General features: G+C 47.3%; 2 protein-coding genes across 3 annotated transcripts in view; one reads left to right on the forward strand and one right to left on the reverse strand.

Annotated features, from left to right (window-relative positions):
• Positions 1 to 17098: 17098 nt before the first annotated feature.
• Positions 17099 to 28947, reverse strand: LOC141546580 (uncharacterized). 2 transcript variants are annotated; one of them, XR_012483338.1, is made up of 3 exons: positions 28873 to 28947; positions 28340 to 28459; positions 23615 to 23783 (listed from the first exon to the last, which is right to left on the reverse strand). XR_012483338.1 is itself a non-coding variant. In XM_074274516.1 (2 exons), the coding sequence occupies exon 2, from the start codon at positions 18248 to 18250 to the stop codon at positions 17510 to 17512; it is 741 nt and encodes a 246-aa protein (XP_074130617.1). In that variant the 5' UTR covers positions 18251 to 19485; positions 28873 to 28939; the 3' UTR covers positions 17099 to 17509. The 2 variants fall into 2 exon arrangements, 1 of the variants encoding a protein (XP_074130617.1); XM_074274516.1 differs by lacking the exons at positions 23615 to 23783; positions 28340 to 28459 and adding an exon at positions 17099 to 19485 and having other exon boundaries at positions 28873 to 28939.
• A 10815-nt stretch (positions 28948 to 39762) lies between these two features.
• The window catches only part of CREB3L1 (cAMP responsive element binding protein 3 like 1), a 53637-nt gene continuing 21900 nt past the window's right edge, over positions 39763 to 71499 (forward strand). The window contains exons 1-3 of the mRNA XM_074276742.1: positions 39763 to 40321; positions 66313 to 66541; positions 69965 to 70167. Coding sequence (XP_074132843.1) covers positions 40220 to 40321; positions 66313 to 66541; positions 69965 to 70167 — 534 coding nt within the window. The 5' untranslated portion in view covers positions 39763 to 40219. The remainder of the gene's footprint in view (positions 40322 to 66312; positions 66542 to 69964; positions 70168 to 71499) is intronic.

Here is a 71499-nt window from a genome sequence, read left to right on the forward strand (position 1 = left end):
ATTCCCCCAGATCTGAACTCAGCTGGGCAGCAAGTCATTTCAGATTTTTGTTTCACTGCCTCCTACTCCGTGTGGAACCCTTCGTTCCCCAGCCCTTGTTCTGTCTTCTATATGAAAGGGATACTTATATTTGAGACCCTGGGGGACTTCCAACAATCCAAGGGCAGAAAGTTAGTGTCACCTACTCATATGCACATACAACTCACACAGGGCCAGGACAACTGACTGAGATCTTCAATGTTAAGAGTGTTAGCAGTGTTGTTAAAAAATGAATCCCTGAGGCAAACAGGGACAGGATACTGATAGAGATCAGTTTAGCTCCTTGGTCCTACCCTCTGGGGACGTGGTCCAGTCTGAAATCCAAGTTGTATGTGAGACCCACCCTCTGCAGAGGTCTTGAGTTGATGCCCTGTCAGAAATCCCGGCATATCCCTGTAGTTAAATTTTCCCTGTAAAATTTACTTATGGTCCATCCCATGTTAGCTGCCCTCCTTTGAGTCAGGCCAGCACAGTACTATGTCTCATTATGTCTTTTTCCTTTGCCCTTCCCTCTATGTGGTATCTCCTCTAACTCCACTATGGTGCTCAACTTCACTTCTCCTCACAGCTAACTCACTCTTTTAGAGTGCAAAGTCCCTTTCAGGATTTAGCTTACCAGCTAAGGATATGCCCCAACCTCATAGGGTGTTTCCTTTCTCCTGAGTAATTATAAATTCCCCTGAGGAACTTGCCTTTCATAAGCTCTTTCACTCTATTTCATATTTACCATTCCCAGTGTCTGTGTCTATGTCTATGTCCCTTCATTTTGTCTGTAACCTCTTCCCTAAATAAATCTACCTTATGCCAAAGAGAACAGCCATTGTGAATTCTTCACATGACCAAATCCCAATTTTTGGTTCCTACCATCATCTGGAGTCTATATTATTCATATTATTTTAGTGCTCAAACCACATCACAACCACCTCCCGGGATCAGGACTAACAGGGAAAAGCTACATAAGTCACTCACCCACATCTTGTCCTTGCTGTGGTGATATATAGATGAACCTCTGGTTCAAGAGCACAGGACTGGGTCTGAATCCTAGCTCTGCCACTTATTGGCTGGGTGACCTTGAGTCACTTCCTTCAGGGAGCGTCATGAAACAATGAGCTTGGACAAGACTGATCAAAAGCCCCTTCTCAACTCTACATCTAGGAGCTTAGGGCCCATGTTAGAAAATGAAGAAACTGGGAGCAAACATGGCAAAAGCCTATGCTTGTACACACAGGTAGGAAGTAGCAGAGATAGGACTTGAGCAGCCAGGATTCATTTCTATTGTGCTAGGTTTTCTCATTCATTTAAAAGGGAAATGAAATCAGGGCCTGGAAGGAGTGAGCTCTCTGGGTTAAAAAGCACAAGGTGGGGGCATCTAGGTGGCACAGTAGATACAGCACCAGCCCTGAATTCCGGAGGACCCGAGTTCAAATCTGATCTCAGACACGTAACACTTCCCAGCTGTGTGATCCTGGGCAAGTCACTTAACCTCAGCCTCAAAAAAAAAAAAAAAAAAAGCACAAGGTGTAAAGGTTAAGAGCAGAAGTATAAAAGGGACTAAAAATCCAGTGACCATGAAGTCCCAGAACTGGCAGGATTGGCTTTCTGCTCACTGATTCTGATAATGAGGCCTGGGAAAAAACACAGAGATATTCCCACCATCAGCAGATAATACTTCTTAGACTCCACAATAGATACTAGCACACAAATGAGGAGAATCAATGAAAAATATTCACTGAGAACAAGAGGAATTACTAATGATTCTTAGATAAATTGGTCTATATATACTTGTTATCCAGGGGAGGAGAGAGGGGCAGGAGGAAGAAAAATTTGGAACACAAGATTTTGCAAGAGTGAATGCTAAAAACTATCTTTACATGTATTTTGAAAAATAAAAAGCTACTATTATTTTTAAAAGATGAATTGATTCAATGAATTCATAAGATTTAACTTTGGATACAGGTACCTAAAAATAGTCCAGAACCCAAAAGAAATCATAGCATAAATAAACAGAGGCAATATGACATACTGGATAGAGTATCAGACTTGAAATCATAGGGTCTTTGATTCATAGCCACCTCTGACATATATTCCCAGGATGACTCTTGGTAAGCTTCTAGACCTTTGAGACCCTTCAGTAAAATGAGTCATAATGCATGCAGAGCCTCCCAACACGAAAGGTAGTTTGTATAATAAATGAGATAATGGCCATCAAGTTCTTTGTAAACCTTAACATGTGGTGGATAGGTCAGTAATTTTTATTGTTAAAAAAATTTTAATAATAAAAATAATAATAAAAGGAATTTTAGTTCACTCAAGAAAGTCATCTAGGGAGAAATCACTCTAATTTCCAGTATCTACCACCAGGGGGGGAGGGAGATGTTAGGGAAAACTGAAAAATGTGAAGGAAAAAAAAATCCTTTCTGTGGTTCCAGCCCTACCCAACCCTAACTTATATGTCTGATTCCTATGATTTAAAGAACAAAATTGAACATCACACACACACACACACACACACACACACACACACACAAACTAGTGCCGACTGGCACATATTAAAAAAACAGAAACAGGTGACGAGGGAGATTGCAACTTGGGGAGATCCAAGTGTGGATGGGAAGAATAAATTAAATAAGCATTTATTAAGCATTAATTATGGTCTAGACATTGCACTAGGCACTAAGGATACATACAAATAAAAATAACAAAAACAAAAATTAAACAATTCCTGTCTTCAAGTAATTTATATTCTGCAGGTCACATAAGTAGTAAGTGACAGGGTTAGGATTTGAACCTCTGACTCCATTTGTTACTTATTAGTAAGCATTTAATAATCATCTATTTAGTACAGGTGCTATTCCAAGTTCTAGAAATACAAAGATAAGATAACACCTACCCTCAAGAAGCTTACATTCTAATGGAGGAGAGAATACATTAATAATTAGGTATGCACAAGATACATCCATATTTATATCCAAATCCACATTCCCTATACAAGTTAACTTAATAAATATTTATTAAGCACTTACTTTGTGTTTGGCACTCTGTTAGACATTGGAGATACAAAAATAGTACAATCTCTACCCTTAAGAAGCTGACATTTTATAGACTGGAAATGACACATATAAAGTTAAGTAGATACATAGTAAGTGGGGGAAGGAATCCCAAAATATTTCATAAAGAGATTTCCTGTGAAACTTTTACATCATCGACCTTTTGGGTAGGAAGTCTGTCTCATCTGTGCCCTTTATGACTCCTAAAGTTGAGCTTCCAGAAAATGTGGGGAAACGCTCATTATGCCATAAAGGATTTAGGGCACATGTGTTGACATAGCTTGAGCCAGAAGCTTCCTTACCCATTAAAACCTCTGAATTTTTCTTTCTCTTTTCTCATAGATCCTGCATCTCTGCTCATTTCCCCACCCCCAGCTTTATAGCTGATCTCAGGCAGAGGCAAGAAGCCAAATTTCCAGCTCCAGCTCAGACACTAACAGGCTGTGTGAGCTTATTCAAGTGTCTTTACTTTTCTGGGCCTCAGTTTCTTCATCTGGTAAAATGAGAAAGTTGGACAAGATGGCCCTTGGAATCCCTTCCAACTCTAGCTCTGAATACCTCATGGCCCCTTGGGCCTCAGCTCCCTCAGCTATCCAATGTGGGAATTGGGTTTGGTGTTCTCTGAGGTTTTTTCTAGCTCTGAAATTCTATAACACTGTATTTTGGACAATATCCAGCTTTCTTTTGGACTCCAATTTAACTTACTCCAATTCCAACTTTTATTAGAGTGAGGCATTTTTAACACCAATATTTTAACAGTGATATTACTTGGCTTCAGTCATGGAATGCCATACTCTCCAAAGAAACCAAGGCAATGCAGGGGAATACAGTGAGCATGAGAGGCTGTAATACATTACAGGCGAGAAATTAGGCAGGAGAACTAGTATAAAAGTTACAGAGTAGTGTCAGTGAGTCAATAAACATTTATCAAACACCTTCTATGTGCCAGGCACTATACTAAGCATTGGGGATCAGAGAAGAAAAAAAAAAAAAAAAAGACAATCTCCCTCCTCAAGGAGCTTACAATCTAAAATAGGAAGAACAAACACCAAAAAAAAAAAAAGGGGGGGGGAGGAGCTGAAAGGAGATGTGGTGGAGTAAGTACTGGGTGAGGGAACATAATGCCCAGATGACCTCTTTAAATGGAGATTTGAAGTTCATTGCTTTGCTTTCCAATCAGAAAAGTGATGAGGTATGAATAGTTATCGTTGTTCAGTCATTTTTCAGTTATGTCTCACTCTTCTTTATCCCATTTGGGATTTTCTTGGCCAAGATGCTGGCATAGTTTGCCATTTCCTTGTCCAACTCATGTTATAGATGAGGAAACTGAGGAGAACTGAGTTAAATGACTTGCCCAAGGTCCCAAATCTAGAAAGTATTTGAGATCAGATTTTAACCAGGAAGATGAGTCTTTTTGTTCCAGACTTGGAGCTCAATCCCCTGAACTACCTAGTGTCCTATGAACAAGGATGATTTTGATCTCGAAGAGTTTCCTAAAGGTGTGTCAGAGAAATCCGAAGGAAGGTAAGAAATGGAGTTTGGAACATGAAGGGAGAGGGGGATGAGCCAGTCATGAAACAAGAACAAAGTTTGGATAGCTTGTCTATTCCATTGGACTCCTTCTAGAAAGGTCCAAGAGGAAGGCATTCAGAAACTTGAGGGGACCCTTTGGAACAGATTTATGGAAGACCTGGACAAGAATCACAGAGGATAGGTGGGATTTGAATCACTATGCTTCCCTCTGGATCATCATTCGTACTGTCAATCTAGTGTTCTTTATCTTCTTCCTTTCACCCTAAGAACAGGCATTGTCGTTTCCCTACTCTTCCTCTTATCTTTAATAGCTTTGTTTTTTAACCCTGCCATTTTTTTTTTTTTTTTTGCTTTTTAGCAATTTCAAGATTAATTAATTAACCAGCTTGCTATAATAAGAATAAATAAGTCTCAGCTTATTCTGGGCTTTCTTCATTTTTATGATGCTATTTTTGAGAGACCCCATCACTCTTTAAATTGGAGTCCATCAGTGGGCTTTTCAGTCAGTTACATGGATGTCTTTAGACACCTTCTAGTCTTAATCAAGATCAATAATGACAGGGTTGGCATTATTTAATCCTTGGGTCAACTTCTCCCTCACAGTCTCAGACCATGAGTTCATAGTTCTCTATCTCTGAAAACTTTAAATGTCTCCTTAAATTCTACAGACAATACGAGATTATTCCCAACATTCTCCTCCTTATCTGTCTATCACAAACTCAAAAACGACTTATCACTGCTTCTAACAGTTTCCATCATTCCTATTTTGCTGGTCAGAAACAAGTCCCAAATGTCATTCTCTTCATTGTCTCCATGTTCTCAAAAGAGAAATTATCTTCAGAGTAAGCACAAAATTTTCCTACTCCTCTGCATTTAGGAGACAGAGATAGACAGAGAGACAGACAAACAGAGACAGAGATTTCCATCAATTTACTTTATCATTGGATTCTTTTATCATAGCTATTTCTGGAATCAATTCTGTGGTCTGGCAAGACACTCAGAGTCATCCATAATCTCCATCTGGCCTGGTAGTCTGTAGTATACTGCAACCACTATCTTATGATGTTTCTTCTTTTTTCCTCATCAAAATGTACTCCCACCATATCCAGCCTTCAGGCTTGGATTTCCACACATCTAGACAGATAATACTACCCTACTTCCTCTCCTACCCTATCTGTTCCTTTTAAATAAGATATAATCTTTCATCACTATAATCCTGCCATGAGTCACATCCTACCAAGACTCAGTCATCCTTATTTGGGCATATTACCTCCCCACTCTAAGGTCATTAGGTCACTTTTTTTTTCTTATTACTATCTCGTCCATGCATTAGTATCTGGACATCTCTGCCCTGAGTACCATTTCTGCTCTTTTCCCCTTTCCTAGACTACTGAGTCCCAACATTGCTCTTCTCCCACATAATACTCACTTTCTCTTTCATATCTGCACTAGCAATTAGATCTGGCCACTTTTCTCCTTCCCCCTTCTTTTCCAGTTGAAACCTTTTTTTATGAATATCAGTCTTCAGATAAATACCTTCCTCCCAGCTCTCACTAGAAGCACTTGGTCAGACTCTGGCATGGCCCCAAAAGCCAAACCCCATTTTCTGACACCATTTTCTTAGTTAGCTATTCTTTTCCCCTATCCTACTTTCCCTTCTGGAGTCCTTAACTACAGTCACCAGCTGTGATGAAAACATTATCTATGTATTTCTGGGTCCTTCAACTTGCCCAGGAAGTTCCCACTCTCAGAGTAGATGACTAGGAGAGGAGTTGACCAAGTTTGATGAGTCTCAAGTGTCTCTCTATCAGTCCTTAATGTATCCCCTGGGCAGAAAGTCCCTCTTCTAGTTTTAATACAGATATGCTATGGTCTTTGGTTCTTTTTTTCCCCCCTTGAATTTTTAATTTTTAATTTTATCTTTAGTGGGAGGGCTTTAGGGGGGGTTATTTTTTGTTTGTTTGTTTGTTTGTTTTGGTGTGTGTGTTTTCTTTTGCAACATGGCTAATACGAGACCACAACAATGTTCATGGATCCTAAGTTTAAAAAAGCTTCTGATGTAGTCCAAACTTTTTCATTTTACAAAAGAGAAAACTAAGATGTAGAGTGGTTGAGTGATTAGCCAAAGATCACTCAGCTAAGTAATGGTAGAGCTGGGCTGAGGTCCTAGGTCTTCTGAAGCCAAACCCAGTACTCTTTCTACTATGGTACAAAAACATTCCAAGGGGTATGGTCTTGGTTCTAAGATCTTTTCCAAATCTAAAAATCTATGTTCTAAGTTCATGAGATCATAGATCTAAAGAGACATCAGAAATCATCTGCACCTCTTCCCCCCTCCTTCATTTTACAGGTGAAGAAACTCAGTCAGCCCAAGCTAAATGATTTGCATAACAAGAAACTGGAAACCAAGTGGCTGCCCATCAATTGGAGAATGGCTGAATAAGTTATGGTATATGAATGTTATGGAATATTATTCATAAGAAATGACTAGCAGGATTTTGGATTTCCTTCATAGGCTAATTGTACACTATTTCAAAGTCCGATTCTTTTTGTACAGCAAAATAACTGTTTGGCCATGTATACATATATTGTATTTAATTTATACTCTAACTATTTAATATGTATTGTTCAACCTGCCATCTGGGGAGGGGGGAAGGAGGGGGAAAATTAGAACAAAAGGTTTGGCAATTATCAATGTTGTAAAGTTACTATGCATATATCTGGTAAATAAAAACTAAGAAAGAAAGAAAGAAAGAAAGAAAGAAAGAAAGAAAGAAAGAAAGAAAGAAAGAAAGAAAGAAAGAAAGAAAGAAAGAAAGAAAGAAAGAAAGAAAGAAAGAAAGAAAGAAAGAAAGAAAGAAAGAAAGAAAGAAAGGAAGAAAGGAAGAAAGAAAGAGCATACAAGACAATAAAATGATCAATTCTGATGGACATGTCTCTCTCTTCAACAGTGAGACTATTCAGACCAGTGCCAATGACCTGGTGATGAAGAGAGCCATTTACACCCAGAGAGTGGACTGTGAGAACTGAATGTGAATCACAACATAGCATTCTTACTTTTTGTTGTTTACTTTTATTTTATTTTCTTTCCCATTTTTTTTCCTTTTTTGATTTGATTTTTCTTGTACATCAAGATAATTGTATAAATATGTATGCATATGTTGGACTTAACACATTTTTTACCATGTTTAACATTAAAAAATAAGTGATTTGTTTCCTTTAAAACTAAGCTTAACTTTCACCTTCTAGAGAAAGTCTTTCCTGAATCCGGGTGTCTCCTTAAAATTACTTATTTACTTTATGAAGTTTGTATTCACTCTCTCCCTCTGGAGTGTAAGCTTAAAGGCAAGGGAGCCTTCCCTTCTTCATTGCTGAGAACAGAGCCTGGCATACAATAGGTGCTTAATCAATACTTGTTGATTGAGCTATTTGTTGATTAGCTACAAAACAAAAATAGCTGACAAGCAAAGAAGAATTGAAATATATTCTTTTGGTGTAGTCTGATTCATTAATAAAGACAAGAAGGAGGAATAGCCACCAAACAATTCAAAGGGACTCTAGACACTGATCATCTGATCCAATTTCCAGTGGATAGAGCAGTGAGACCTGGAGTCAGGAAGGTCTGAGGTCAAATCCAACCTCAGACACGTACCAGCTGTGTGATTTGGGGAAAGTCACTTAACTTCTATCTCTCTTAGTTTCCTTATCTATAAAATGGGGGTAATTATAACATCTACCTCCCAGGGTTGTTATGGGGATCAACTGAGATGATATTTGCAAAGTACTTTGCACATTTTAAAGTGCTACAGAAATGCTGGATTTTGTTTTATTATTTTATTTCAATTCCATAAGCCTTTAGTAAATGCCTACTATGTGCAAAGCATCAGGACCCAAAGAATATGTATTAATAGTATGTACTTCAAGGAGCCAGCATTCCATTGGAGGATTCAGTGTGCACACAGAGAAGGAAATACAATGTCATTTGAAGATTGAGAGAGCAATAATGAATGAGGAAAGCAGAGATTGTTTCATAGAAAAACTGGCACCTAAGTCTTAGAAGAACCTAACGATTCTGAAAGGTAGGGATAACAAGGACAAAGAAAATACTTCCTACTTTACTGCTATACCTGGAATTCTCTCCCTCCTCAAAGGTATTCAGGCTTCCTCCAAGACTCAGCTCAAATCTCACCTTCTGCCTAGCTTAGCCCCTCCCTCACCCACTCCAGCTGTTAGCACCATTCCCTCTAGGACAGGGGTTCTGAACTTGAGTTTTCTTAAGAGGTCTGGGGAGAAATTTCAGGGAATCTGTAAATTTAGATAGTTTTAAAAAATTGACTTCTATGTATAGGACATATATGAACCTTAGCTGAAAATTCACATTGTAAAAAAAAGAGATCTCTCTTGCCAGTCTTTTGCCAGTTGAAACCTGTAGGTTTTTTATTTTATTTTATAATTTTATATATAATAATGTATTTTACATATATATTACATATATGATAACATTTTATAATAATTGAATACAATGTGAATTTTCAGCTAAGGTTCATATATGTCGTATACATAGAAGTCAATTTTTTAAACTATCTAAATTCACAGATTCCCTGAAATTTCTCCCCAGACATTAAAAAAAAAAGTTAAGAACTTCAACTAAAATTACCTTGCATCCACTCTCTATGCATCTTGTATGTACATGTTTGTAAATTGTCTCTCTCATTAGATTGTGAGCTATCTGAGGGCAGGGACTGTGGTTTTTTCTTTCCCCATTTCCTAATATCCTAGTGATCAGCACAAGGCCTGTACATAGTAAGGGTTTAATCAAAGCTTACTGATTATGTCTTTCTGTCTCTGTCTCTCTATCTCTGTTTCTCTGTTCTGTTTTCTCTTTCTTTTTCTCTGTTCTCTCTCCCCTTCTTTCTTTTTTTTTTCTCTCTCTCCCCACTCCTCCCTCTCTCCCTTTTTCTCCCTCTTTCACCACTCTCTAATCCCTATCTGTGTACTTGGTTTTCCCCTGAGATTTGCGACCATCAGAGAATCTTGAGAATGTTAGAGCTGGAAATGACCTAAGAGATTAATTAGGCCAGTCCTCTCGTTTTGGAACCGAGGCTCTGAGGCTTCAAGTAGGATCATTTCCTAGTAAATGGAAGAGCCAAGATTCAAATCCCTCTCTTCCAACTCCAGATCTGTGGCTGCCCCACCAAAAAGTCCTGTGCAGCTAGGTGGCCCGGGATATTTATTGTTTCTTTGCTGCAGGGAAGCAGGCCCAATGGGCTGGGTGTCTAGCAGCTGAGGGAGAGTGAAATTGGAAGCCACCATACACTCTCACTGGGGCCTGACCAAGACCTTTTGGGAAAGAGAAATCGCACTTGTCTGGAGCCATTCCTTCAGTGCTTCCACAGGGTGAGAAATTCCTCCTGAGCATTCCTAGAGCCTTTGACCAGGAGGGAGAGCTCTGGGGAGCTCCATTCCTCCAGGGCTCCTGTCATTTCACAAGCTTGACTGATCCCAGCCCTGTTTGTTTGGCCCGGGCTGGAGATATGGGAGGGGGCAGAAGCTCCTTCGGCCGTGAGTGCTATCAGCAGCTCTCTCCATCTCCGGCCAAAGCACACGGCCCCTTTCCCCTCCTTGACCCCCTGCCCCACCCCGACCACCATCTTAGCACGTGCGAGGACCAAATCACCCACCCAGCATGACCCCTTGGGTGACATCGGACACCCCCAGGAGGCAGGCAGCTGGCTGTCTTCAGCCTTCTCTCTCTATCTTCCTAGAAACCCTGGCTGCTCCTGCTTCTGTCTGATGCAACAGTTTGCAATGCCTTTCCGGGAGCCGAGCCCTGCTCTGGGGCTCCCTGCCCCCAGCGCCTGCGCACAGCTGCTCCTCTGCCAAAGGAAGCTTTCCTCCAGATGTGGAGGTGGGGCATGGGGGGATGGGGAGGGTCTGGGGCGAGGAGGTCTTTGGCAGCTCTCCCTGCGTGGGCTGAGCTTAATTGGTCTGGTCCTAAGGCATTGGCTGTCTGATTGACCCAGTGATCAAAAAGAAAGAAAAGAAAAAAAGAGAGAGAGCAGAAGGGAAAGAAGAGGAGAAGAAAGGAGAAGAGGGGAGAGGAGAAGAGATGACAGGAGAGTGAGAGGAGAAGAGAAGATAAAGGAAAGGAAAGGGAGGGAGGGGAAGGGAAGGGAAGGAAAGAAAAGGAAAGGAGAGGAGAAGAGAGGAGGAAGGGGAAGGGGAAAGAGAAAGGAGGGAAAGAAATGGGGAAAGGGGAAAGGGAAGGGAAGGAAAAGGCATGAATAATTCCTAAAATCATCATAAACTGATTCTAGCATCTAACTTCTGTTTCCAGAACCCACCCTGAGGACTGTATAGTCACTCATTCAGTACTTAAACATTTATAAAGCTCCTACTATGTGCCAAGTATAGTGCTCAGAGCTGGGAATACAAAAGGCAGCCTGTTCTCCAGAAGCTATCAGGCTAATGGGTAAAAGGCTAAAAAGGAAGGGGAAGGGTTATGATGGGGGCCAAAGGAATAGAACTAGATGGAAAATGAAGAGATGCCCACCCAGGACACTCTGCTTAAATGGAGGATCTGGAAGGAGCTTTCCATTTTTTATCCTCCAGCACCTCCATTCAGAGAGATGGAGCCACCCCAAGGTCAAGGGGGCCTGAGGAGATATGAGTTTCAGGGCTCTCGTGTTCTTGGTCCATATTGATACCCTAGAAAATCCACAGAACAAAATGGCAATCATTGGCAAATACATGTGACTTCTTCAGCCCCAAGGAAGATTATTAATTCCCTCCTTCCAACAAATATCAGTCCACATACCCCTCTTTCTGTCTTCTCTGTGCTCTCCATGGCCACCCATCCAAAACACAGCATATCTTATTAATGCTAACTACAGGCCTTCTTCACCTGGCTATGTTCAGTACCTCTGCATCCCCATATCAAGAAACTCAGGTACGGAATCAGGATTCGGGACTGTGAATAGGTCAATTCATCTGATTAGCACAGAGTAGGCACTTAATAATTGCTAACTGAATAATCAGGCCTCAAATTTAGGGTCTTTGAACAGAGGCTGGATGAGCCCGTGAGACTGGAAAGCCAGACAGAGAATTCTTTCTCAGATTGGACCAGATAAGCTCCAAGTACAATATGAAAGCCTGTGATTCCCCTTCTATATTAAACTGTCTGCCTTGGAAAGCTCAGGAAAGTCCTGAACTCGTTATCTGTATCCTAGTGTGGGCTCAACAACCGATTCTCTGTGTGATCTAGACTTAGCTTTTTTAATTTTCCAGGTCTCAGTTGCCTCTACTGTTAAATAGGCAAGTTGGAATAACTGTTCTCTTAGCTCTAACATTCCCTGTTCTAAGGCCCTTCCCAACTCTGCCATTTTATGTTCTACATTTTAAGATCCTACCTCTAACATTCTTTGCAGTACTCAGTTAAGTGATACTGGTCCCAAACGGACCTCTTCCCTTGCCCCATCTACTGCCCCTTCCCCCAAGCACATACACTGGCCAAGATCACCAGTTCCAAACTCCATCAGATGATCCCCCTCTTGACAGAGAAGTGATGGATTTAAGATGAAAAATGAGACAGATAAATTTGGACATGGCAATGTGGGAATTTATTTTGCTTGACTATGCATTTTGGTTATAGGAGTTTTGTTTTTCTTTTAAATTTTTTTTGGGGGAAATAAATCCTTGTTAATTGAAAAATAAAATTTCTTTTTTCTTTTTATTTTTTAGAAGTTTTTTTTTAAATAAAATTTCAGAATTAGAATACTGCCTCACACAATACTTATTTTTGTAAGAAATCCTTACAAAAATAAGTCAGGAAATCAATTCCCTCTTCTACTTTCCCCACAAAGCCTGAGGGCTCTATCCCCTCTGGGGTACATTCTGTGCCAGCAGCCAGCCACCTCTAGCAGTCTGTAACTACAACAGTGTAGGCACACACCACACTCAATGGTAGACAGCAGTTGTGGTTTCTACCGGCATGACTTGAGAGGGAGAACAACTGCAGTTCAATGTCAGAACACTTTCTAAGAGTCAGAACTTCTGGAAAGAACAGCCCTGGATGTAATGAGTCTCCCTGTCTGCCTCCCGTTACTGGGAGCTTTTTAAAGAGAAGTGGGAAAATCACTGATCAAGGATGCCAAGGAGGAGGTTCCATTACATGGCCAGACCAAGGAGAAAAACTAGGAGCTAGGAATCATGGGATGGTGGGATGGTGGGAATTTCTGAAAACATTGAGTTCACCCCTTCATTTTATAAACAAGGAAACTGAGACCCAACAGAAAGTTGTGATGTAATGCAGCAAGGAATATCGGAATGGGGGGAGAAGATCTTGGATTAATTCTTAGCTCAGCATGACCTTAAGCATGTTTCATGGACTAGAGCCTCTTAAAAGGGGCTCTAAAACCCTTCCTTCTTAGAACTCATGGTTCTAGGACTTTGCCAAAGTGTTGCTCTGTGAAGTCTTGTCTCTATCTTTTCCAGTTTCTTTAGTCAGTCAACAAACATTTTGTTGTTCTGTCATTTAGTCATGTCCAACTCTTTATAACCCCCTTTGGAAAGCAGGAAAGGCTTCCTGTAGAAGGTGGGATTTTAGACGGAACTTGAAGGAAGTCAGGGAAGCATAGAGATGGAAATGAGAGAAGACATTTGAGGCACGGGGACAGAGCATGCTCAGAGAACAACTGCAAGTTTTCCTTAATCTTTCTTCTATAGCTTCTGAAAATATCCAAGTTTATTTGTTTGACTGGCTCCACCAATCTTGCCTACATTACCAGCCAATATTGGGATAGGGGGTCTTGCGTTTCTCATTGTCTTCTCTGGAAAAAAATCACACCTCCAGAGCTCCATTATCCTAGCCTGGCTTTGGGATGACCTTGAGGTTCCTAATCCGCATGAATTTGGGGGTGGGGGATAGAAAGGAAAGAATCTTACTGTCCCACTTGAGATGTTCCCCTTTCTCTTCCAAGATCCATGGATTTGCCCATCATCTTCCAGATTGGAGTCATTTCCTGACCCCTTCCTCATTTAGGCAGACTCACTATGGCCAAAAGAATCTATTCAATTATTCATTCATTCAACAGACTTTCAGAATAAAAAGACAAACACAGAACAGTTCCTACCCTCAAGGAGTTTTCATTCTGTCAAGGGAGATGACACAAATACATATAAGTACATACAAAGTAGACTTAACCCTTGGCCTCCTTCCTTGGTCTGTCTTCCTTTTTCCTTCCCTTTCTTCTATCCCCTGCTCCTAACTGATCCTTTTGCCATTCCCTGGCCCCTTTCCCTCCCCTCTCCTGATCCACACCCACCTTTTTACAATTAGTTATAAAAACTAGCCCACCAGACAGAGGCTTTTTTTTTTTTTTGACCAAAATGTTATTTTCAGAAGGAGCCATTGAGGTTGGGAAGTAATTGTAGAGTCCAGGGCTGTTCAGTCCAAGCTGAAAATAATCAGCAAGGCTGCTGGAGTGGGAGGAGAACGGGCATTTCAGCCCTCCCCTGAAGGGTGAGAGCAAAGCCAGAGTGACTCAGAGGAAGGCCAGCACTGAAGATGTTTGGCAGAGCTCCAGGGCTGATGTTCAGGGGTGATGGCAACTGAGTTCCAACTGAATGGAGACTCTCTAAAGTGATGGTATAGTGAGGGAATTCACTTAGCGAGTTCTGGATTCAAATTCTAGTTCAACAAACTGGTTATTGACTGACTAAAGAAATTGGGAAAGGCAGAGACAAGACTTCTGTAGAACAACACTTTGGCAAGGTCCTAGAACCATCACTTTTGTAATCTACATAACTTTTTAAGCAAATCACTTAACCTCCATAGGTCTCAATGGCTTTATCCGTTAAAAAAAAGGGGGGGGGGAGTGTGTGTGAAGGAGGGAAACCAGGTGACCTTAGATGTATTTTTAACTCTTAACTCTTTTTTTTTTCTTTTGCTGAGGCAATTGGGGTTAAGTGACTTGCCCAGGGTCACACAGCTAGGAAGTGTTAAATGTCTGAGATCAGATTTGAACTCAGGTCCTCCTGACTTCAGGGATAGTACCATCTAGCTTCCCCTAGCTCTAACTCTGTGATGCTAGAACCTCTATGGATCTTGGTTTCTTCATCTGTAAAATGGACTAGAGAGTCTCTGAGGTTCTCAAATTCTAAAATCCTCACATTAGCTCTTCCAGAGTTGCTCTTCATGCAGATGGGGAGGATAGGCTCTCCATCTCTTTTTTGCTCTAGATCCTATGAGTTGCTACTGCTTGTTTCCTCAAGGTAGCTCTTAGATTGTAGGTTGCCATATTGCCAGATGACATCTGAACCTTTCCTTATTCAGTTTCATCACAGGATAGTGGAACATTAGCTAGAAGAGACTTTGGGGAGCCTCTAGTTCAATCCCTTCATTTGATTGCATTGCAAAAAGAAATGATTTACTCGACATCATACAACTAGTAAGTAGCCAAGCCAGGATTTGAGCCTGGGAATTCCAACTCCAGTGCTTTCCTACTACTCCGTGGGCCACAAGACAAGTACAGTACAACAAAAAATATAAGAGAGTTGTGGACCCAAACTGTGTCCACAGGCAGCAAGGTGGTTCAGTGAATAGAGTGCCAGACTTGGAGTCAAGAAGACCTAGTTCAAATCTAGCCTTAGATACTTACTAATTGTGTGACCTCTGGGCAAGTTATTCTGCCCTGTTTATATTACGTTGAATTGCAAATTCAAAGAAGTAGCTTAAGTGCTGTTGGAGCTTGGGTGAGAATTTAGTTTAATTAAAGTGCTCAAGTTTCCTCATCTGTAAAATGAATTGAAGAAAGAAATGGAAAAAACAAAGCAAAACAAAAACAAAAACAAAAAAAACAAAAACAAAAACCCAACAACAAAAAACCTCCAACATCTTTGCTAAGACTCCCAAATGGAATCAAGAACTGAACCTGACTGAAATGGACAACAGAACTAGGATTAGTAATTTTAAGGAAAGCACTCTGTGTCCTCTAACCTCACTTTCCTCCTCTATGAAATCAGGGGATTCGACTAGGTCCCTTGAGGTACATTTCAGCTCCAAATCTCTAACCTTGTAAATAGCCAGTGGCCAAACTGGAAGCCTGGTTATGTCAGATGACTTATCTTTGGAGCAATACAGTAAAATAAAACCACCACTAGGCTCAGGCATCCTTTCCCCGAATTTGTGGGGGAGAGAGCCACCAGCTTTTTATAGAATCAGGACTTGGAATTCTAGAATTGAAAACTTGGAGTCAGGAAGACCTGAATCTGAATCCCATCTCAATTATTTACTATCTATGTAATCATGGGCAAGTCACCCCCATCTCAGTTTTCTCATCTGTAAAATGGAGATATGATAATAATAGCATTTACCTGCCAAGGGCAGATAGGTGGCAAAATGGATAGAGAGAGTACCAGAGATCAGGAAGACCTGAATTCAAAGCTGACTTCAGACAATTACTAACTGTATGACTCTGGGCACCCTGTTTGCCTCGGTTTCCTTATCTGTAAAATGAGCAAGAGAAGGAAATAGCAGATCATTCCAGTATCTTTGCCAAGAAAAGAGGTCAGGAAGAGCCAGAGCCACAAAAACCTCCCAGGGTTGTGGTAAGGATCAAATGAGATAATATTTCTAAACAGTTTTGCAAACCTAAAACACCATATAGCTGCTGATTATTTTCAAGGAAGAAGAATCCCCAGCTTTGCCTATTGTTAGCTGAATCAGTCAATACTTAAAGAAATTAATCCAGACTACTCATTAGAAGGACAACTGCTGAAGCTGAAATACTTTGGCCATATAATAATAAGATGGAACTCATTGGGAAAGAATGAAGTTCGGGAAGATTAAAGGCAAAGAGAGAAGGGAAAGGCAGAGGATAAGATGGATTGATAGTGTCATGGAATCACTGAACGTGAGTTTGGACAGACCTGTGTGGCTGATAGAAAGGCCTGGTGTGCTATGATTCAGGGAGTCATGAAGAACTGGATGCTACTGAACCACTGAGTAGCAAAGCTGAAGCCCCTAGCTAGGCCGGTCTATATGGATGTCATTTAGTAATAGAGATCACTTTGGTGCTCTTCTGAGTTACAGGAAGGGAAAAGAAGGAGAGAAGGAGGGGAAGGAAGGAAGGAAGGAAGGAAGGAAGGAAGGAAGGAAGGAAGGAAGGAAGGAAGGAAGGAAGGAAGGAAGGAAGGAAGGAAGGAAGGAAGGAAGGAAGGAAGGAAGGAAGGAAGGAAGGAAGGAAAGACAAATTCCATTATACTAACCTTCCCTCCTTCCTGTGTCCCTAGCCCAAATTGACAAGAGTTTGGTCTCCCAGGCAGAAAGGACCACTTTGGTCTCAGGTTCTTTTGGCCTTTGTTATAAAAAGAGTTCAAAGGCTAATGGTTTAAGGATCACAAGGGAAACTGAGGCTCCCCTAGTGAACTGGACACTAGCTGTCCTGTGTGTCAATCAGCTGTGTCTGGAGTCAAGAGCATTTGGCCTCAGGATTTGAGTTCTTTGCTTTATTATTCTTTGGGTAAGTATTAAATCTGCTGGGCTCCTATTTTCATTTCTGTAAAAATAAATAAATGAAAGCGTTGGACAAGGTGCTTGCTAAAGTCCTGTTGTTGATGTTTTGATTGTGGGCGTGTCCAGCTCTTCATGATCCCATCTGAAGTTTTCTTGGCAGAAATGACTTTGCCGTGTCCTTCAGTTAGTTTTATTGGTGGGGAAACTAAGGCAAACAGGGTGTGTTGGGGGCCCTAAACCTTCAACAAGGCCCTACCAAGGGTGAAGTGACTTGCCCAGGATCGCACAGAGAGTGTCTGAGGTCACCTTTGAACTCCGGTCTTCCTAGCTAGCTCAGAATTCTGCCCTCTCCCCTTCCCCATCCCCACCCCCACACCTAGCTGCCCTCAAAGCGTCCGATGGGCGCCGGCCAGCGCCCGGAGCCCCGGGGTGCGAGCTGAAGGCCCAGAGGGCCGCCGGGCTCCCCGAGCTGGGGCTTGGGGGGAGGCACGCCCATCCCCCCGCGGCCTTGGGGCTTCCAGTCCCCGCGGGAGCCCACAGCGGCAGCGGGCAGCAGGAGGCGGGCGTTGGGCGCGTGTTCGGCGGGAAGGCCCGAGAGGCCCGCGAGCTCCGCTGCTGCCTCCGGCTCTGCACCGAGCCGAGTTCTACGAACGTTAGCTAACTGTCCGCTCGCTTCGAGGCTCAAGGTGCGCTCCAGCCTGGGGGAGAGAGCCGGTGGTTGCATGTTCCCGGTGTGGATATCGCCTATCAACCAATGGGCATTTATTAAATACCTACTATATACCCGGCTCGGGAGACACGTACGAAGAAGGAGCCAAGCCCTGTTCTCCAGCAGAGAATCATGGGGGGCGTGGGCACGGATGGACATCTCTGCCACAGGTACAAAGATGGCGCTTCCAGGAAGAGGAGAGGTCTGGGCGGTGACCGTGGAGCTCGGGGGACACCCGGCCACAGAGGGGGCGGCTGGATCCAGAACGGCGGACGGCGACTCCGAGGACAGAGCGCTGGGCCCGAGGCCGGGCCCCGGGTCAAGGGTGGCCCTGCTAGCTGTGGGATCCCGGGCAAGTCGCCCCAGCGCGTGGGTCTCGCGCCTGCGGGGTCCCGAAGTGTAGGACATGACTGAACAAGAGCCGGAGAATGGAAGGACTGCCTGCCGGGGACGCTGTTTTCCAAGTTAAGCCGAGCCAGTTAGCCCCGGTCCTGGAGGCTGGGGAGGCTCGGGCCCCCTCGAGGGCAGGCACTCTCACTGGTTTTTGTAATTTGGATTCAGGAGCCTGTTTCTCGGGTGCTTAATTAACGCTTGTTGATTGAGAATGTGGCCAGGAGGGGAAAGTATAAAAAAGAGCTTCAGGGAAGTGGGGGAGGGGCGGTGGTGGGCCGTTGGGGCGGGGGGAGGGGCGGTGATCGTCCCCGGCCGCTCAGACTCTTCGGCCCCGGGGGTCCAGCCACCGCGCAGGGGTGCATGACCCTATGTGTGTAATAAGCGCTGCTGGTGCCTCCGGTTCTGCACCGAGAGCCGAGTTCCACAAACATTAACTGACTGACTGCTCGCCTCGAGGCGCCACACGGAGTGGTCAGCCCGGGAGAGAGAGCCCGTGGTGCAAGGTTTCCCGGCATGCCGCTGGCTATGTGTGGACATCACCTATCAACCAATGAGCATTTATTAAATACCTACTATATACCAGCAGGTTTGGGATATGAATGAAACAAGCCCCATTCGCCAGCAAAGAATGTTAAGCGAAGGGACTGTCTGATGACCTCTACAGAGACCCTGGAGGACACTCGTCCAGAGACAGAGAGGGAGGGGGCCAGGGGGCTATTGGCCCCTCCGTGGGGAAGGGGAGCGAGCTCCGGCTGACGGGGCAAAGCTCAGCCTCCCAGCGAGGCGCACGAGACTACTGGCCCTACTGTGTGCTGACTGGGACTAAAACGGGGAAGTTCGGTCCCCAGCTGCACCGCATCGGCTTCAGAGGCGGGGACTTGGCGGTCCGACCCCAACCTTTGCCGTGGATTAGCTCTATTTCCCATTCCTCTTCTGCGCTTCAGTTTCCCCATCTGTAAAATGATTAAATGGCCAATAAAGTCTCTTCGCACTCTGAATCTATGATCCTAAGATTCTCCATCCTAAAATTAGGGAGATTGATTTCACGTTTAACTTCTATATACTCCTATGCTTGCCTATTGCTTTGGGAGTGGACAAAATTGTCCGACTTTGTTCATGTCCTCAGTTTCTCCCCCGTGGCTGACACGGAGTAGGGCATTAACTACTGCTGCTAATTTTGTGAATGGTCTGCCAAATGAAAGGGGTCTTCATCTTTTTTGTCATAAAGTCCTCTGGAGGTCTGGTGACATCTGTGAAATAGATAAGAATGGTTGCAAATCTGAGAATAAATACAAATCATTGCAAAGGAAATCAATTCTATTGAACTGTAGTGGGGGCAGCTAGGGGGCGCAGTGGATAGAGCACCAGCCTGGAATTCAGGAGGACCAGAAGTCAAATCTGGTCTCGGACACAACACTTCCTAGCTGTGTGACCCTGGGCAAGTCACTTAACCCCAGCGGGGGGGGGGGGGGGGGAGAAAAAAAGGAACTGTAGTTAGAAAAGTACTTTAAAAACAAGTTCACAGACCCCAGACTATTGTACCCAGTGGCCACTTAAGTCCCTTCTCATTTCCAAATACATGTTTATATACATATGTGTGTGTGTATATATATGTATATATACTTAAACATTTAAGTATATATATATATATATATGTATATATATATACACATATATACATATATATATACTTAAACATATATTTACATGAAATAAGTTGCCCCCCTTCCCAAAGAGCTCAGAGCCAGCTCAGCCTTCAGCCCCCGAGAATGCCATCGCCAGCCGGGTTTTACTGTCACCCCGTGGCTAACCACTACCTCCCCTACCTCCAGCTCAGAGGCTCTCATTTCCCAGCAGATACTCCCAGGGTCTAGGGGAAGGAGGGTCTTGTGGCCCTGGGCTCTGCTCCCAGGAGGAGACAGTGGTTTTCAATTTCCGTTACTTATGGCCTATTTTGACCCAGCTCCTCAAAAGTATTTCACAAAATGGGGCTTCCTCCTCTTCAGGACTAACTGAGCATCTTCACAAAAAAGCATTGATTAATCTATTATGTACCAAGCTCTGTGCCAAGATTAAAAAAAAAAAACATGCACACTCCTCCTGTCCCCATTTTATACCCCCTTTTTACCCCCACTTTACACTCCACTTTATACACAGCCCCAATAGGATACAATGGAGCATTGAGCAATTGACTAAATCCAATTTGTTTAAAACTTATTTCTTAAATTGTTATAACTTCATACCTTAAAAAAAAAAAAATCTGCCCTGCAAATTTTGTTTAGCTTTATCATCAAAGCTTTGGCAATTTGTTCCTTAAGGCAAAAATATTCCCAATTTCTTGTTCATGTAAGATTTCAACAAGATTCAAAAATCTAAAAAATGAAGAAAAATTAAATTTTAAAAATCTTATTGATTTCGTTTTACATGACCTTCATTTCCAAATAACTCCCTCTGTCCCTGCTTCCAAAAAGTCATCCCTTACAATGAGAACAATAAAAGCATTTCAGCAATGCTTCAACTGAGTGTGACAATATATACAATATTCCATACCCATAGTCCCCTACGCCTAGAGGGGGGAAAGAAAGGAGTTTCACTTTTTTATTCCTTTCTTGGAGACTAACTTGGCCATAATTAATTACACAGTCCACTTTATGGGTCTGGGTCTTTCATTTACATTGTTGTAGTCATTGTGCAAGTCATTTCTATGGTTTTGCTGCTTCTACTTATTTCACTCTTCATCAGTTCATTAGTCGTCCCCTGATACACTGGATTTTTCCTATTCATCATTCTTATGACTCACTCATGACACTTCATTCATACAGTACAATTTGTTTAGCTATTCATCACTGGGCATTTTTATTTCCTGTCCTTTGCACACACCACACACACACACACACACACACACACACACAGAGAGAGAGAGACACACACACAGAGAGACACACACACATACTCATCTAAATATTTTGGTGCATTTCAATTTAACCTACTTGGGGTATAATGGGGATAGAAGGAGGAAACAAAAGAGGGAATGAAGAACTAGCTCCCAAATGGGAGGATTCTTCCCAAACTGGCCACCTCTGCTTCCTGAGTTTTAAGACCATGCACTTTCTCCTTTCCATTTAGGGTGCCTGTTCCCTAGATGGGAGGAAGGATGGTTGCCAGGGGGGAGGATGCAGCTCTTCCATGCTAAAGATTGTGGTTTTTCTGGCACTACACAACCCTTGAACAGTGAATAGAGTTTGGAACACCTGAATTCGAATCCTGCCTCAGATATTTAGTAATTGTATGATCCTGGGCAAATCATTTCATCCAGTTTACCTCAGTTTCCTCATCTGTAAAATGAGCTAGAGAAGGAAATGGCCAACACTCCGGTTATCTCTGTCAAGAGAAACTTCATGAAGACTCACACCAGAAAATGACTGAACTGCAATACAACACAAGGGCTACAGCAGATATAGGTGTCCTTTCTCTCTCCCACAATCTCCATCAGATTCCTACACACACACACACACACACACACACACACACACATTGTGACTTCTTAGATCTGCCTGCCTGGATCCTAGAGGACAACTCAACTACTTTCAGGGAAGTAGCTCAAATCCTAGGACCTGGAATTTCAAATTTGGGAATCCCAGAAGACCGGTGAGCCTTCCCTCATTCTGCAGGTGGGAAAACTAAGAGAGAGATTCATTGTCTTGCCTGGGATCACACAGAGGGACCAAGAAGCAGGGGCACTGTTCGAAGCCAGCTCCTCTGCCTCCAGTGCGGAGCCTCCCACTATATTTGTCCATGGCTCAGGATCCACCAGGCACATCCTCAGCACAGCTCTGTCCATCAGAACAGTTCCTGAAATCCAAGGCTGCTCATTGAGGACTCATTAGGAGGAGGCCATCAGGACTTTATTCCCAAGCCACTGACTTGCAGAGGGGGCATTTCTACCAAAGGGTGGTCACAATTCCGGCTCGCCACCTCTAGGTTCTCCCTCAATCTTTCCAGCCGCTCTCTATTGGGTCAGAGACCATCAGACAGGTGGACTCTCTCCCAAAACCCAAGGGTGGGCTTCTACCCAGACAGCCCACCCGTTTCTCCCAGGAAAAGGAAATTCTCTGACTGCTCTGAGATTCAGTATCTCCTCCCGGTGCTCTCTCAGGGACAGAACAACTTTTCTTAGCACTAAAGCCTGGGACAGGGACCGAGAGAGGAGTCCTTGTCACCTCTCCCCCTGCAGAAAGCCTATGGTTGCGTCCCCAAATACAAGGCCGGAGAGGCCGCGGAAGCCCCAGCCACCAAAAGGCAGGAGGAGGAGAGTGAGGGCCCCGCCACTGATAATGACATTTTCGAGTGTGCGAGGATAGCTCGGTTGCCATGGGGACGCCTGCAGAGCTGAGTTCTCTCTCAAATTGTGAGTCAGGCTGGAGCATTATTTATCATTAAAAAAAAAAAAAAAATCCACCGACACAGAAAGCTGCCTGTCCAATGACAAAGGGGAGGCTCTGACGAGTGAGTCAGCTGGGCTTCGCGCACTAATCAGCTCTCTGACGTCAGCTCCGCTCTATCCCGGCCCCGTGGAGTGGAAATGTCAACAGAGGTAAAGAAAAAGGCCAGAGGTATATTTTTCCCCTACAAGCCCCAGCGAGGCTTATTGGAATGCAGGGTGTGCCCTATCCCAGGACAGGCCTGTGGTCCTCTGCCACCCCAGTCCCCTCCTTTCAGTCTCAGAGCTGCAACAAGGGTAGGGTGACAGGGACTCTGTCCTAGAGCACCAAATTCAGAAGCTATTTATAGCAATGGCAGTCTTTCAGCAATCCATCAATGTGCATTTATTAATCACTTATTTGTGCTAAGCATTGCAACAAGTGAATTTAGCTTAGAAAGAATAATTAGTGAAATATTTGGCTCTAACAGCTAGCCAGTGGCTAAAGTTAAGGTAGAAGGGTCTCCCAGCAACAAGCAGCCTCATGATATTCCTGCATTTATTAATCACCTACTTTGTGCTAGGCATTTCAAGAATTGAATTCAACACATACAGTATAATTAGAATAATTAGGGGCAGCTAGTTAGTGAGGTGGATAGAGCCCTGAAGTCAGGAGGACTGAGTTCAAATCTGGCCTCAGGTATTTAACACTTCCTGGCTATGTGACTCTGGGCAAGTCCCTTAACCCCAACTGCCTCAGGGGAAAAAAAAATTAGTGAAATAATTGGCTATAATAGCTAGCCAGTGGCTAGAATTCAGGTAGAAGGTTCTCCCAGCAGCAGCCTCATGACATTCCTGCACAAGTCAGTTCCCTCCCTGCAAAACCAGGAAAATGAGAAAGATACAATAAATATCTCATTCAGGTCACCAAGCAAACGACTAATCCTACTGTCCGGTCATTCTCTACTTTGTATTTTTTAATCTAGCAAGTATTTATTAAGCACTTACATGCAAGAAATAAATGGCAAGAGAAATACAACTAAGGTAGGGCAACTGGGTCCAAGTCACAGGATGCCAACATTTAGAGGGCACTGGTCGTCCTTCAGCTAGAGGCAAGTGAGCTCAGAACTGAGACAGCAAAAAATTATTCATTAAAATAGGATATTAGCAGATGGCAGGTTCTCTTACAATTAGACACCAGATAAGCTCGTCCCTGGCTTGGTCCCTGATCTCCCATGTGCTGCTTGAATTTTATGCCAATTAGGTCATGAATAAAAATCGCTTACAGTTCTGAGAAAGCAGAGGATAGAAGATGGTCTTCAAGGTCAGGTTCTCCCTCTGACAAACCCTAGCAAATGACCCCAGGAAAGTCATTTAACCTCCCAGGGCACTGGACAAATCTCTAAGATTGTATGGCAGAGATGAGGCAGAAATAATAATAAACATTTATTAAATATCTACTATGCGTCGAGCGCTGTGCTCAGTACTTTGTAAGGATCCTCACGACTATCCCTAGAGATGGATGGCATGGGAATTATAATCTCCTTATTACTATTGGTAAGAAATCAGAATCAGAGGGCGAGTGGCTCCATCATTCTCTCCTCGTGGGCGCTGCACCCAAAAGAGCGTGTCCACATTCTTCCACCTCCATACACTTAGGATCAGGTGATCCTGGAAGGAAACAAGGTTCTTTGGGGTTTGTTGTCCCAGGGAGGAAATGAGGGTCTTTAGTCACGAGTAAAGTGGAGCAGGAGAAAGAGCCCCGAACTTGGAACCTTAGACAACTGCCCTTCTCTGCTCTGGACCTTGGTTTCTTCATCTGTAAAATGAGGGAGCTAACTTCTGAAGTCCTTTCTTGCGGTAGACAAGGCCTCTCTGGGCTCCAATAGCATAGCCAGTGGTCCTGACCCCTCGCAGGGGTCACACACAGGGCTCTATTGGCTGGGGGTGGGGAAGCAGCTCTGCCCTGTCTGGGCTGGGGGCTGGGGGCAGGGCCCAGACTGGGGCAGCCGAGGCCCATGATTTCCCACCCACCCCTACCCCCACAGGACTCCACATCAAAGCTGCCTTCCTGGGTGGGGCCTCAAGATAAACGGGAAGATTAAAGAAGGAGCTCAAAGTTGGGCTCCCTGCTCCTCGACCAAGACACTGACCACAGGAGCCTCGGGTGCCCAGCCTGCTCCCGGCTCCCACAGCCCCTCTGGGAAGGGAGGGAAGTGGAGAGACCCAGCCCTCCAGAGTCCAAAGCAGAAAGATGGGCTGGAGGGATCCCTAGGTGGGGGGGTGGGGGAAGGAGTGAGGAGGTGAGGGCTCCCAGAGGTGGGGGAAGGGGAAGGAATTTCAGTCCTGGTGGGAAAAGGGGGAATGAGGGACCTCTAAATGAGGTGGGGGTGGGAAATGAAGGGTCTTGGGCCTCTAAAGCAGGAGCTGGGGGAGGAAGGAGGCTATCTGAACTGTAGCTTAGTCTGGGCCTTGACCAGACTCTCCCTCCCCCCATCCCACACCCCCTCCCAACACCCATCACTTAACCCTCTCCTGACTGGCCTGTCAGCAGCCACTGTGGGTAGAGGTTGAGGCAGCCTTTCATTCTTGGAGCCCGGCCCTGGCCACTTCATTGGGGTTTGGTCCCTCCAGCAAAGGAGCCTGTAATGAGGCACTCCCGCCCCCCATCTCCCTCCCCCACGCCCCTACCCCAGGGAAGGTCTGTAATTAGTGCAGCGGGCGAGGCTGGAGAGCCTCAGACAATGTCATTTGAACTGGGATGAGACATGCCTCAATTGCTAGTCTGTGCTTTTAATTTTTTTCCCCCTGGTGCCTTGCATACACACAAAACAGAGAGAGTTTAACCCTTTACTGGATGGGCCCGACTTCAGCCTACTCCTTTGGTCTGATCCCTTTGCAAAGCATCCATCCATCAACAAGCATTTATTAAGCACTTACTGTGTGCTGAGCTCTGAACATCCCCTCAGAGAGCTCCATTCCAACCACCTTACCCCAGGGCTGGGGACTTGAAGATATCCCAGACCCCAGCAATCAATTAGTCAATACATGTATGTATGTAGAAAATAGGTTAAACAAAGTTTTGCAAGTTTGGATGTTAAAAATTATCTGTGCATATATTTTGCTTGAACTTAAACTTTAATTTAAAAAAATAAAATAAACTAGGAAAACAAAGTTATTAAGGCTTAAAATGGAAAAGAAAAGATGTATGTAGAAAACAGGTTAAACAAAGTTTTGCAATATTGAAAATAATCCATATATATTTTTTGAAGATAAAAAAGAATAAAATAAAATAAAACAGGAAAAAACAAAGTTATTAAAGTTTAAAACTGCAAAAAATAAAGAAAATTGGTCAAGTCGGTTTCAGGACATTAAATTATATACATATATACATGGGGGGGACACAAATTTTTGCCCCTATGATGTATCATCTACATTATATCTATGTACACATACATGTACACGTTGAAGCTGCTTGCCCCCATTGGCAAACAAATCCCCTCCCTTGGAACCCCCCCACCCCCACCCACCCCCGTCCCGGGAAATCCCCAGATCCAGATCTCGGCTCGGAGGGGGACAGAAGCATGGAGGGGGCGGGAACTCCAGCCCCTCTCCCCACTACCTGCTTGGGTGTAAGCTCCCTGACGTCAGGGATTGTCTCTTAGCGCCTCCTGCACGCAGCCCAGGCCTGGGACATGGCCAGCATCTCTTAAATGCTTGTTGGTTCATTGATTTGCAGGCAAGAACCCCTGGCCCCAGCTCCCCTCCGCGCTCAGCGGGTGAGTGATCTCGGGAAATCTGTTCCTCTCCTGAGACTCAGTGGTCTCATCTGTAAAAGGAGAGACCTGGAGGACTGAATATTGGACTTCCACAGTCCCTCCGAGCTTTAATGCCGCGCCCCGTGAGCCCGGCGCTCTGCTAACCACCACTCGGAGGGAAGGCAGGACTGGGGGGACGTGGCGGCCCGTCCTCAGCCGGGAGGAGAAAGCTGCACACCTGAAGGGGCGGAAGACAGGGGAAGGCCGCGTGTAATCAGGGCCCAGGTGTGCGGCGTAGCCCGTTAAGGGCCTGCGAAGGGAGGGTGGCTGGGACTTCGCAGAGGAGGGGCGCTCTGCCCAGGAGGGCTGGGGGCATGGGGGATAGGGACTGCCTCTGGGGTCAGGAGGGTCTGAGTTCAAATCTGGCATGGCCCTGGGCAGGTCACTTAACCCCAAGTGCCTCGGGAAAAAAAAAAAAAAGGTATGAGTAAAAGTAGAGCTGGAAAGGGCAATAAGGACTCGGAGGCTCCTTGGAGCTACTGAGCCGGGCCGGAGTCAGAAGTCTTGAGTTCAAATCCCGCCTCAGACACTTATTAGCCCCTTGGGTGAGACTTCGCCTTTCATTCCTCTGTAGGCGAGGAGGTCGGAGACTCTCAGCGGGGCAGGAAGTGCTAAGCGTCGGGATCTCGAGGCGAGGGAACCCCGCTCTGGCTGGGCGCAGCCTCCCTCCGAGGCGCTCCCCGGCTCCTGGGCCCGAAGGCCGCGCTGTCCCCCTGCCCGGCCGGAAGCCTCCCGGAATGTGCTCCTGCGGCTCTCCCTCATGCCCCGCATAGCAGCCCTCGGCCCCTCGGCCCGCCAAGTGCCTGGAGCACGACCACGACTGGCGAAGGGAGGAGGAATATTCCAGCCCATCTTCCCCCTCCCCTCCCCCGACCCTCCCCCCGGAGCAAGAGGAGGGTGCAAACGACAAGCACGTGCTGCACGTGGCCGCTCCGGAGGCCGCCACGCCCCTGGCACCGCCCGGAGGGACACACGGAGCACGCGGGGCATCGAGGCGGGCGCTCGGACATGCGGGACCTCGTGCGCACACACGTGCCCGCCTGGTACCGGCACCCGTGTCTGCTGGGCCGGTGACAGAGGCCGGCCTCCAGGTGGCCCTCCCCAGGAGAGCGGGGCACGGGCAGGGCTGCCCCCCTCCCCGGCCGGGAGCAGGTGAGGCTGCCTGGAGGGGCCGAGCCCACAACCACAACTGAGAGGAGCAGGCCGCCACCGGGGAGCTCCAGGCTGGCCCCCAGCCCGGAGCCCGAAATTCTGGGAAGGAGAAACGGCAGCAATTACATAGAAACAGAGGGGAGAGAGGATGGCAGCTGGGGAGGGAGGGGAGCGACTTCCCGGTTCTCTGGGGGCCCAGGACTACAGAGAATTTGGAGAGGAAAAATTCAGGGTCCAAAGTCCTCCTCTACTCGGGAAGGGCCTGGGGGGAGGGGGGCGGAGGTTTCTGGGCCTGCAGGGGCCTGGAGGGAGGGGGGCGGAGGTTTCTGGGCCTGGAGGCCGCGCTTGCATCCCCCCCCCTCCAGTTTACCCCAACTTTCTTCCGGGCTGTTCACACATTAAAGCCTTGTCCACACCCTGACACAATCTTGCTGGGGTCCCGGAGCATGGGCTCAGGGTCACTAGTGGCCAAGCTGGATTGTCTTCCTGCCCCCCTGAGGCACTAATAAGTTCTCGTGATAAATCATACCGGAGGTGTTGACCTTCGCTGGTTGGGGGTAGCTTCCTCCCCAGAAGTTCTCCGTCCGAGGGGGATCCCAGGATTCTGGCCCTTTCCTGTTTACTTACTCCTTCACCCCATTTAAGCCATCACCACTGGTCCATGTAAGGCCCCTGAGGGCAGCTGGGGCCTGTTCCCATAGGCCTTTGTCTCACCTGAGCCTCAGGTGACTTGAGCAGTACTTGTCCATTAGATCATCCTCTTCTTTCTATCCCAGTGGGGAAAGGGGCTTCCAGGGCTCCTAAGGTTCTTCCCAGCCCCAAGACTCTATGAGGCTGAGGGAGGTAGAGGGAATTATGGAGGTAAAGATGCAAGGGACTCTTCTGCACACACACCCCCTCCTTTATCCCTGCCCCTCCTGAGACAAACAGGACTTTTTCAGGGTCACATGGCTAGCGCCTGAAGTCACATTTGAATTCAGAACTTCCTGACTCCAGACCCACATTATCCACAGAACCACTTAGCTGCCCAAAAAGCTGCTTCTAGTTCCTCCCAATACAGAAGGCAGGTAGCTCTGGGATAATTATTCCCATTTTACAGTTAAGGAGACTGGGTTTCTCTGACTACAAATCGAGTGCTCTTTCCTCTGACCCAACTACCTGGTGTGGTTTGGGAGGAGGCTTTTAAAGCACCCACGTGGCCTCTCATGCCCAATGTTCCTAAAATCATGGCCCCGAGTCTCCCTGACCTGTCAGAGATCTCCCAGCGGGCAGAATCCATCCACTGTGATCGAAGCGGAGAACAAAGGCCAGGTCTGAGCTCTGGGAGCACAATACCCCTAATCTCCAGGATGGGTGTGCTCTCATTTCTCAGAAGTTCCTGTTGGAATGTTGTTTTTTTCTCTTTATGATCCAGGCAAACAAGACAGGTTTACTTTGGGTGACCTTCTCCGCTAGATCCCTGCCTGCCTTCTTAAGGTAAACAGCAGCTCCACCTTGTACCTTCCTCCTCTCCTCCTCACCTGGGGCTTGCATGCTGCCAAGGGGAGAGGTGCTCAACCCATAATCCTAATGGCCAGCCAGAGGCCTGAGGCCTTCCCCCCAGTATTCCATGATTGAAGCCATTTCTGGACCAAGATAAGGGCTGAGAGACCCCCAGCTAGTTCAGATCCGGGATTTCTGAAGTCACCTATCCCCACCTTGTACCTGAACCAGAACCATAAGATCAGCTAATCTATTTATCTTTGTTTTTGTTTTTATTTTATTTATTCTTCTTATAGCTTTGTATTGACAAAACATATGCATGGGTAATTTTTCAACACTGACCCTTACAAAACCTTCTTTTCCAACTTTTCCCCTCCTTCCCTCCACCCCCTCCCCTAGATGGCTGATAGTCCAATGCATGTTAAATATGTTAAAGTGTATGTTATTTATTTTTGTTTTTAAACACGTGCAGTTCTTTTATTCATATTTCCACAATTCTCTTACTGCGCAAGAAAAATCAGATTAAAAAGGAAAAAAATGAGAAAGAAAACGAAAAGTGAGCAAACAACAAAAATGAAAATCCTCTGTTGTGATCCCCACTCAGTTCCCACAATGCTCTCTGGGTGCAGATAGCTCTCTCCATCACAAGACCATTGCAACTGGCCTGAATCACCTCGATGAGTCAAGTCCCTCAGAATTAGCAGCTAATCTGAATCAGAAGGGATCTCAGGGGCCAAGGAGAGCCACTTGCTAATTTTGCAAATAAAGAAACTGACATTCAGTGAGATTTAACATCTTACCTGGGGATCACACAGACAGTAAATGGCTTCAATAGAACTGAATGCAGATCTTTCTGTCCCCAAGTCCAGAGCTCTATCCATTATACCTCTAGCAGTATTGTCACAAGTGGACACCTTGCTTGCGGCCCTCTCGGAAGGAAGTTTCCCCTTGAGAAATCTTTCCTCACTAAGAATGTCCTAAATCTATAAATCTACACTCTGCCACATCTCCCACTCTTTGTTCCCCATTCTACCCACTGGAGACAAGCAGAACAAAGCTTCTATATGACAACTCTTCAATCAATCAATTAACAAAGCTTCTAAAATATCTTCCTGGTGCCAGAGACTGGGCTAAGTGAATACAAAATAAACACAAGGTTATTTGGTAGGGCAGCTGTAGAGAGGGTCTAGCCCAAGGGTTCTCAAACTACAGCCCAAGGGCCAGATGCAGTTGCTGAGGACGTTTATTGGGCCTAGATTACGGCAAATGGGCTGAGGGGCGGAGACAGAGTGTGAGCTTTTGTTTTTACTATAGTCTGGCCCTCCCACAGTCTGGGGGAACTGGCCCCCTATTTAAAAAGTTTGAGGACCCCTGGCCTCTAGCCTATGGTGGGAGAAGAATTGTGTGTGAGGAGCAGAAGGGAGCCAGGTTGGGTGGCCCAGAGAGGGTTTGAAGGCCAGTAGTGTGCAACAAGCCTGGGGAGACTCCCCCCTCCCCAGCCCCTAACCAGTCAAGGACTTGCCCAGCCCCCACCTGAGCCTCCTAGCTCACAGGACACTGTGCTCACTACCAGGATGTGTTCTCCCTACAATGGGATACTGCGGTCTCAGCAGCTCCCACAGAATCTCAGGGCGGCGGGAAGGGACCTCAGAGATACTCCCATCCGACTCATCTATTTCTCAAGGGCTGCCAGGAGACTCAGAGACCAGGGCCTGGCAGCAAGGATGCGGCTGAGACCGGACTCAGGTCTCCAGGAGGAGCCAAGGAACAGCCCCAAGTAGGCTAAGGACAATATGGCCGGCTACTCTCCCTGTCCCACCCTCTCCTCTCCACTCTATCCCTGGCTGGCAGCTGTCTCTCTAGGTGACCTTCAGAATCACTCCCAAGGGGACAGGCAGCCGAAAGCTTATCTCTGCTCTTCCTCCTCTGCGTCATATGTCTGGGCAGGGATGACTGTATGCACGGAGCCCTCGCCCCACAGCTGGGATTGCCAGCATCATCTTCCAGATGCTCTTGAGCCAGGAACAAGAAGAGGATTAGAATAAGGGGCCAAGGGTTCTGTCAATCCCAGCCTAGGCTTAGACCTGGAGCCCTCAATCTCCCATAATGCCCGCTGGAAGGATTGTCAGAACTCCCTTTCTGACCCAGAGAAGGAGTTAGAAGTTGGGTCCTGAACCCATAGGGAAGGAAAATGTGGAACTGGGTTCAGAACCATATTGTGAGAGTAAAAGGAGAGGAGTCCATGACTCCAGGAACTGAACAACAAACAGTTTAATTCCACAAGCATTTAGTAAATACCCTACTAGTGTTCTGGGCGCTGTCAATGGGAACATAGAGACAAAAAGGAAATAATCCTGCCTTCAAGGAGTTTACAATCTACTGGCAGAAATAATATCTAAATGGGGGTTGGGGGGAGGTGGGGATCAGGAAGTCTCTTGTGGCTTTATAATCTCAAACACTAAATTCACTCTTTTCCTTTGGATTATTTTTAGATTCACCTCAAATTAGAAAGTGACTACCTTTAGCCCCGTCTTTTGCATACAGCAATTGCTAAATGGTTCTTGAGTCAACTAAACAGGTACCCAGGGCAATACAAGAACTGAAACTGGGGGAGAGGAGTGAAGAAAATCCTTCTACTAAACTCAGAAGTTATTCAAGATGCTGCATCTATTTAGATCTTTTATTGCAGCAATATACATCTAAACCTGTATAATATTCTTGTGCTTTAAAAAAAAGATATATTTTTAAAAGGAGATAAAAGTGACTTCTACTACTAAAAAAGGAAGGAAGGAAGAAAAGAAAGAGAGAGAAAGGAAGAAAGAAAGAAAAAGAGAAAGAGAAAGGAAGAGAGAAAGAAAAGAAAGAGAGAAAGAGAAAGAAAGGGAATCTTTTTGTTGGAAGCATCTGGGATACGTTCTCTTTTTTTTTGGAAAATCCCAACCATATTAGAGAAAGTGAAGCAGGGAATAGAAGGGGTGGAGGGTTTGGCTGTGAGCAGGCTTATTCCTCCTGGCTGAGTTTGGACAATTCATTTCAATGATTCTTCTCATTCCCTCTGAGCTTCATTCTTTCTGCCCTCATCTCTGCCATTTACTTCCCCATTTTCTTTGGCTCCCCACCTTTTTCCTCTGCCCTTCTGTCTCCTCCCACTCTCTATGGCAATTCCAATCCCAATTCTCCTTCTCCCTTCCTTTCCTCCTTCCCATTCTGTCTCCTCTCCTCCTCTCTGTTAATATAAAACTCCTCAGCCTAGCATTTGAAGCCCCTCAGGATCCGACTCCAACCTACATTTTCAGACATTTCTACACATTTTAGAAACTTCTTTCAGGCCAAATTGGCTTATTAGCTATCCCTCTACCTTGGCATTTCCCCTCCTGAGGGCCTTTGCACTGGCTGAACCACAAGGCTCCAAGTTATGAACTGATCCAGCCATCTTGGAGAGCAATTTGGAACTATGCCCAAGGGTCTATCAGCCAACAGAACCACTACTGGGTCTGTTTCCCAAAGAGATCAGAAAAGAGGGGAAAGGACCCACATGTGCAAAAATGTTTGTAGCAGCTCTTCTTCATTTTAAAAATACTATTAGCTTTTTATTTTTCCAAAATTCATGCAAAGATAGTTTTTAACAATCACCTTTGCAAAACCTTGTGTTCCAAATTTTTCTCCCTCCTTGCCCCACCCCCTCCCTTAGACAGGAAGTAATCCAATATAGGTTAAACATGTGCAATTCTTCTAAGCATAGTTCCACATTTATCATACTGTGCAAGAAAAACCGATCAAAATGGGGGGAAAAAACATGAGAAAGAAAAAACAAGTAAATAAAAAAATAACTAAAAAGGTGAAAATACTATGTTTTGATGCACATTCAGTTTCCATAGTTCTCTCTCTGAATGCACATGGATGGCTCTTTCCGTCACAAGTCTATTGGATTGGACCTCGAAATCTAACAAAAACAAATATTGAAAACTATCTTTACATGTATTTGGAAAAATAAAATAGTATTTTTAAAGAAAGAACACTTCTTGGGGCAACTAGTGGATAGAGCACCAGCCCTGATGTCAGGAGGACCTGAATTCAAACCTGGCCTCAGATACTTAACATGTCTAGCTGTGTGACCCTGGGCAAGTCACTTAACCCCAATTACCTCAGCCAAAAAAAAAAAAAGTCTTATTAGGATTGCCTTAAAAAACCTCAAGAGCCAAGTCCGTCACAGTTGATCATCACATAATCTTGTTATTGCTGTATAGGATGTTCTCTTGATTCTATTTATTTCTTAGCATGTAAGTCTTTGCAAGCTTTCTGTATTCATCTTGCTGATCATTTCCTATAGACCAATAATATTCCATTACACTCATACACCATAATTTATTCAGCCATTCCCCAACTGATGGGCAGCCACTCAATTTCCTTTTTATCTTTTCCTGCTATTTTAGCCAATCTGACAGGGTGTGAAGTGGTACTTCAGAGTTATCTTAATTTGCGTTTCTCTGGTCAATAGTGATTTAGAGAATTTTTTCATATGCCTAGAAATGGCTTTAATTACTTTATCTGAAAATTGTCTGTTTATGTCCTTTGAACATTTGTCAAACAGGGAATGGTTTGAATTCTTATAAATTTGAGTCAGTTCTCTATATATTTTAGAAATGAGGCCTTTATCAGAAACATTGGATGTAAAATTTCCCCCCAGTTCTTTAGCCGCTCTTTTTGTGGTGGCAAAGAATTGGAAAATAAATAGATGCCCATCAATTGGAGAATGGCTGTAAAAGTTATGGTATATGAATGTTATGGGATATTATTGCTCTATAAAAAATGACCAGGCTGATTTAAAGCCTGGAAAGATTTATATGAACTGATGCTGAATGAAGCAAGCAGAGCCAAAAAAAACATTGTACACAGCAACAAGATTCTGTGATGATCAGCTATGATAGATTTGGTTCTTCTCGGCAATTCAGTGATCCAAGGCAATCCCAATAAAATTTAGATGGAAAATGCCATCCACATCCAGAGAGAGAACTACAGAGACTAAATGTGGGCCATTGCACATTATTTTCACTCCTCCTCCTCCTCCTCCTCCTCCTCCTTCTTCTTCTTCTTCTTCTTCCTCCTCCTCCTCCTCCTCCTCTTCCTCCTCCTTCTCTTTCTTCTTCTCATGCTTTTTCCCTTTTGTTTTGATTTTTTTCTCTCCCAACATGATTCATCTAGAAATAAGTAAAACTACATATTTTTATGTAGTATTTTTAACTACATTAAAAAAAAAGATTCAAGTTCAGTTGCACTTTCTAGAAGAGCCTTCTCCTGTCCACTCAGACTGTTAGTGGTTTCTTTTTTTGTTTTTTCAAATTTTTATAAATCATATACACACGTATATCAATCATGTAGAAGACAGAGTGCTAGACTTGTATTTATTATTTACTTCAATTCCTGATTTAATAGCTGCATGATTCTGGAAAAGTCATTCTTACTTTTTTTAATGAAAGCTGAGTCCCAAAGTCCATTAGTATAAGAGTCCCATGCCCCCTCAGTTTCCTCATCTGTGAAATGGGGATAATGATAGCAGCTATCTCATAGGGTTGTCTCAGTAAGTTAACATATGTAATGTACTTCTCAAATCCTAAAACATTATAGAAATGCTAACCATTATTATTATTAATACAAGTATAAATTGTCTTACCAAAAAACTCTTCCTCATTTCAATTCTTTTAAAAAGTTATGACATAATTTCATTTCAAAAGTTTCCAACATCATTTCTTTTAGAAATTATTGTACTTAATGCCTCAAGAAATAAGGGATAAAGGGTCCCAAGTCAGTGTGTGTCAGAGGTAAGTATCAAAGCTGGCTCTCCCCAACTCCAAGGCCAGGCAAGTCTCCACCATATCCTGTTGCTTCTTATGTATTTTCTTGTTTATGTAAAGGATGTTTGAATGTCCCCTGTAGAATGGAAGCTTCTGAGGGGAGACACTGTTTTAGCACTTGGTCTTTGTATCATCCGCACCTAGCCAGGGCACATAGAAGCCTCCTGGTAAATCCTTTCTAGATTGGACTGGATGCAATGGGATCCCAGCCCTCCGTCCCCCTCCTTGACTTCCCTTCCCTTCTTTCTCCTTCTCTCTTCCCTTCCCTTTTTTCTCCTTTTCTCTCTTCCCTTCCCTTGTCCTGGGAGCACCCGCCTCTCTCAGACTCCATAGAGGTAAGGAGACCAGAGTGACTCCACAGGATTAATTTAGATGATTTCCTACCGTGTTCACCTGGGTACAAATCAAGGAAGAGAGGAAACTCTAATCCTCCTTTTCTGAAACTCTGTAATCTTCCCAATCACTTAAATGGTGCCTGTGTGTCTAATTACAGAGCAGACTAGGAGGAATGTGGCCCACTTTCCAGTTACCCTCAGGCAAAAGGGTTCTTTCCAGCCCATCCTGTGGACCCCAGTCCTTGTCCAGGACACCTGCCTAAGCTATTCCCCTGGAAGTTCAGACTTTGGGGGTTCCCCAAATCAAGTTCATCGCCAAAGGGAGTTTTCTCACTTGGAATGAATCTGGGGAAAATGAGTACCAGGAGCCTTGAACATCACTGTCAGGAGACAAGAAGGGACATGGAGAAAATTCATTCTCCTTTTGGGAATTCAAAGGCAGGGCTATTCAGAGGCAAAGTCTGGGTGTGCTGTTAGAAGGGCCTGCGTTTGAGTCCCGGCTCTGTCCCTTACAACCTAGGGACCTGGGCAGAGAGGGAAGGGACGAAGCTTTTGTGCCAGGTTCTGTACTGAGTGCTTTACAAAATACTATTCATTCATCTGATCTTCTCAACAGCCCTGGAATATAGGTGCTATTTCTTTCCTCACTTCATAGTTAAGGAAACTGAGGCAGACTGAGGTGAAGTGACTTGAAATCCAGTGGGAGATAAGAGTTGTAAGGATTTTTATTCTCCTTTTCCATCAGAGATTCAGAGAGTCACTCGGCTAGGAAGCATCAGAGCTAAGCTTCAGAAGCAGGCCTTTCTCCTGTCTCATTGTTATCCCCCCTGCAGAGCTGTCTGGGCCTGCTGCAGAAACCCTTTACATTGGTGAAGATCATGGACCTCCAGGAATACTTTTTGGGTGCTACCTGCTTCTGTGAAGGGTAACTTTCCTGGGAAGATATGAGTTCAGCGGCTCAGAGCCAGACGGATGTCACTTGCCAGTCAGCCTCAAAGGAAGAGACCACGTGACCGAGCTCTTTAAAGGATGTGTGGGAAGTGGTTAGGTGACAGTAAATAAAGCACTGGCCTGGAGTCCAAATGTGGTCTCAGATCTTCACTGCTGTGTGATGCTGGGCAAGTCATCTCGCTCCAGCTGCCTCCAAAATAGTAATAATAATAATAATAATAATAATAATAATAATAATAATAATAATAATAAATAACGTGTGCAAGCCCCCACCCCTGCTCCCTTAGGCATCCCCTAGAAGGAGCGCTTCAGAAAGTGTTCACACAGCAATGAGGTTCAGATCTGACAGACTTACCCGTCTAGAAATTCACCTCAGGGTTTCTGTGGCTCCACCAACAGGGTCCTGCGCCCCAGTATTCTCCTTTACTCCCATTGCTGGGCTGATGACTCCCAACCTAACCTCCAGCTCTGCTCTCTCTTCCAAGGCTCCCACCTACCTATCCTGTACCTGGACGGTTCTGTCTGGACATCATTATCCCAGGAATAAAGAGATGACCTCTTAGGTCCCTCAGGACCATGAACATTGACTCTGGACCTGCTTTGCTAAGGTGTTCACCTCCCGAGTGCCTTTGGAGAAGTCATTAGAGTTTCCTGGGTCTCAGTTTCCTCATTTGTAAAAAATGAAGGCCTCATTAGTCAATAGGAGATCTTTGGATGGGGCTCAGAAGTGACCTGCCCCCTTTCCTGTCTTCAGTTTCTATAGGGGGCAATCTTGCCTCCCATCTTCCAGACTTTGGGGTTTCTCCTTCACCCCATTTAAGCCATCACCACTGGTCACAGAGCTTCCATCTGCCCACCAGGCTATGTCTTGACTTCTTGATCTGACGTTCGAGGCCCTCCAAAACCTTTGCTTACCCTCTCTCACCAGCCTTCTGTATAGCTCTCCATATGACTCTGGGCTCCAGCCAGCCTGCATATACACTGCCCCCTCAGTGTGTCCTGTACTGAATTTTACTTCCTCTTCCTCTCAGCCTTGCAACAGGCATTGAATGTTGGCCCAATGAATGAGTGAATAAATGACACATAATCAGAAGGCGCTTTGGCAGAACCACAGGCCCCCTAATCTCTGGCCTGTCTCCCCCTCCCACCCCTTCTCCAGACCTCACGCTTTTACAAAAATGGAACAAGAGTGGACATTCACACCTTTAGTGATACCCGGACTATGGAAAGGACTCTGGGTTCCTGTGTTCATTAAAAACCACAAGCAGGGAGGACAAAACTTAATCCTATTAATGGCCTCCGGGCAGAAACCGTGCACCCTACACCCTTTCAAACAACACCCCGTTTGCTCAGGTGCCGAGCTATTGTTTATTTCTCCTTTCCAGGAGATTAAACTGTTCCTGGGAGCCGGTGGCTTCGATGATGGATTGTGGGGAGAGTGTGAGTGCCAGGGGGCTGGAAGGTGCAGGAGAACCAATCAGGGCTTCTAGGATCTGCCATTGTTCTCCTTCTTCCTCTTGGTTCCGAACCAGGAGGTGGAGGGGAGGGCCAGGTCAGCTGACTGCAGAGTGATTTCTCCGGGCGGATTCGCTGTTTCATAAACTACAGTCCCCCTGATCCAGTTCAGGGGAAGTGGCTGAATGCCAGGAAGGAGCCCAAATTCTGAGGGCCAAGGCGGAGATGGCAAGAAAGGAGCCCCTCGCCCTTTGGCCAATCGACGGGCACCTATTTCAGGCCTTCTGTGTGGCAGGGACTGGGTCTAACAACTCTTGTCATTTCTGTAAAAATGAATCAGGTGCTCTTCAGAGGGCCTGCAGGGATTTCCTGGTTTGTGCTTCCACCCTTAAGGACAGGCCCTCCAAGCAGGTGGTTTTTCACAAGCATCATATATCATCTGATATTCAGGACATCTCCTATGAGGCCATGTTAGCCCCTCACAGCTCCCATGAGGCCATGTTAGCCCCTCACAGCTCCCATGAGGCCATGTTAGCCCCTCACAGCTCCCATGAGGCCATGTTAGCCCCTCACAGCTCCCATGAGGCCATGTTAGCCCCTCACTTTTATCGGTAAGGTAATTCAATGGCCACTAAGAAGTGTCTGGGGGGAGAACTGAATCTGCCTTTTTTCAGTTCTAAATCCGGGACTCTATTCATTTACTAGGATGCTGCTGTTATTCTCCACCTCCAGAAGAGTTTTAAAAGGAGTTGCAGAAAGATTAACTGATGTAACAACAACAACAGCAACAAACTGGACATTCAAGCTAGAAGAAATGAATCCGAAACCCACGCTGCCTCTCATAAAGTCAAGGACTTCCAGCTAGAAGCACCTTAAAAAAGAGCTTTTGGAGCCCAGGAATCCAGCGCCACCGTTCCTTCAACAACTGGGACTTAATCGATTTCTGCTCCTAGTACAGACCCTGAATACAGTAGGCATCTAGTAAGTGCTGAATCAATCTCTTTTCGGGGACCTTCAGCCGCCAGCCTTGTTTCAGGGACCCCGTGGACCCTACCATGCATGGGATTCTCTTGGCAAAGATGGCGGAGCAGTTGCCATTTTTTTCTCCAGTGGATTAAGGGAAACAGGTGACCCAGTTTACCCAGACTCACATAACTGGTGTCTGTGGTGGAATTTGGACTGGGATTTTTTGATTCCGGGCCGTGCTCTACCCACTGAGCCACCTAGTCCCTACCCAGGGTTTCTTAGACATTTTTTCTTGACACCTTTTCGCCTCAGAAAGTTGACACGACCAGGGGATATAAGCATGTAAAAGAGCCATGCAAACCAAACCTTTACTAATAATAACTCATGTTTCGACTCGCACATTCTATTACGGGACCTCACATTGGGAGAGAACGCGGTTTGAGCAGCTGCGGCCTCCCTTATCCCCTCCCCACACTCCAGTCAGAGCTCCTAGGCCCAGATCCGGTCTTGGCCAAACCAGTCCCCCTCCCGTGCCTCAGTTTCCTGTAAGTAATATGGCAGACTGGACTCTAAGGCTAAACCTCTGACCCGTGGGCCGGCTAACGTAATGCACGGTTGAACAGAAGTGAGCCCCTACTCCGTGCAAGGCCTTTGCTGGAGCCGCGGCGTTCTATTGCGCTTGGTGAGAAACAATAACCTGGGATTCTCTAAGTCTCGGCTCCTTTTTGCTCCGGTTTCCATAACTGGGCTGGAGCGGAAACGCCCGGCGCTTGCCAAGTGTGGCCGGGGAAGGGAGGCCGCCCAGCAGAGGAGAAGCGGGGTCTGTGGGCACCTGCTGAGGACTCTGCCCGGGACCGGGACCGACCCCCCCTCCCCCCCGGGAGCCCGGCGTCCCGCGCCACGATCACGCCCCTGGCTGCGGGGCGAGAACTCTGCCCGCCGGGAACGCACGGGGCCGCTCCTCGACGTGGCTGCCTCTTTAAAGGGCGGGGTCTGGGAGAGAAGGGCCGCCCCCATCTCCGTACTGTGAGGGAGGCAGCTGAATATTGAGGAGGGGGCGTGGCAAGCGAGCCAGGCTGGAGGAGCTCGGTTTCCCGGCTTGGGAGACTGGGCAAGTGACAGCAGGGTGCGGAGGGGAGAAGCGCACCGAGGGAGCCGGAGAGGAGAGCGCTCGAGCTCCGGCGCCCACCCAGTCCCGGGGGAGGCCCGAGCGCCCCCCGGCTCCCGCCCAGCCCCTGGGAGGGGCGGGAGCCCCCTCGGCTCCGGCCCGGCGGCTCCCCATGGAATATAGCTCTGCCCGGGGTGGAGAGATGCCCACCGCGCGCCGGGAGCCCCGCTGCCCCGCCGGCGGCTCGCCCGTGCCCTGAGAGCCCGGCGCCCCGAGCCCCCGCCCCGGCTGCCCCGCCGCCGCCGCCGCCGCCGCCCCCCAAGCTCGCCGGGGCTCGCAGGAGAGCTCGGTGGCCTGGGCGCGCCGCAGCGCCGGGCTGACCGAGCGGGCAGGAGAGGGGGCGTCGTGCCCGCGTCCCCTCCCGGGGTCCTCCGAGCCCGCCGCCATGGACGCCGTGTTGGAGCCCTTCCCGGCGGACAGGCTCTTCCCGGGCTCCGGCTTCCTGGACCTGGGCGACCTCAACGAGGCGGATTTCCTGAGCAATGCGGTAAGGAAGGCAAGGGGTCCGCGCCCCGCAGCCACTCGTCGCCCCCGCCGCTGAGCGCACACACACACACACACACACACACACACACACACACACACACACTGACACACTCGTAGACACACACACACACTCACACACACACTGACACACTCATAGACACACTCACAGAGTCACATTCACACACACTCACACACACTGACACACCGACACTCATAGACACACTCACAGTCACACTCATACACACACATACACACACTCACATTCTCACGCACACACTCACACACATAGACACACCCGCACACTCACAGACACACTCACAGAGTCACATTCACACACACATACATACATACACTCACATTCTCACACACACACTCACACACATACAATCACACACTCAGACACACACATACACACACACTCACACACTCACACACTCACACTCACACAGTCACTGACACACTCACACACTCACTCACCCGCGCACACAGAGGCAGGCAGACCCAGCTCTAACCCCCTGGCGCCGTCTGGCGCCCCCCGGGTACAGCAGCTGCGACCTGCGCAGGGGCCATCCCCAGGGAGGGAGGGGTGGGAGCCCGAGTGGAAGAATGAGGGGACGGGGGTAGGGGCAGGAGGGAAAGCGCCGGAGCCCGAGCCGCCGTCGGGGTCAGCGCGCTGGCACTTGGCCGCCGTCAGTGACAGGTCACCCACTCCAGCCCCTTTGACAGCGGGCGCTGAGGGGATGGCGCTGGCGGCGGAAACAATGGGCCGGCCTCGAAGGAGGCCGTCGTGCCCCTGTCCCTCGCTTCCCCCCCCCCCACTTGGAACCTGGTTTCTCTCCGAGGCCGGCTGGCGTGGGCCCCGGCCCCAAGAGGCTGAGATCTGTCCGACCCCTGCTCCAGCCCCAGCCCCGGGGGCGCCGTCGGAAGGTGAATTTCCACCCAGTTCCAGGGACCCTTCGCTGTAGCGTCCAAGGGAGGGGTGGGGAGAGGGTATCTCGTGGCAATGGGGCCATTCCACCCGAGAAAGAGCCGCGGATGATTCCCCTCCCCCTCAGTCGATCCCCCCCTTTTGTCTCCTAGAGCAAAGGGTGCAGTCTGGTGGGGGGGGGGAGGAGAGGAGCAATCGGCCCAAAGCCAGAGAAAGCCTGACCCTGGGCCCCTTGGGTGACACAATCTGGATAGATGCCAGACCCGTCGTAAAAGGGATGCCGCTACTCCGCCAGCCCTGGGCAGAATAAAAGAGGGACCCCCAGGGCAGAGCGCAGAGACCAGCCCCGAGCACTCCTTTGTGAGAAAGAGATGGAAGTGGGCAGAGAAGATGGGCATTCCCCCCCCCCTTCCTCCTAAGGAAATGTGTCCTCCCTCCAGTAGGCTCAGCCCTAAGGCCCGATGGGGAATGGAGGGGGATGGGGGCAGGGCGTGGGCTCAGTCTCAGGAGAAAATATTTGGCTTTGGAAGGACCTGCCCGGTTGCAGTTTCAGGACCCTGGGTAGCTTGGAGGTGCACCCGGGGCTTGGAAGTAGGTTTGGCAGAATCCCTGCAGGTTAATTCATCCAGGGCCCAAGTTCCCCTGGGTCCCCCAGGCCTCCCGGGTCTCCCTCAGGACCCAGCTACCCCAGCTGCCAAGTTACCAATGAGCCTCTAAGAACTTTCCCAGAAAAGCAGAGAGCTCAGTGCCCTGGCATCCTGGGGAGGGGTGTCAATCCCACCCTGCACCCCCCCCCAAACTGGGGAAACTGTCCCGTTACAGAAAGGAAAAGTGAACTTGCGGATCCCTCACTTGATGGAAACTCCTCGAGAGTATTAATCACGCCTGACACACTTCTGCCGGCTTACACCCACAGCATAGATCCTCAGTCAATGTTACTGGAAGGAAAGAGGGAAGGAATGAATGAAGGAAGCAATGAATGAAGTCACAGAGGAATATGTGGCAAAGAAGAGGGCTGACTGAAGGCAAAAGGCCTGCATTCTATTCTTAGTTTTCTTACCACCTGTATGACTTCATGAAAATCACTTCATTTCCCCAAGCCTCAGTTTCCCCATCTGCAAACTGAAAGGAACAGGGAGCCACATCCAGAGCTTCCTGATGTCCACTTCAGTGTGTGCTAGTCATTCTCCCAAAGCCAGCCATTCACAGAGCTCTTTCATGCTGTCTTCCCAATGGGAAGGTCTCCCCTCCCAGGCAGAGCAGGGCAGTCTCTAGAGGAGGGGTGAGAGTTTCCAGTCACTGTTCCTTCTTGGATGACCTGGAGAAAAGTGCCCTCCATGTTCCCCTTAAATTCTCAGGGATGTGTGTTCCCCAGCCCCTTTTAAGGGGCTATGATAGCAGAGTACCTAGCTCCCAGGGTTGTTGTAAGGATCAAAGGAGATAATATTTGTTTAAAATCAAAAAGCACTTACCACAGTACCCGGCACATAGTGTGGACTTTGCACACGACCTTATTGTTGAGAATCCCAAGGATTGGGGTGGTTAATATATAGTGACTCTATGAGGCAGTCAGGACAGTCCCCAGATGGGGAAACTGAGACCTAGGAATAACTAACTAGCCATATTGGTTAGTTAAAGGCAGTTCATGGGGCAGCTGGGATCACTAGGGCAAGTTTTCTCTTCCTTCCCTCAGATGCCTCCCCATCCCCGAATCTGAAGGCTTTTCCCAACAACCCCTCTTGACCACATCTAGCTATAACTCGGGGCTGCCCCAGAACTGACTCCTTACCAGCTCCAACTTCCCCCTTGATGGAGCAGCAGCCCGGACCCCACCGTGGGACCTCGTGGCCCTTTCCGGTGGGACTGGGCTGCCATCTAACTGAGTACCCAGGGGTGAAGGGTGAATGGGCAGCTGGGAGAATCTGCTGAGCTTATTCAGACTAAAGTAACAACTCAAGGGCACAACCAAGAGCCAGTTCACTTTCCTACCGATGCCGAGATGGTAACGGGTGACTGTCAGCAGCAAAGGGAATCCCCACACCACCCGTCCAACCTTTTCCATCCTTCTCCAGGTTATGCTGGGAAGCTGGTTCTCCTAAGAGGAGTAGGTCAAGAGAGGGTTAGTACTGCTAAGGAGCTAAGAACCCAGCTTATCATACATAGCACCTTCTTATTATAAGAGGGCTAGCTAAGACATATAAACATCCTTAAACAGATCTGTGATGTCTTTGGATGGGTTCCTCCCAGGTGAGGAAGTTCCCTCTACAGAGAGAGGTTGGCAGCTCCTTTGCAGCTTAGGGCCATTGGGAGATAAGGTGGCTTGCCCATGGTCATACAGACAGTGTCTTGGAGGAAGAACTCGTACTGGACTCTTTGTAACTTTGAGACCTGTTCTTTGCCCACTGGATCATGCTGACTCTGCAAACTTTAGGGCTCTATACAAGTGTGGTTATTTTTATTACTTCCCCTCCTCAGTTTCCCTATCTATAAAATGAACTATGGCATTCAGGGATTCTATTAATTCTTTGTCCTGAGAAGTCTGTCTCCTCTTCTCCCCAGGGCCTCATGGCTCTAGAAGGCTTTGCATTTTACACATGAGGAAGCTGAGGCCCTGAAGGGTTAATTGCCTTGCCCAAAATGGCACCGGAGATAAGCAACAGATGAGATTTGAATGGGGTTCTCCCAGCCAAGGCTCTTTCCACTATAGCAAATGCAAATACCCTGGAAGGAAAGGAGAAAAGAATTTCTGCTGAGTGAAAGAGTAGAGAAAGGCCGTAAGCTTTTATGTTGAAATAAGGAAACCGGAGAGCAGGATATTAACTGGCTCTTTTGAAAATAAAAGTTTAGGGGAAAAAGAAAGAATAAAAATAGAGGCTAGTCCATCTCCTTTGCTGAGGAATGGTGGCCCCTTCTCCCTTCCCCAAAATCCTGTGATGCAAGCCCCTAGAATAGGGTCTTCCTCAATGTCCCCTCTTGTGCTCTTTGGGCAACTAGAAGATTGGAGGGGGGAACTTGGGTATCCATGGGTAGGAATAGGGAAGAACCCAAGCGAGAATAGAATAGGTATTACTTATGTGGCAAAGACTTTGGGTCTCCCTGCCCCTCTGTGCCTGGGGTATCTAGGAAAATGGGGGGTGAGAAGACCTGGAACCTCCCCTAGACCCTAGAGAGAACCTTCCAACCCAGGAAATGGCCCCTCGGCTCCGGGAAGAGCCCAGCTGGGAGAGTGAGAGGGTGGGGTAGGGGAGAGCCGGGGCTGCCTTTCAGTGGGGACTGGAGTGAAAGCTGTTGTCTTGGAGGGGAGCAGCAGGAAGCTGCCTGTGAGGATGTTTACACAGTAAACTCATTAACTTCCCAACAGATGGGGGAGGTGAGGGCCAGAGGTGTCCAGGGTTCGGCCTGGGAAAAGGGAGAGAGAGCTAAGTCTGGCCCAAGAGCCCTCAGTCTCCCTCCTGCAGGGCTTTCTAGGAAAATTAAAAAAGCAAAGGAGCCTCCCCGCCCCCAACCACCAAATGAGCAATGGAAAATTCAGGGGACTTGCGACATCACTGTGATTTAGGGTCCTTCTATTAAATATATGGCACTTAGTCACTGGGCCCTCATAGAAGGGAGGTTCCTAGCTGAGGAGACCTTGGCTGCGGCCTTTAGACAGGTCAAGAAGGTTTCCCTCCAGGGCTTGATTTAAGATTGGGTGCTGGGCTGTTTCTTGGCATTGACTGCTACTTTCTAAACCTGATTCTTTGGGTCCAGATGCACTGTTCTGCTCCCCAACTTTGCCCCCCCCACCCACAATCACACCTCTAGATGAGCCGTCCCTTCCCTGTAATAATAGCGTCTTTTAACTCAGGCTATTCTCAGTGGTAGAAGTGAGCCGTGCACACGCCTAAACCCGGATCCCCCACAGGACCAAGAGTCATCCGAGTTCATACATTCATCCACTCAATAAACATTTATGAAGCATCCGATAGGAGCCAAATACTTTACTGAGATGTGGAGGGGCTTCAGAGGTGAAATAGAGACGGTCCCTGCCCTCTAGGAGCATACAATCGAATTAGGGAATTAAAACGAGATTGATAAATACAGGCTGTCCCAAAAGTCTTTGGGACCTGAACCTCCCGGGAGTCCCAGACTTGAGTCGGAATGCTGACTCAGCTTCAGATGCATGGTACAAAAGGATGGTCCATCTGGATTTGGGCTGTCTTGAGGCTGGGGGGGTAAGCAGCTGACTTCAGTAAAGTATGATCTGTGACTCGTCTCCATTAGCACCGAACTCTAACCACTGAGCCACAGGGCACAGCCCTCAGAGCCTGCAGCATCCAGCTGTTTCCCCTTTCTATGACATTCCGAGGTTAAAAAAAGAAAAAAAGTCCACTTAGATCTCTCCGCTTCAGTCTGGGGACAATCAGTGGGGTGGGGGAAGGGAAAAGGCAAAAGGCCTTTCTTTGGGGTGGTCTGAGACTTTCTAGAGACTTGGATTTCTTTACATTTGGAGCGTCCAAAGCCTGCTGCGACCACGGCCCGGGAGGGAGGCCGGTAGAGAAATTGCCGGTGCCGTTGCTATCAGAAGGACCCTTTGGTTACCCGGGACATGCTGGGGCTCTTAATCTCCGAGGCATTGGGTGTGTGTCTGCCTTCCCTGCCTTATTGAGACCAGATTTCTCTTTGTTTTCCCACCTCAAACTGCAGCAGGGATTCTCTGGCCCCGGAGTCTCAACCTGGAATGTCTGTATTTCAGCAGGAATAAATAGAGACTCTACCGGATAGAAAGTCGTAAAGAAGGGAAGGGCACAGGGAAATTTCTCTTCTCTCCCAATGCTATTCTCTTCCTGCCCTTGACCCACCATAGTCGGTGGCAGGGTACTCTGCAAAATCATGGGGTGCTCCCCTATGCCTTCCTGCACAGTGTGGGGCAGCCTTGACAAATCACACCGGGATTGGGGTCAGACTCATGGGACCCCAGACCAACCATTTAACCTCCTTTATCTATTAAAGGGTTCGGATTATAAAAGGGGTTGGATTAAGTGGGGCCCTGCGCCCATTCCCCGGATGTTTCAGAAGCCCAGGTGTGAGCGCTTAGTGAGGGAGAACCCTTGGGGATGGTCTGGGACGGTGGATCCGAGGTGCTGACCTGTGGTGGCTTGGGACCGCCCTGGCCCTGTTCCTTGCCCTGCCTGAATGACACATACAGTCCTCAGTTCAGCCAGAGGAACTCTCACAGGAGACTGTGTGTTAGAATGGCAAGACTCTAAAGTTCTAGGAGCTGGGTTCAAATCCTAGACAAGTAATTGGCTTGTTGGGCTCTCACTTCATTCATCTCCAAAATGGAGGTGGATTAGCTTCTCTCTAAGGCCCTGTCCAGCTCCAGACTTAGCCTTATAATCTTAGAATGCATCTACCAGGGTGATGGTGGCCCCCCCCCCCCACAGTCCCTTTCATCCACATCTGTTCCTCCCTGAAGACAGCGGGCGTTCTCCCTAAATGGAAAGCATTCCCATAATCCTTGTCTAAAAATGTTCCCATTTATGAACATGTGCCTAAGGGCGTGGAAGGAGGTGAGCATAGATGGGGGAATGTGAGAGCCTAGATCCCAAATGGCAATATACCCATTTAATAGCTAGGGAAAATGAGAGGAGAAGGAAGGGCCTCCTAACAGCTCATGTAGAGCCTGAGGTGGTGGGTAAATGGGCGGTGAGGAGGGCCTGAGCTGGGCTGGGGTACATGGGCTCCTCCTTCTTCAAAGAGACTAGAAGGCCCGCCAGGTGGAGGATGGCCCCGACTTTGACATTCAGACAGAATGGGTCAGAGGAAAAGCCTTATCTGTCCCTGGATCTCAAAGCCCTCTGTCCCCGCTAGGCCAAAGCTTCCGTTCCACAGCACTGACCTGGGAATAGGCCAGGGTGAGCATACCTGCCCAGGCGGCCGCCTCAGCCGGGCAGTCCCAGGCCACAGGGCCCTTTGGGAGCCTTTCCTGATCCAGGGACCAGAAGCTGCCATTCCTGTCTCTACAAGGAGCCATTTGGGAGCTAGGGAACCCCAAAGCAAACCTGTTCTGCCCTCCAGTGAAGTCTGGGCCCCAGAGACAGGGTGTCCTCTACTATTACTAAAAGCCGGATCTCACATTTACGTGAAAGCATATTTGCACAGGGTTTTAAAGCCTGCAAAGTTCTTTTCCCACAATATTGTCGGGGGGTGGGGTAGTTCTGGAATTGTCACCCTCATTTTAGGTAGAACTGAAGTCATTTCCCTGAAGTTAAATAGCTAGAAAGTACCCAAGGAGAGATTCAAAGTCAGGCCTTCTGACACCTGAGCTTGAACTCTCAAGAGAAAGAGTGGGAATAAGTATTGAACTGAGACTTAAAGATTCTGTCACCTGAATGAACTTGAACAAGCCGCCTTTGTACTCTGGGCCTCAGTTTCCCCATCTGTAAAATAAAGGAGCCGGACTCGATATCCACTGAGGTCCTAGAAACTGCACCATCCTGTGGCTGTTCCTCCAAGGTCAGGACTAGGAGCTTCAGGCCCTGATGTCAGCTCCCCCCACCTGGAGGGAGGGATCCCCCAATTTCTAGACCTAGCTTCCATTCATCCCGGGAGTCACCCTTGTCACCTGAGTGCGGTTTCAGTTTCCCAGGAAAGGAAGGGATTGGACTAGATTTAGCTCTAAATCTATACTTTTACAGTCTGATTTTTACCTCCCTTGGAGAGTTCTAGGGGAGCCGCCCCCCGCTAAGGAATGGGAAGGTTGTCCTGCCTTATCTCTCAGAGGCACAAAGTCAGTTCTTTAGAGAAAATCTCACCTCTTCCATCCCAGCCTTGGTTCCAGACCTCAGGGCCGTTGTTGTATATTTACATATTTGTGTCATACTGGCAGCCCTTTTTTGGGGGGCCATAGGACCACAAGCTCAAGCCCTTGCTATGGGGAGCAGAGCTTTGCCAGGCCCAAGCCCCGGTGTGACCCCAGTTCTCCTCGTCATCCACCCCACGCTTTCATTGGACTTCCTGTGCTGGGCCAAGAGCACAGTGTCCCCACCAGGGAGTCCCATCCCAAAAGATCAGCGCCAACTGAGGCACCGAGAGGCCGCCAGGGCTGGGGATGAAGCCAAGTGCTCCTCCCTTGGAAGGCCGCTCCTCCTGTGAGGTTCTGGGAGGATTCAGGGAGTGGGCTGCTAAGTGGGGCCCGAGGACTAACCCCAGCCTGAGCTCCACTGGCAGGGAGTGAGCCGGCCTTCTCCCCGGCCCGGTCCCCCAGCGTCCCTTCCTGCGGTCCTGCCTCTGTTGGCTTCTGCCCACGGAGCAGGAAGGCTCTGAGGGCTTTAGTCCGGCCGGAGAAAAGCGGGACCTGGAGGCGCCCTTCCCCCAGCCGCCCAGTCCATGCCCTGCCCTTATCGGCCTCCCCTCCAACCCGGCAGGGCTGGGCCCCCCCCAAAGCCAAGGATCTTTGGAAAGGAGAGAAGGCCCTTCCCTGCCCTCTGTTCCTTCCAAAGCCATAATTCTTCCTCCCAGGCTGGAAATCAGTTCCACATTAGGGTAATCAGAGGAACCCTCTTCTTCAGATTACACACATGCACATGCACATGCGTGTGTGCCCACATATCTCTCAGACCCCATCCCAGCCCCCACCCCTGCCCCCCACTCCGGAGCGGCTCCCGAGCGGTGCTGCCCGGCAGGCCCTCTTTGTTACCACCCCTCGGGGGGCCGGTGGGGGCCGCTGGGGAAGGGGGAATCCTGGTTAAGACTGGCTTTGTACTGGGGTCCTGTGCCAAAAAGAGATGAAAGGGAGAAGGCGTGGGGGTGGGGCGGGGCGGGCTGGGGAGCAGGGTCTGGAGAAGAAGGGAAGATGATGGAGGTAGAGCTCTGTGCTCAGCACATTCCTGAGACATCTGGAGCAGCTGGAAGGGCCCCAGCTGGAGGGGCTGCCGGCTCCTCTGCTCTGTGATGTCAGGCTCAGCGCTGAGTCCCCTGCTGGGGCGTGCTCTTGGCCTAGGCGCCCGGCCTTCACGCCACGGTCCCCCCGGGGCCGCCCGGGAAGAGCCGCTCACAGGGCAGGGTGACCCCGTGAACAGATGGGGAGGGGGCGGGGCAGGGGAGAGTCCAGAACAAGAGAAGGGGCGATTTTCCAGGAGGGAGGGAGGGAGCGACGGCTGGAACCCCTCAAGGAGCTCGTTCTGGGAGGGGGGCATATTGCTCATGAGATCCCGGTACAGAGCTGGAAGGGACATGAGGATCCCTCAACTCCAGCCCTCTCCTGTTACAGATAAGGACACCGACCCCCAGAGATCTTAAGGGATCGCTTAGAATCTCAGAGCCAGTAAGCCTCCACAGTTGGATTTGAACTCAGCTCTTATTGACAGCGCGCCCCTTCTCCATATTGCCTCCCTCAACAGTCCTGCCTGGTGTGTGTGTGGAGGGACAATCCTGACTTGGGGGGAAAACTGGGCCCCAACTCTGGTGCTGTCCCCCAGAAACTCTCCCCTCCGTATTTCTGTGCTGGGAGACTGAGCTCTGGCCAAGCCAAGAAGGGCTCCAGGCCACGGTTCTAGGTTCTACAACAGAGAGCAGAGGCTAGAATGGGATCTTCTCCCCCTGGGGTCCCCTGCTCCAGTTTTCTCAGAACTTAGGAAGAGAAAGCAAGGCCAGGCCAGGCGGGATCCAGGGCCCATCCCGGGGCCCCGGCTCTCACACCTCCCCCGGGGGGAGCCACCGAAATAGAGCCGCTCCCCAGCACACGGCTCCTTCCAAAAATAAAACTGAGGAAAATTCAAACAGGGCCACTGACCTCTCTGGAAGCAAAAACGGATCGCTCGCCGAGGGGAGGGAAGAGGCCAAGGGGATTCCAGCCAGAACCTTGGAGCCCGGCCTGTCAGTTGCAACCCAACGAGCTCCTTCCAGCTGGCCCTGAGCCTGAGGAAGCAGCAACCCAGATCCCCGAGTGCTGCTAAAGCTCCACTCACACTCTCTGCAAGGCGGCAGGGCCCTGGGTGAGCAGAGATGGGCCCCCGGGGAGCTGAGTGCGGGAGGCAAACCAGGATGAGGCAGGGCAGAGCCGGCGGCCCGGGGAAAGGGAGACCAGAAGAACCAGCTCAGCAAGGCTGGGGAGGCCACGGGCAAGAGGGCAGCAGAACTGGCCAGACAGAGGGAAGTCCTGTCTGGGCCCCTAGTGCGGCTGGACATATGGGCTTGCCCCACCTGCAAATGTGCCCAAACGGTACCCCTGGGCCCCCTGTCCTACCCCAGCAACAACTACGGCCCAAATCACGGCTTTCTGGGATGCATAAAACTGTCACCTCACAGGGGAGAAGCCCCCTATAATCGGGAAGCCTTCCCCAGGACCTGGAATCTCCAACTTAGCGTGTCCTGGAGGTACATTCAGCCCAACATGGAGCGCACCTGAACAAGAATCCTCTGTGTAATCATTTGTTTACATTTAACACTTAGCATTGTCTCAGTAAACCTCCTGCACTTGAGATGGGTAGGAATTATGGGTATCATGATTCCATTTTACAGATAAGGAAGGGAACCAGAGAGAAGAAACTCACAGGTGAGATTTGAACTGAGGTCTCCTTGGCTTCAATTCTGAACTGTAAATACTACAGCAAAGCAACATTTGGCCTTTTTGTGTCGCCCCAGCCCTAGTGGGACATAAATGTATATAGAGACACACATACAGATATAGATGATATAGATATAGATATAGATATAGATATAGATATAGATATAGATATAGATATAGATATAGACATAGATATTGATATAGATATAGTGCTCTGCAAACTTTAAATCTGTAGTATATAGTAGGTGCTCAATGAATGCTTTATTGATTGACTAACTGACCAACACACCCCACAAACTTGAAATGCCTCATGAGCCGTGGCCATTTTTCACATGGCCAATGTGGGAATTTACTTTGCCTGTCTGAATTTTTTTTAGTAAGAGGCTGGGTCTGGTTTTGCTTTTTCTTTTCAAGAACTGACGGTGGATGGGAGAAAAAAAAATGAATGCTTGTTAATTGAAAAAAGAAAAGAAAGAAAAATGAAACGAGAACGCCAGTAAAAAGCAACGTCTCCAACACGCAGTCAGCCCTCAGCGGGTCTGCGCTGGCCCGAAGGCCTCAGTGAGAGGGAGCTCGCTGCCTCCCAAGGCATCTGGCCCGGTGTTCCACTGTGGCCCATGAGGAAGTTTTTCCTTACGTTGAGCCGAAGCTTCCACCCGCGCTCCTCCTTAGTGACCTGGCCTCAACTCTGTTGGGCGGCCTCCCTGCCAAGGCTCACCTAGTCTGCTCCCCGGGATGTCTGAGGAAAGGGGAGGGCCGCTGGCCGTCCACGGGAGCCCATTGGCTGTCCAGGGTGGGGCCAGGGGGCCTGGCAGGGCACACTCCCTCCCCAGACACTGGGCCAAGGAGGCAGACCGAGGGAGAAATGGGGCCTTAGAACAAGCATGCATTAAATAGGCGGGAGCCATGCTGGTATACAGCCAGAGCACCTTCCCGGGCTGGAGAGACCTTCCTCCTGGGGGCCTGCAGAGAAGGAATAGAGAAAGCTTTGTTTTACAGGAAGGGAAACTGAGGCTCACACAGGGAGGAAGGGTCAGGCCCAGCTCCTCCAACCGGAGACCCAGGGCTTCTTCCAGGATGCAACCAGTCACCCCTCGCCCCTCACCTTCCTGAACTCAAGCCGGGGTCCGGTTTCCTACCAAAACTCCTCCCTGGAACCCGGTTCTGTGGATTCTTGACAGGCCCACCCTGTGGGGTTAGCTGGGGCAGGAAGGGACCTTTGAAAGGAAGAGCACCTTAGCACTTCCTTGAGCCAGTGACTGGGAAAGTGCCAGGATATTCAGGGTACAAGATACCTTGAAGGCAGTAATCTTCATCACCTCAGTCAGTCCATCAACAAACATTTCTTAATGCCTTCTTATGTGACAGACTGTGCTGAGCCAGAGAGCCAGGGTAGGGAGGTCTGGATTCAAATCCTGCCTGCCACTCACTACCTTTTTCTCACCCTGGAGTTAGAACTGAAAGGGAGTCTAGCCCAACCTTCTCATTTACAGATGAGACATGAAGTTGACTGGCCCAGAGTCACACAGCTACCAAGCTCCAGAGGCAGGCCTTTCTGGCCTCAAGCCCGGCCCTCCCCCATATGGTGTTATGATCCCATAATCTTGGAGAGTTCACTTCCCTCAGATGAGTTTCCTCATTTATAAACTCAGGAGTTTGTGGATGGATGTATGGATAGATGATCTCTAAGGTCCTTCTAATTCTAAACCCTGGGATGCTATGGCGAATGTAATAGTGCTAATAACTAGCATTTATTTATGCAGGGTGTAGTGATAGATAGATAGATAGATAGATAAACAGCTAGGATAGATAGATAGATAGATAGATAGATAGATAGATAGATAGATAGATAGATAGATAGATAGATAGACAGATAGAATGTTTGGATGGATGGATGGATGGATGGATGGATGGATGGATGGATGGATGGATGGATGGATAGATAGATAGATAGATAGATAGATAGATAGATAGATAGATAGATAGATAGATAGATAGATAGACAGACAGATAGAATGTTTGGATGGATGGATGGATGGATGGATGGATGGATGGATGGATGGATGGATGGATGGGTGGGTGGGTGGATGGATGGATGGATGGATGGATAGATAGATAGATAGATAGATAGATAGATAGATAGATAGATAGATAGATAGATAGACAGAATGTTTGGATGGATGGATGGATGGATGGATGGATGGATGGATGGATAGATAGATAGATAGATAGATAGATAGATAGATAGATAGATAGATAGATAGATAGATAGATAGACAGATAGATAGATAGATGGAAGAATGGATAGATGGATGGATGGATGGATGGATGGATAGATAGATAGATAGATAGATAGATAGATAGATAGATAGATAGACAGACAGATACATAGAATGTTTGGATGGATGGATGGATGGATGGATGGATGGATGGATAGATAGATAGATAGATAGATAGATAGATAGATAGATAGATAAGTAGATAGATATGTGTGTATGTGTGTGTATGTGTGCATATATATCTAATGCTTTGCAAACATGAAAGCAGATAGATATACATATATCACTACATAAAGGATGTTTTGCAAATTTTAAATATATATGTGTACATATAGAGTGCTTTGCAGACTTTAAATATATTTATGCATATATGTGTATAGGATGCACTGAAAACTTTAAGCATATATATAATATATATAGGTGTATATATGTATATATATGTATATATGCTATATATATGTATATACATAGTGCTTTGCAAACTTTAAATATATATATATATATATTGTTTTATATTATATAGAGTCTTTTATTATATATAATATTTGCAAACTTCAAATATATATGCACATATCTGTATATATGTATATGTATTCATAGTGCTTTAAATTATATATTTATTATATATTGTTTTATATTATATAGAGTCTTTTATTATATATAATATTTGCAAACTTCAAACATATATGCACATATCTGAATGTCTATATAGTGCTTTGCAAATTTAAAATATCTGTTTGTATATATGTATATATATATATATATGTATATATATATATATATATATATATATATATACATCTATATGCAAGTGTGTGTGTGTATACTCTTTTATTTGAGCCTCACAACAATACAGTGAGAGATTGCTGATGCTGTTCCCATTGTCCAGATGAGGGACTGAGGCTCAGAAGCGACCTGCCCAGAGATACCCACGCTTGTGGGTGTGCATCCCTAGCATGGTGCTTCCCCACTCTCTTTCCCCTTCCCGAGTCCCCTGGCTTGGCACCTGAGCACTCCAGTATCCGGATTGAGGTGAGAAGACTCACCTCCAGGGTCATCCTGCTCTTTTTCATCAGAGCCTGGCACCCAGACCTTGTGCTGTGCTCCATGGGAACCAACGCCAGTTCTGGCATCGCCAGCCTATGCCAGTTACAGCTAATCCCAGCCTAGGGCTGCGCCCTTTGCCATCGCCTCCTTAGACCCAGACAGGGCTTGGCTGCCCAGTTGGACACCGGCCGCCCAGTCTGATGTTTGATGCCCGAAGGAGGAGCCCTGCTCTAGAGGAGACAGTACACCAGCTTCCCAAAGTAGACACCTCGGGGTTAGGGGTGGGGGTAGCCCGGGATTACTACAGGACAGAGGCAGAGACAAAGGCTCTGGTGGAGGGCCCTGTTTCTTGAAATGGGGGAAAGGACCATGTGGCTGGGGACGGTCCAGGGCGCTTGATGCAAAGACTTGGTCTTAGGGGCCTTGGGTTAGGATCCCCTTTCTAGAACTCAGTTTCCTCATTTGGAAAAAAAAAAAAAAAAAAAAAAAAAAGATGCTGGCTTCTAAGGCCGCTTCCTGCACTAAGTCTCTCTGAGGACTGGCCAGTTTATAACAGACCCTCCCAGTCCCGGCATTGTATGTGGGGCCCAAAGCAGGAGCTCAGTTGGGTCCGGTTGCCTTTTTCTTTCCTTTTATTGCCTGCCCCTTGAGTCTGGCCCAGATTGAAACCACGAGGGGATAAAAAAGCTTTAGAAAGTCATCCTGAAAAAAAAAAAAAAGCACTCTCTCCCACTCCACCCACCCGCCGTCCTCGCCGCCCAGCCTTGGCTCCTTCCCAGGGTCTTATGCCCCATGCAGGGAGTGGGCAGGGCCTGCTGGAAGCCCTGGGTTCCAGCTACATGACATTGCACTCTCAGACACATGCTTGGTGTGGCCGGGTGTGTGAGTGAGTGTGTGTGAGTGTGTGTGAGAGTGTGTGTGTGTGTGAGTGTGTGTGTGTGTGTGTGTGTGTGTGTGTGTGTGTGTGTGTGCACGCACGAGTGCCTAAAAATTTCTGCTTATTCAGTCAGCTGGGCTCTGTGGTGGGAACTTTGGTGGGGGGAAAATATGAAACCTCCTCAATCTGCCTCTCATGGGACTGGGGAAGGCAGGGAGGGATGAGTGAGTGAGGTTGGAATCACCCCCTTCTCCACAATCCTTCTTCTGGGTCACGAGGTCTCCTAAGGGCCCCAGATGAAGTGGAGAGGGCCAGCCAGGGCAGGCTTGCTGAAAAATCTGGGGCCGCATGGAACCTCTAATCCCCCCCTACTCAGAAAGGGTGCCAGGCCTCTGTGCCAAGGCTGCGGGGAGGGAGCCTTCCCCATTCTTTCCAGCCCTCAGAGAATCCTGGGTTGTTAGCCGGGGATCCAGATGGAACAAAGGGACTAATAGAGCTAAGATAGAAGTAATCGGGGGAAGGGGAGCTCTTCATATGGGACTGGGGCTCCCTAAATCTGGCAGCTTAGATTTTAACCTAGATCCCTGAATGGTGCTGACTCTGTGTATGATATATTAGAGAAAGCTCTGGATAGGGGCAAGGCATTCTGGGTTTGAATCTCAGCTCTGATACTTAAATACTCCCCACGTGTTCTTTTCCAGCCCTAATACTATGATCCCTGTTATAGCCATAGTACTGTGGAGCAGAGAAAGCTCTGGAAAATCTGGGTTCAAATCCCATCTCCCATACTCACCGAAGCCCAAGCAAGTCACTTCACTACTCTCTGCCTCAGTTTCCTTATTTGTAATATGGGAATAATAATCTCTGAGGCTCCAATGAGATCTACATGAATAACTTTGCACACTTAAAATTTACAAAGGGTATTTATTATTATTGTGTTCTCCTATTATCAGTCAATTATTATTATTATGCTCTATAATCAGTCCATTATTATTATTATTAATTTTTATTATGTTCTCCTATAATCTGTCAAGCTTCACTTCTGTCTTTTCCCATGTCTCCCCTGGCTCTTTCTTTCACTCTGTCCTATGGCTCTTTTCAGGCCCGAGATCCTGGTCATCCAACAAGAGGATGGTCAGTTTTTGCAGCATCCTTTGGGAGCCTCTGGACTCTGGTCATTTCCTTGTTACCAAACTATGTGGGTTCAACCAAATGCCGCCAGTCCAAGAATTGTGGTTTAGTGAAAAAGACCCTTGGCCATGGGCTCAGGGGACCTTCACTTAAAATCTGCTGGTCATTCCCTTCCCTAGACCTCAGTTTCCCTATCTGCAAAATGAAGGGGTTCAATTCAATGGTTTCTGAAGTTCCCTTCCATTTCCATGACCTTCTCAGCCACTCCAGCAGCCCTCCCAGCCTCCTTTCCCATAGAGACCTAGTGATTCAGGCAGTAGCCCTCCAGACCCAGGAATGAAAGAACACTCAGTGACCCAGAGGCAAGTAACTGGCCAGGAATGTACAGCTCCCCCAGAATCCCCCGGGGAAGCTTCCTGCTGGGGGCCTCCGCCATGGGGGGTTGTGGGAGGCCGGGGAGAGTGTGAGCAAGCTTGTCTGCCCTCCATCTCTCCCTCGGAAAGAATTCCTCCCCCCAGACCTGGGGTTTTCCCCATCTGTCTGGATCTACTTTTGACTCCTCCCTGGCTGATGGCAAGGGGCATCCGAGGCAGGGGGATAGGAGTAGACAGTGAGTTTTCCTCAGTGGGTCAGTTGGGGGAGATGGGGGGGGACGGGAAGATTCCCACAAGGAGTGGTGATGGAGAGAACCTGTCCTTGGGAAACTGGGATGCTGAGAACTCTGGGAAGGATTTTTGTCCCTGGGCAGAAGACAACCAGGGCTCCCCAAAGTTTCTCAGAGGAGTGACTCCCAACACTCCTGGTCCGGGAGACCCCTGGAGCCGGGGTAGCTGCTCTCCTTTGTCCTAGCTGGAGCTCCTGTCCTCGGTCCTGGATTGGGGGGGGGTCTCGGTTCTCTCTGCAGCATTGGGGGTGTCGGCCAACTGGAGAAATAGACTGCTGACTTCACTCCTGGGGGGGAAGGGTACGCCTCTGGAAATATTGGACTCCCAGTGTTCGGCTCCTTCCTTTGATTAGCTGCCCCCCCCCCCCCCCCCCCCCGCCATGGTGATTGGAATCGATGGTTCCCGAGCCCTCCCCCGTGACACCTTGAGCCCAAGATTTCTTCCAGTCCCGAAGTCTGAACTTAAGGCCCCCCCGAGGTCGGCCCCTGGGTGATCACAGTTCTTGGTGACGGCCTCCCCTCCTCCTGCTAAAAGAGGGGGCCAAAAGCAATAGCCGTTCCACAAATGTCGGGCATCTCGAGGCCGTCTAAGAAGGTGGGTGCCCTTTTATTTCTAAAGGCCCGTGTTGTTCTGAGTCCCCCAAAGGGGGGGATGAGGACCATTCCCGGCCAGTTCTTCCCCTGGGGAAACTGAGTCCCGGGGAGGCTTGGGCCAGCGAGCCCGCCCCCGTGAAAAGCCTCTGAGCCCCGGGGCCAGGGCTCCAGCTAGCTCCTTGCCAGATCGCCCCGGGCAGCCTCGGGGCCGGGCACGGAGGCCGGGCCGCCCCGCGTCCCCGTGCCGGGCCGCCGCGGGCGGCCGTACCTCCGTCCTAACCCTGCACTCCTCCCGCTCCCCATCCCGTTCCCCGGGCAGCTCCGCAGCTGGCTGCGCTCGCTGCCGCTTCCCATTGGCTGCGGGCCTCGGAGAGCCGACCAATGGGCTGGCGACTCTCTCCCGGAGCGGAGAGGGAGGCCGGCTGAGGACCGCGGAGGGAGGGGAGGAGGCTCCCTCCTCTCCTAACCCTGTACGGGCTGCGGGGCGAGGCTTTCCCGGAGCTCAGGGCCCAGGAAGGGCCGAGTGTGGACGGCGGGGACGTGAGGGAGGCAGCTGCAGAGGGCTGCGGCGCTGGGATGGAACCCGAAGTGTAGCCCACCAAGTCCTGGCAGTCAGTCGGCCGACGTTTAGATCTCCTGGGCGGGGCAGCGGTTAGAGCCCCAGCCGGGAGGACCCGAGTTCAAATCTGCCCCCAGGCACTTAACACTTCCCGCTGTGGGACCCTGGGCAAGTCACTTGCCTTGGAGGTCCTCTGGGCGCCGGGCTGCTGGCTTACCTGAGGCTCCGTGTGCAGCGTGGGCGAAATAAAAAGCTTGGACAGCGCCATAGTTTTCTCCCCAGCCCCTTCCCCCCTCTGTAGGGCAGAGGCCGGGAGAGGAGTAGTAGACCCCCTCCCGATCTCAGGTGGATGGGGGCGGGGGAGGGGGGAAACGACTTTTAAGGCCACTTGCGCCTGCGCGTGAGGATGGACAAATGATACGATTTAAGCCGGAGACTCTAGGGATCTTTCTAGTCCAACCTTCTGTTCTCGTGGAGGGGTCGGTGGGAAAGCCTCGGAGAGAGGCAGTGACTTGCCCAGAGTCACCCTGGTAACAAGTGGCAGAGGCCGAATTCGAACCCAGAGCCCGCCACGGGCGGTGAGGTCGCGAGTGGGCCGCTCGCGGTCCGTTCCTCACCGGGAGGGCAGAGCAGGCAGCTGCTGCACATGTCACAGCTGGAAGGAAGATTTGTGTTGGCGCACTAGTAGGAAAAATAGGGAAAGAGAAGGGGAGAACAAGTCTAACGTTTCCGTCTGTTTCCCCGAACTTCCAGCCTCCGCCTCCCACCCCGGAGGACCCTGAGCTCCCGGACACCCACCTTGCAAACCCCGGGCCTTTTGTTTGGGTCCGCAGCAGGGGCGGGAGGGTCAGGCCCGGAGCTCAGACCAGAGGGGGAGGGGAACGCTTCCCCACCCCCCACCCCGGCATGCGGAGAGGACTGCTATCTGAAAAAGAGAGGGCCTTGCTTAAAGGATGGAGGAAGGGGCTGGGAAGCCGGACAGGGAGGCCAGCGAAAGGAGTGCTCCCTCAGCTTTGCGGCTGAAGGGGAGGAAAAGAAAACCTCGTGGACACGCTCTGGGCTTTGAGTGCCGAAAAACTTAGAATGCTCCACTTGGAAGGAGGCTTTGGCAGGTCACTGGGTGGGCGGGCCTCGAGCTGGAGAATTTAACTCCGACCAATGACCTCCCTCCTCCCCAGCTTAATTAGTGGGGAGGATGGAGATGGCCATCTGATGAGATCATACCATCATAGACTGAACTGCAAGGAACCTCGGGCGTCCGCCAGTCCACCCCCTCTTTTGGCGGATCAGGAAACTGAGGCTGCAAGAGAAGAACCAGCTTGCCCAAGATCACAGCAGTAATTGGAGGAGCCGGACGCTCTAAGGAGGGCTCTCCCGCAAACTACGTACACTCCACTAGCTGTCCCTCGAATCCCTGCGGCTCTCGTGTTGGGAGAAAGCGAATCCCGACGAAAGAGAGTGACCGCCCCTGACCCACAGGTGGCAGAGGCACAGCCTGAATGGAACTGTCCCGGCTTCTGGTTCCGAGCTCAGTCTTACTACAATTAAGTCGAGCCAAATCAATTCCAGAGACACTGGCCGAGTCTAGAACTTTGTGCCAGCTGCTGAAGATGCCCAAATTACAGATGACCTAGATTCTGTCCTGGGAGGGGGAGGGCTGACAGTCTGATAGCCCGGATGCAAAGTTTGGCCCAAGGGAGTCCGAGTTCGAATTCCAGTTTTGACACTTACCCTCCCTGAGATTCCGGGCAAGTGATTCTTTCAGTATCAGTATCTTTAAAATGAAGAGAGTGGACCCTTTTAGCTAGAATCTTCCATCCTCTGATAAAAGATGGGGGGACCCTGCGTGAAGATAATCGACAAGCTTTTATTAAGCTTAGCAAGACCCTTTAGCAAGGGGTGGAGGATAATAATCCATTTATATAATACTGCACTGTATATATATAACATTATATACAGGATAATACATAGATATAATAATGTATATAAAGCACAGTACTAAGAGCTTTACAAATGTCTCAAAGCACCATGGGAAGGGGGACGTTATCATGAGCCTCATTTTACAGATGAGGAAACTTGAGAAAGACAAAAGTGAAAGTTTCTGCCTTCAAGGAGCCAAGACACCAAAAAAATGTTTCTTGTGGACATATATGTATACATACACACATTTATATATGCATTTATACATATGCACATATATGTATATATACACACATACATAAAGAGAACAAGAAAAATTAACATTTAGATAGTGATGTACAAATATTTCATTGGATCCAACAACTATAGAAGGTGGGGGCTATTACTGTCTTTTACAGCTGAGGAAACTGAGGCAGATGGCAGTTAAGTGACTTGACCAAGATCACAAAACTAGCAAGTGCCTGTGAGTAGGTTAAAATTCAGGTCTTCCTGGCTTCAGGTCCAGAGCTCAATCTACTTAGCTGCAGAGAGCCGGGGACGTGTTCAGGGTCTGAGGCTTCCCAGTTGCAAGTATGGTGTAATTGATAGCCCTTGTTGCCTGTCTCTGGAAGGACCCCAACAAAGGCTTTGGAAGATGGGGGGGGGGAAGAGAAGGCTGGGCAGCCTGGAGTTCCACACACCAGTGCTGAGGTCAGGTCAGGATCTTAGAACTGGAACCATGGTAGTGAAGGGGGTTGTTGAGAGGGACAAGGGAAGGGAATGATTCCGGACGCTTCTGGGGAGCCTGAAAAAGAGGGGGAACAAGCCTCTTGCAGCCCAGCCAAGGAAAGAGTGTCTCCCATCACTAGCAAGGCTCATGCCCCTTGGCTGCCCCCTCCCCATGACTTCTTTCAAACTTGGGAAGCTGAGCTCTCTCTGGATCTTGGCTGCCACAGCCAGTGGGGGAAGGGGAGGAAAGAAAGGGAAGAGAGGAGGGAGCCAGGGAGGGGTGGGAGCAAAGCCTGAGGCCTGGACTGAAGGATCACTTCATGGACTTGTCTCTCTGTGGCCCCCAAACGCTGGGGAAAGGCCCTGGGAGGGTGGGGGTGGGAGCCTAATTGGCAGCTCCTTATCTCCTGAGAAGAAGCTGCTGGAGGAATACCTTCCCAGCTGACTCACCAGCCCTCTCTCCCCTCCCACCCACTCTCAGGCTTAGCCGATAAGGGAGATCCAGGAGGAAAACTGGGTAAGGAACTCCTGCTGAGCTTGGGGGGGGGACTGCTCTTGGGGTGCAGACAGCACATCCACGTCCACAGGCGAAATCCAAGAAGGGGCTGAGCTCACAGGGGACGGCGGAAGGGGCGCTGTTAGCGCGTGAACAGATGTCACCGTTCCTCATTTGAAAACATTCCCACATGTTTCTAGGCAGAGGCAGAAATGAACATCCTGGCTTCTCCAGCGGGCCCCTGACCTCCTCCTCCTCCTCCTGCCTTCATCCTCTCCTTTCCAGGGGCTGCTTGGCCAAGTTAGACCTGGACCCACCAACCCCCAGAGCCAGGAACTCATTTCTGGGATTGTGAGGTCCACGCCAAGACCATCAATGGGAGGTCAGAGAAGGGTCACGGGCCTGGGATCCAAGGGATCTGCATTCCAGTTGTTGAAGCAGCTGGCTCACTAACTTTGGATAAGTGACCTGACCTTTCCAGCCCTTGGGTTCTCCGTCTGTCTAAAAGGAATTCCTGTAAAGATCAGAAGGGTGATAAAAGTAATTTGAGAAGTCAAAGGGGATTACCGGGGGAGAGGAGGCTAGACAGCCGTCCATCAGAAAAAGATCTGGGAATTTTAGAGGACCACAGGTTCAGGATGTCCATAGTGGGAAATACCATGTCAAATAACCAGGAAATCCAATGTGATCCCGGGGCCACCTTAAGAGAGGCAGAACTTCCAGGAATGATAGTCTCGCTACACTCTGCCCTGGTCAGACCACACAGAGAGTATTCAATTCTGAGTGTTCAGGATTTAGGGGAAAAAAAAGACATTAATGATTTTGGAGAACATCCAAGAGAGCCACTAGAATCAGGAAGGGTCTCAAGGTCACACCATAAGCAGGATTGGGTGAAGGGACTCGGGTTGTCGATCCTGGAGAAAAGACTTCAGTGGAATAGAATGACCATTTTCAGGTGTCTGAAGGACAGATATGGGGAAGAAGGAGGGGCTTTTGTTCTTTTTGGCCCAGAGGACAGAAGCAGGAGAATGTGGAGATTTTGCAGTCTGATTCGGGCTAGATGAACTTTTAGCAGCTAGAGGAGGTCAAAAGTACAAAAAGATTCTCCTCTTTGGAGATCTCTGGGCAGAGGCTGGCTGACCCCCCATCAGATAAGTTATAAAGGGGATACTTCTTCAGAAGGTCAGGTGGGTGGCTATTGAGGTCCCTGCTGATTTCCAGATTCTGTGATCCTAATTTTGTGATTCTGTGATAGCTGTGACTACTGGGAAGGGAACCTCTTGGTGCTTGACCAGACCCATGATAGTCATGGCTAAGGAATCCCTTAGCCTGACTTTCTGGCTTGAGAGCTGGGGCCAATTCTAGTTCTAGAGCGTTCTAAAGCTATGGGTCTCTTAGCTCTAGTAGAACCGATTGAAAGAACTGGGGACGTTTAGCATAAAAGAGAAGAGTGGAGGGAGGGAAGGAGAGAGGAGGAAACATGGCAGCTGCCTTCAAGTATCTGAAAGACTGCCCAGAAGAAGAAGGATTCAGCATGTCCAATTTGATAAAGAAGAACAAGGAGCAAAGAACCAAGTCATAGCTCAGCTCAGCATTAGCCAGAACTTCTTCATAATTAGAGTTGCTTCTTCATGGAACTTAGAGGCAGCCAGTGGTTCAGTGGATAGTGCACTGGGCCTGTAGTCAGGGAAAACTGAGTTCAAATATATAGCCACAGATACTTCCTAGCTGTGTGACCCTGAGCGAGTCTCTTCATCTTGGGTGCCTCAGTTTCCTCATTTGGAGAAGAGATGGCAAACAACTCTGCCAAGAAAACCTTAAATGGGTTGTTCATGAAGAGTCATACATGACTGGAATACTTGAATTCAAATCCAGCTTCAGACAGTTACGAGCTATGTGACTCTGGGCAAATCACTTTCCCCTGTTTACCTCAGTTTCCTTATCTGTAAAATGAGCTGAAAAAGGAAATAGCAAGCCACTTCAGTATCTTAGCCAAGAAAACCCTAAATAGGGCCGTGAAAAGTTGAACACAGCTAAAGTAATTCAACAACAACCCATCTGGAATGATTGCCTTGATGAAATGCGCCCCTTCTCACTACAAGTCCAGCAGGAGTCATGACATCATGGCCCTGAAGCTAGAAGTCACCCAAGAAGCCACAGAGTCCAATACTTCATTTTACAAATAAGGAAGAGTCAAGTGACTTCTTCACTGTCACATTGACAATAAATAGCTGAGCCAGAACTTGAAATTGGAATCTCCAACTCCACTAATACCTTTTGCTAGTTTGCAGGACATCAGACAAGATTTAGAGTCTCTAGCATTTTCATTGGCAAAACAGGAACACTATAAAATGCAATTAAAATGTTAATTATTAGTGTTCTCATTCCTTCAACTGCTATCAGAAGCATGGGTCCATGTATAAACTCTCTCAGGAAGGGGGGAAGAAGGAAGGGAGGGATAGAATTTGGAACTAAAAACTTTTAAAAAGTAAATTAGAATTTGTACATATAATTAGGGTAAAATTAAATATAATAAAAACGAAGTCTTGTTATGTTTCTTTAGGTTATTATCTACTTGGGTCCTGGGCATTTGCCATAGTCTTCATCCAGTAAACTGAGTATTCCTAGATGATATGGACCACCTTGGGAGACCTTGGGTTCCCATTCACTTGTGATCTTTTTTTTTTAAATTCCATTTCATTCTTCTCAATAGGAAGTATCTGGACTGTCTCAGCTTCTTCTCCTGTGTCAAATGGATGGGATCAAGGGAAGCTGGGTGGGGGAATTCTGATCAATGAATCAACTTCTTGTCAAGTAGATGACTTTCCAGGAATGATAATCACAGAGTGTCAGATTTGTAACACGTCCCAGAGAATCTCGAATCCATCCCTTTTCTTGCCAAGTATACGGTCTTTAGCAACCCAACAGGTAGCTCTGAATCAAAGTTTGTTCCAAGGCCTCTAGGAGAAATGAATGGGGTGCCCAACAGTTAGGGAATGACTGAACAGCATATGAATAGAGTGGGACATTATTGGGCTTTAAATAATGATTAAGGGGATGATTTTAGAAAAAACATGGGAAGATTTTGTATGATTTGATACAATGAGGTGAATGGAACCAAAAGAACATTTTATCCAATAACAATATTGTAAAGACAAATAACTTTGAAAAACTTAAGAAGCCTGATCAATGCAATGATCAACTACAATTCCAAAGGACTGAAGATCAAATGCACTACCCACACATCAATGATGAAGACATAATTTTTTGGACAAGGCCATTGCTTGAATTTACTTTGACTATATATTTATAATGGGAACAGAGGTTCCTCCCAATGGAGGAGAAGAAGTCAGGAGGGACAGAAGGGAAGTTTTAATTGATTGAGAAGAATTAAATTAAATTTTTAAAAAAGATCACAAGTGAATGGGAGCCCAAGGTTGAATAACTAATTGTTTTTTTTTTTTCCTATGGAATCTTAGGAGTCTTTTATTGATGACTTCTCATTGACTTTGTCTTCAGGGTAAAATAAAATTGTTATTGGATGTTACTAAAATTCTCCATCAGCCTTGAACTATAACTAGCTAAGAACCAATGAATGACTTAGGACATTTTAAAAGTTTACACATCAGGGGAATCTTGCTTATAGTGCTTTGTAGGGTTTCATGAAGTCATTAATTTAAGGAAAAGAAATAACAACAGTGGAAATATAAGGAATGTGAAACTGTTTCCCAAGGGATATGGTAGAAAATCTATTATTTTCCATATCAGAAATATTGAATCACTAATTGTTAAAAAGTTTTTTTTTCCATGATGTTGAGCCTAAGTTTGCTATATGTTGCTCCTAATTTTGCCCTTTGAGAACAAGCAGAATAAATCTTGAAATGTTCCAATGTTTGGGACAGCTAGGTCTGAAGTTGGGAGGATCTGAGTTCAAATCTGACCTTCCTAGCTGTGTGACCCTGGACAAGTCTCAGGGGGAAAAAAGGAAAAATAAATGTTCCAAGATTCCATATTCCTTCAAATAATTTGTGACAATTTTCATGTCTAATTTCCTCCCAGTTTTCTCTTCCCCATGTTCAACATCCCAGTTCCTTCAGTCTTCATAAAGTCTGAAAAGTGTATGATCTCTAGGGCCATTCCCAATCGTTATTGTCTTTTTTGGACACTCTCCAACTTCTCATCTTTCATAACATGCAATCTCAGAATTAAGCATAAGATTCCATGTATGAGTGGACCAAGGCAGGGTAAAGTGCAGTTATCATCTCTCTACCTCTTAAGATGACGCATATAAATAAATGCAACCCGACTTCTACATTAGCTTGCTTGCCATGTGAGATTATTAACCGATAATGAACTTGAAGTCCACTAAAACCCATAAATGCTTTAGTCAAACTATTATCTAGCCATGTTTCTTCATCCTGGACTACTGGAATTGATTCTTTGCTCCCAGGTGTGGGACTTTACATTTAAACTTATTCAATTTTACTTTATTCAGTTACACCCAAAGTTTTCACCTGCTTGTTCATTTGGTTCTGTTTCTTGGTGAGCTCATTCAAGGTTTTCTTGGCAAAGCTGCTGGAGTAGTTTGCCATTTCCTTCCCATTTTACAGATGAGGAAACTGATACAAACAGAGGGTAAGGGATCTACCCAGCTTTAGTTAGTCAGCATGAGACCAGATTTGAATCTGACTCCAGGACTAGCATTTTATCCACTGTACCACCCAGCTGCCCCTCTCACACTACAGGGATTTCTTTGGATCTCATGCTATTTGTTTTATTTCCATATTGTATTATTTATTCATCCTAGCTTTGTATTATGTGAAAATCTGATAACTTCCATCTTTGCTTGTATCCACGCCACTAATAGAAGAGTTAATGAGCACAAGGCCAGACAGAGATCCTGGTCTGAGCACTGGGTTTCAATGGAGATCTTTTCTCCCTCTACTAACTTTTCCCTGAGATGTGTCTGTCGCTTCCCTTTCTGCCTTTGATTCCTCAATCTCTACGACATTTGTCTATATACAAGTCATCTCCCCTCGCTTCTGTCCGGCTCCCTAAATAGAGGAAAGGGACCTTAAACCACCATACATTTTCTACTTATGTATCTCAAGAGCCTGGTCCTTAGCAGGAGCTTGGTCCAGATTTGCTGAGTTGGAGCAAATCAATGCTTTGGTTGCTTGGAGAAAATCTGGTGGACAATGACCTTCTGTCTTTTTTTTTCCCTTTGTCCATCTGCCAGCACTTCCCAGAGCACCTGGAGCACTTCACAGAAACCATGGAGGACTTCTCCAATGACCTCTTCAGCAGCTTCTTTGATGACCCTATCCTGGCCGAGAAGAACCCACTGTTGGACATGGAGCTGGACCCGCCCACCCCGGGCATCCAGGCGGAGCACAGTTACTCCCTGAGTGGGGATTCAGCCCCTCAGAGTCCCCTCATTCCAATCAAGACAGAGGACAACCCAAGAGGTGAGTACTGGGGAGGAGAGGTCAGGGCAGGAAGGAGAAGGGAGCTGACCAGCCTCCGCGGAGAGAGGGCTCAGAAGAGAACAGATTGGGATTCAGCTCACATCCTTTAATCTCCCCTTCCTGTAAAATAAGAGATAGATCAGTGAGGTCACTTCCGCCTCTAAATCTGTATTTGTGGGCCTAAATTTCCTTACCTGTAAAATGGGGCTCTGTGAGCCTCAGTTTCCTCATCTGTAAAATGGGCCAATTTCCTTATCTGTAAATGCAGAGACTGGACTGGATTGTCCCTTTGCACTCTGGGTCTAAGATCCTCCATGAAGAAGGCCACGATTCAACTCGTGGGTCTTTCCCACCTCAGTCAATGAAATCATATTATTGCAAACCTTAAGCTCTAAATAAATGCTAGCTGTGGATTTTTGCTTGTGCTCACTGAGGACAAGGACTGTCTCATTTCTTGCTTTTGTAGTATAGCCAGAGCTTTACACACAGTAGGTGATTTATTAATGAATGTTGAATTGAGTCTCCTGCCTGAATTTCTGCAAAATCCTCTGCCCTGGAGTCTGCTATAACTAAGCCTCCCGGTGGTTGGCTAACGGGCATATTCACAGGGAGGCTGGCACTTGGGGCAAATCTAGTCACTGGGAAAAGGGGGCATGGCCCAGGCAGACCCTAGAGGTCAAGTCCAATCCTAATTTTGTCAGTGAGAAAACTGAGGTCCATCAAGGTGAACAACTGGTCCAGGATGGGATTCTTCCTGACCCGGGCTCAGGGCCTCTGAGCCACACAAATATAGGAGCCAGGCCTTGCCCCAGAAGGGACAGCCTCCCCTCCTTTCTTCTTCCCTGCCCCAAACATGGCTCCTTTGACCAATCCTAGGAAGCGCTTTCTCCTACGTCTTGTTTGAACAAAAGGCTGGTTGTTCTGGGTGGCTGTGGGAAGGAAGTGTTTCCCCCACCCCACATGTGGCTAATTAGGGCCAAGTCTTACCTGACCCACCCTAGTTATGGCTTTGGGTGGTAGGAAAACCCAGTGGTTTTCCATGATGCTCTGAGGTTTTCCAGTTCAGCAGGACCCCCTATTTGACTCCTGTTGGCTCTGAGCAATCCCTCGGGCCTCTTCCTGCAGCCCATGTAGGGCAGGAAGGGACCACTCTTCTCCAACCTGAGAAACTGTGGGCAGGGCAGGGGTGTAGCCCATCCTGTGGCTTGTTCCAGCCCACGACAGACTTTCTGCTCCCCAGCCCTCAGCCAGCCCAGCCCAGCCAGGCTCCACTTACTACTCATCCTGCCCCACACAGATCCTATTTTTAAAGTAATTTGTTTGTGGGCACCTTACAGGGGGCAGCTTCCTGGAGGCGGCCTGGATAAGCCCTGTAATTTAGGAAAGCACATGGTTGTCCCTGGAGCTCGGGGGCGGCCTGTGGCCATTCCACCTTCTGCCAATCCCTCCAGGAAAGGCCCGGGCTTGGGTGGAGGGGGATACAGGGCAGGGTGAGGCAAACATCTCTCAGCCACTTGGGCTTACCGCTTCCCCAGGAGGCCGAGCTCTAGGTGCCAGGGGCCAGGCTTTCTTCAGACCCCCACAAATGCACTAAACACACAAGCTCCCACTGAGGAAGACCAAGCTGGTCTTGTAAGGGAGCCAGCCCCCTAGGGGGCTCCTCACCAATAAGTTGTAAGAGGTAAAAAGCAGGATGCTCTGAGATTTCTAAATCCTGCAGGATCACCTGTCTGACTCCTGACCAGGGCAAAAACTCCAACACAGGCTCATAGCTAGAGGTCAAGGGGCCTCAGAGACCACCCATTTCAGCTCCCTCCATTTATAGACAGAAGATACACTCCCACTGGGGGCCCCCAGGGACTGAGGGGAAGGCAGAGAAAGACCCCAGGGTCCAGAAGGGGAGCCCACCCAGAGCTCTGAACCTCAGGAGCTGTGAAACCCTTGGGTATAACCCTACATAACCCTTTCCTTTTTTCCCTCATTTTCCTTATCTGTCAGACAAGGGATTTGGACTTCACAGCCTCTAAGACCAGACAAACTTTATAGTAAATATAGTATTGTATATAATATATTATAGCTGCTAGTATTTAATATAATCTAGAGTAAATATACTGCAGTTTATAATTCTAAATTTTATATGTGTACACACACACACACACACACACACACACACACACACACACAAAGAGAGAGGGAGAGAGTATATAGCCTAGCTTCTTAAACTGTGGTTTGCCACCCCATATATTGTCTCATAACTGAATGAAGGAGTTGAAAATTTGTGATTTATTATCAGGAAACGTTTGATTTGTGTGCCTATTTTATATACCTATATACCCAGAGTCACGTAAAAATTTCTCAAGTGAAAAGGATTGATGAGTGGAAAAAATTTAAGAAGCCCTGGTATATAATATATAGTATATGATATAGTATAATATAGAGTATAGTTTATAATATTAAGCAAATAGAGTATATAGTATAGTATATAATCTGACGGAAATATAATCTATCGGAAATATAGTCTAGTATATATCTATAGTAAATATCGTCTAGTCTAGTATATAGTCTATAGCAAATATAGCAAATGGTAAAATAAAAATATAGTAAATAATAAAAAATATAGTAAATATAGGATAGGATATAGTAAATATAGTATAATATATAACATGGAGTATAATTTATAGTACTAAGTAAATATAATCTATAGTATGAGATATAATCTATAGTAAATATAGCTTAATATATAGTAAGTATAGTATAGTTGATTATATGTCTATAGTAAATATAGGTATAGTCTAATAAATGTAGGACAGTACATAATTTACAGTAAATATAGAATATATGGTAAATATAATAAATTATATATTTTGGTATGCAATACATAGTAAATATAATATAGTTGAATATAGAGTAAATATAGGATAGGATATAACCTATAATAAATATAATATACTAAGTATGTAATCTATAGTAAAAATAGTAAAGTATATCACATAGTATGTTAATAAATAGTCTATAGTAAATATAGGATAGTATATGATCTATAATAAGTATAGCCTAATATATAATATCATATGTTAGAATATAGACTCTATAGTAAATATAGTATAGTATGAAGTCTATCATAAATTTAGGATAGTATATAGTAAAATAGTATCATCTAGTGTATAGTAAAAATGCTTAATTTAACACAGTTCCTGGCACATAGGCACTAGGTAAATGTTATTCATATTATTATGATTATCCCCCACATGCAAAAATGTGAGATTTATAAGCATTATGTAGCAGAAAAAGCACTGAAATTAAATCCCATTCTTGAAGAGCCATATGATCTGAGACAAATCATTCTCCTTCGCCCCCACCCTGTGCCTCAGTTTCTCTATCTGGAAAGGGATCTCTAAATCGTACCAAACCCTTTCTTCCCAGAGCTGGAACATGGAGCATGGGCCCTAGGGCATAAGCTATGTGCCATCATGGTGAAACAGGAGCAGAACCTGGGACCTGAGCCACCAGGAGACCAGCTGGCAGCCCCCTCACCAGTTGTGGTCCCAGGTCCGGTCAGCAGCACCTCGGCCGACATACCGATGTTTAGCCTCGGCCCGCTCCCCCGGCTGCCCGCCCCCCACGAGGTGAGCCCCAACTTCTGGGCATCTTCCCAGGCCCTCTTGCTGGGGAACAGAGGTATTTGTTTGTGTGTCTATCCACGAGGGAAGGAGGGATGTGCCTTGAGAGGAGGTGACCTGGCCTGGGAGGGAGGGAGGAGCCTAGGGTTCAAGTCCACACTCCAATACTTGTCTGAAGGTCATTTTCCTCTCTGCAATTCTGTGATAAAACTCCATTTCACAGATGTGGAAAATGAGACTTGAAAAGTGGAGGTAGTTGGTCAGCTCAACGTGGATGGAGCTAGGATGCAAATCCACATCTCTTGACTCCAAGGCCAGCATTCTCTCCACTAAGTTTCCAGCCTCTTGGGGCCTCATTTTGCCTCTTCTGTAAACTGGGGGTAGAAGTAAACAAGATTTCTATGGTCCAGCCCAGCTCAAATAATCCATAGTTCTCTGAGGAGGCTGGAATAGGGGAGCTCTAAGGTTTTCTTGATTAGTATCCCAGATTCAGAGTTGGACCTTAGAGGCTTTCTGGCATCATTCCCTCATCTTACCCAAGAGAAAAAGGGCCAGAGAGAAGGAACTTGCTCAACATTACAAAGGTAGAATCCAGATCTTCTGACCCCCCAATTCTGGACTCTTTCCACTGCCTCACTTCTGGGGCTTGATTCTTCCTGGGCGATTAAATTTTCCTTCTCTTATCCACTTTTTTGTCTGTAAAAGGGGGTGATAATCCTTTCCCCCAGAGGTGTTGGGAGGAAAGTGCTTTGATAAATTGTAAAGTGTTTTGGAAAACTGAACTCTGATTATTGTTGCTGGAGATGGCAAGTTTCTGCAGGTGCTCTGGGGCAGTGGGGAAAAGTTTTGGAAACAGAGGAAACAGTCTCTTGGACACCTTTCTGAACCCTGAGCTCTGGAAAATGCATCAGATACCCAAAAAGACCAGGCAGAATCATTGAAGACATTTAGGGAGTGCTTTAAAGGTTGCAAGATATTAAAATACATGATCTCATTTGAAACTCGCAATAAACCTCCAAGATAGCAGTTGTTATTATCTTATTCATCCCCATTTCACAGAAGAAGAAACTGGGGTAAGGTGCAGTGAATTCAAGATTTGGCTCTGCCTTTACTTCTTGGGCAAAGAACTTTTCCAATCTAGGGGGGCCTCAGCTTCTTCATCTGAAAATGAGGAAGTTAGATTCCTCTTCCAGCTCTAAATTAATGACTGAAGCATAAGTGACTTGCTCAGGGTCACACATAGCTCATTAGTGCCTGAGTCTAAGTGCCCAAGTCTTTCTGATACCAAAATCATCTATCTTGCTTAATGGATTGTTATATCCATTCTATCCATAATAG

Source organism: Sminthopsis crassicaudata, chromosome 6 (genome assembly GCF_048593235.1).
Source record: "Sminthopsis crassicaudata isolate SCR6 chromosome 6, ASM4859323v1, whole genome shotgun sequence".
Lineage (NCBI taxonomy): Eukaryota > Metazoa > Chordata > Mammalia > Dasyuromorphia > Dasyuridae > Sminthopsis > Sminthopsis crassicaudata.

Bases quoted from the DNA above. Each gene is read 5' to 3' on its own strand.
- LOC141546580 (XM_074274516.1), bottom strand. From the start codon at position 18,250: ATGTCCTACACTTCGGGACCCCGCAGGCGCGAGACCCACGCGCTGGGG.